General features: G+C 33.5%; 5 protein-coding genes across 6 annotated transcripts; 2 read left to right on the top strand and 3 right to left on the bottom strand.

Annotated features, from left to right (window-relative positions):
- Positions 1-2000: 2000 nt before the first annotated feature.
- On the top strand, positions 2001-5032 carry LOC141672634 (abscisic acid 8'-hydroxylase CYP707A2-like). Its single transcript, XM_074479285.1, has 7 exons — positions 2001-2265; positions 2533-2851; positions 2993-3379; positions 3483-3657; positions 3883-3989; positions 4095-4213; positions 4347-5032. The coding sequence occupies exons 1-7, from the start codon at positions 2060-2062 to the stop codon at positions 4435-4437; spliced, it is 1404 nt and encodes a 467-aa protein (XP_074335386.1). The 5' UTR covers positions 2001-2059; the 3' UTR covers positions 4438-5032.
- Positions 5033-47337: 42305 nt separating this feature from the next.
- LOC141671932 (arabinosyltransferase XEG113) lies at positions 47338-55648 on the top strand. The gene is made up of 13 exons (XM_074478382.1): positions 47338-47699; positions 49379-49666; positions 49773-49978; positions 50767-50872; positions 51876-52132; positions 52309-52444; positions 53065-53159; positions 53278-53331; positions 53513-53626; positions 53803-53901; positions 53997-54116; positions 55038-55124; positions 55236-55648. The coding sequence occupies exons 1-13, from the start codon at positions 47534-47536 to the stop codon at positions 55401-55403; spliced, it is 1896 nt and encodes a 631-aa protein (XP_074334483.1). The 5' UTR covers positions 47338-47533; the 3' UTR covers positions 55404-55648.
- Positions 55649-59143: 3495 nt separating this feature from the next.
- LOC141672914 (fluoride export protein 1-like) lies at positions 59144-63404 on the bottom strand. Of its 2 annotated transcripts, none has more exons than XM_074479612.1 (7): positions 63120-63404; positions 61561-61705; positions 61373-61450; positions 60922-61014; positions 60442-60634; positions 59888-60315; positions 59144-59490 (listed from the first exon to the last, which is right to left on the bottom strand). In XM_074479612.1, the coding sequence occupies exons 2-7, from the start codon at positions 61696-61698 to the stop codon at positions 59272-59274; spliced, it is 1149 nt and encodes a 382-aa protein (XP_074335713.1). In that variant the 5' UTR covers positions 61699-61705; positions 63120-63404; the 3' UTR covers positions 59144-59271. The 2 variants fall into 2 exon arrangements, with proteins under 2 accessions (XP_074335713.1, XP_074335714.1); XM_074479613.1 differs by lacking the exon at positions 63120-63404 and adding an exon at positions 62448-62857.
- A 1488-nt stretch (positions 63405-64892) lies between these two features.
- On the bottom strand, positions 64893-65276 carry LOC141673188 (uncharacterized). The gene has a single exon (XM_074479921.1). It carries the CDS (start codon positions 65274-65276, stop codon positions 64893-64895), a length of 384 nt encoding a protein of 127 aa, XP_074336022.1.
- A 290-nt stretch (positions 65277-65566) lies between these two features.
- On the bottom strand, positions 65567-70329 carry LOC141671991 (F-box protein SKIP31). Its single transcript, XM_074478469.1, has 9 exons — positions 70003-70329; positions 68838-69143; positions 68650-68723; positions 68114-68189; positions 67769-67879; positions 66381-66549; positions 66161-66282; positions 65951-66011; positions 65567-65864 (listed from the first exon to the last, which is right to left on the bottom strand). Exons 1-9 carry the CDS (start codon positions 70072-70074, stop codon positions 65794-65796), a joined length of 1062 nt encoding a protein of 353 aa, XP_074334570.1. The 5' UTR covers positions 70075-70329; the 3' UTR covers positions 65567-65793.
- Positions 70330-72089: the final 1760 nt, after the last annotated feature.

The raw sequence follows: 72089 nt of genomic DNA, 5'->3' as shown, positions 1-72089 counted from the left end.
CCACTTTCATCATCTAATAAAGGCAGTCAATGTCAACCGCCTCTTTCCTCCCTCCCCTCTCTCTTCTCCCCACCCACACACGCTTTTTTTTTTGTTTTTTTCAAACAGAGTGCAATAATTAACGAGATTATACCAAAATCGTTCCCTCGTCTCTCCCGTTTATTTACACTTTTTTTTTAGAATATTAATTCAAATTATTTATATTTCAAATTTTTTCAAAAATAGTAAAGTTTTTATAATTTTTAAAATAACTGCATTCATTACTTCTCTCCACTATATCCATTTTATACATATAATATTAATCGGTCTTACGACCTTACTCACTTTTTTAACTTTCTTTAAATATTTTATCATTTTTCTTAAATTTCGTGTCCAACCCAAATATAAACATTTGTGAGGGACGGAGGGAGTACTCTATTCAGGTCCGGTCTTAAATATTTAGGTGCCCTAGACAAATCATAAAAATAGGGTCCCTGTTTTAAAGTTTTTAAGAATTTTTTTTGCTATTCAAAAAATACTAGTTGTAAATAACGATCAAAATAATATCCAAATATTTTTAGTATTTAAATGATCATTAAAATGTAAGCAAATTAATATATATTTAAGGGCCTACTCTAATAGAATATAAACTAAATGAAAACTTAAATTTTAGGATGATAGGAATGGTAGTAGGGCCAGAGGATGGGCCCCAAGAGTGGGTCTTGGCAGGATTAGATCGGGGCCGGGAGGGGTCTAGTGGGCAAGAATGAGGCTTACTAAGACCCATTAAGGTCTATTTTGCATGTCTGAGGCCAGAGGCCTGTTTAGGATTATAATTCGAGTATTGATGAGGTATAGTGGGCCCGAAGTGGATTTTGTTGGCAGGAAATAGACCCCGAATAGATTATGTAATATAGGAGGTGGGTGATGAGATTTAGGGGATGATTGATGTCATAAAAGGATTGTTCCTCTTTATTTTCATTTAAGTTTTTATTTTAGCAATTTCTATCTATTCATTTGCCTATATATATATAAAATAAAAATTATGTTATGCTACTACATGTATATAAAAATTTTGGTACCCCTTGCTGCTGATGTGGTGCTCTAAACTCTCTTATTGGTTGCCTTACACAAGGGCCGACCCTGTATCTACTAACGTAATCATATGATTTTATAATGATTTTTGGTTTATTTTTCATATTGAATATAAAATGGTTTTGGTGCTGAACTGTCCCCACATATTTCGAAAAGGTTTAATACGAGAAATTGGTTCCGGGACTGAGCTATAATTATTTGTTCTAAATAGATTTAATAACGAGAAATTGATGGGAATATAAATAAAATTATGTCAATTAAATTCTTGATTTTAGAAATTTCTGTTATCAGATTATTTGACTTTGACAACATTTACCAGAAGGTTGAGTTGTAGTTCGAGCCGACTCGGATCAAGCTCAAGCTCGTTTAACCAAACTAGTGAAATTAAACGAGTCGAGTTCGGGTAAATATTTAAACTTGATTAAGTGTAAAATTAACTGAGTCGGCTCGCCCGAGTCGTTAAAACATACTTGTTTAAAATCGAGTTTGAGCAAAGATTTACATCGATTAGATGAACAAGCAGACTCAGCTCGACTCCATTAATTTCAGCTCAAATTACACCTGACTCGCTTAACCTGAATTTCAACCTTACCGGAAGGGCACCGGCTCCTAAAATAAAAGCTTATGGAATAAAATTTATTTGTTGATAGTTACTTGTACTGTTATTTTCAGGGAAATTTTATTTTTGTATTTTCAACTAAAATGATCCTAGCTAACAAAGTAAATTGGGTGTTTTTGTACTAAACTAGTAACTAGTACCCCTCCTACTCTACTTGAAACTCACACGTAGCTCTCTTTTTGTACAGAAAAATAAAATAGTTCAAAGGCATTAGCTGGAGGGAGATTCCGTGTGTGGGTACTGAGCTGTATGACTCAAGGGCTCCTCTCTCTTACTCACTCTTCCTTATATATATCTTCCATTTCTTCACTTGTTTTCACAACACTCTACATAACAACTCTCTCCTTCATTATCAAACAAACTAACATGGAGTTCATTCTAACCACCATGTTTTACATCTTCATTTCTATCATTTCATCCATTGTAGTCCTCAAAACCTTCCTCAAGTTCTTCCCTTCATGTCACCGGAAATTGAAACTCCCTCCGGGCACCATGGGATGGCCTTATATTGGAGAAACTTTCCAACTTTACTCCCAAGACCCTAATGTTTTCTTTGCCTCCAAAGTCAAGAAGTAAGTTTCTCGAAAAATCGAAAAACTTATTTTTTTTCCTAACAGTCGGTTACAGAAATTTAAATACGCACGCAACAACAGACGTTCTAGCTATATGTTCGCCACATCATGTGTCCTAAAGCTAATTTTGACTAGATTCTTGTTTTCTCACAATCGATTGCAGAAATTTAAATACTCACGGACACACGTTGGACACACGTTGTAGATGTATGTTGTTACATCATGTGTACAGAAGCTAATTTTAACTAGAATCTTGTATTTTGACAGGTTTGGTTCAATATTCAAGACACACATATTGGGATGTCCTTGTGTAATGATTTCAAGCCCTGCAGCTGCCAAACTTGTACTAGTAACCAAATCTCATTTATTTAAACCAACATTTCCAGCTAGTAAAGAGAGGATGTTAGGAAAACAAGCTATTTTCTTTCACCAAGGACCTTACCATGCCAAATTGAGGAAGCTTGTTCTTCGTGCATTCATGCCTGATTCTGTCAAGAACATCATCCCCGATATCGAATCACTAGCCACTGAATCTCTCAAGTCTTGGGACGGTGGCCTAATCAACACTTTTCAAGAAATGAAAACAGTAAGTTAGGAGCTCGTGTGTGAGTCTGTTTAACTAGCGAAAAAAAACATAAAAGCAAGATTTTGACAATGATATTTATGATTTTACAACATTCGGAGTAGTGGGTACTAAATGAAATATTTGAATTTTACTCGATTGCAGTACACGTTCAATGTGGCATTACTTTCGATTTTTGGAAAGGATGGGATTAACTACAGTGAAGACCTCAAGAAGTGTTACTACAATCTTGAAAAAGGGTACAATTCCATGCCTATTAATCTTCCAGGAACACTGTTCCACAAAGCCATGAAAGCTCGACAAGAATTAGCTCAAATTATCGCGAATATCATCTCATTTAGACGAGAAACCAAGCAAGATTACAATGATTTACTAGGATCTTTCATGGGTGACAAAGAAGGCCTTACTGATGAACAAATTGCAGATAACATGATTGGTGTTATTTTCGCAGCCCGTGACACAACTGCTAGTGCCTTAACTTGGATTGTCAAGTACTTAGCTGAAAATCCCAGTGTTCTTCAAGCTGTCACAGTAAGCTGCCTTAACTTGGATAACATAGTTTTTGTTGTTTTTTCATATGATAAGAGTATAATTAGTGATGGTTTCAAGGACTTAAAAGTGTGTGCTTTGACAGGAAGAGCAAGAAGCAATAATGAGGACTAAAGAAGAGTCAGGGGAAGGAAAGGATCTTTGTTGGGGAGATACTAAGAAAATGCCATTCACTTCAAGAGTTATTCAAGAAACACTTAGAGTGGCTTCAATCCTATCTTTTACATTCAGAGAAGCTGTTGAAGATGTTGAGTTTGAAGGTCAGTTACTTCAAATTCATTTTCTACGTTGCCGTTTGTATCATGAAATTTCAATCCAGTTTACGGGAATGGGAATAAGATTTTAATACAATTTTGCATTGAAATCACATTCTTATTCCCGTTGAACAGTATGGAATCTCGTAATCCAAACAACTCCTAAACTGTATTGAAATTTGTGCCAAGGTCATTTGAGCTGACATGTTCAACTGTTTAATTATCTTGTAGGATATTCAATACCAAAGGGATGGAAAGTTTTGCCACTGTTTAGACATATTCACCACAGCCCTGAGAATTATTTAGAGCCTGAGAAATTTGATCCTTCAAGATTTGAGGTAAAAAGTCAAAGAAATATCTAAATCATGATTGATGCTAGATGCATATTATTATCAAATGAATCTCTCATGATCTGAAATTTAATTTTTTTCCTGATTTGGCAGATTTCCCCAAAACCCAATACTTTCATGCCATTTGGAAATGGGACCCATGCATGTCCAGGAAATGAGCTGGCCAAAATGGAGATTTTAGTACTTGTACATCATATGACCACAAAATATAGGTAGGTTTCATAAATTTTGAACAACTTTGCAGTACAAGTGTACTACATCAGCTCAGTTGCTGTAAAAAAGTAAAGTTTCTAGTTATAGGAAGTTTAATGTAGTATTCTGATGATGTATGTCTAATCTTTGCAGGTGGTCTTTAATGGGCCCACAAACTGGAATTCAGTATGCACCATTTGCTCTTCCCCAGAATGGTCTGCCCATCAGACTCTCCCTCAAGTAGTCATTTTAAGTATACAAAACTATCTCAGTTTCAAACAAAACAATCAGGAATCAGTGCCTCTGGCTGCAGTCAGTGGCAGAGCAGATTCTACAAGTTTCTAAGATGCTACTGTATTTGGATAACTGGGATTTAAATGCTGACAACGGGGATGAAAACGAGATTCTATTACATTTTTCTGCGGAAATTTCATTCTCGTGGACAGGGTTGGAATCTCATGATTCAGACGTTCCAATTAAACTAATATCAACAAAGAGAAGATACCTTATCCAATCCATCAACACCCTTGAAGAAGGTCAAAAGGACACAAATAACAAGAAAGTTTTGACAGTTTATTTTGACAATTAATTTACAGAGGAGAAGCTGGGAGAAGCAAGTTGTAAATACATGAATCTAGCTCCCATGCACCAGGATCAAGGGACAGAAAACTAGCAACATTTTTTACATTATTTTTTAGTTCTCTTATCTAACAACTGTAATTCAAATATCTGTATTATAGAGTTAGCTAGTTTCTTTTTTTAGCTTTTATTGTATTTGTATTCTCTTTTATTATGTAAAAAGTCCGCAAGGCATGTAATGAAATGGTTTCTACTTTGAAGTTTCATGTACTAAATTTACTGTGATGACATAAATTTTCATATCAACTTTTAACAAGAGCTTCTGCACCGGTGAAGTTGTGCTCTGGAATGGGAAGCTTATAAGTGACACAGGAATACGTGTCACCCATAAAATTAAATTTTATATTTTTTTACCATTAAATTTTTTGAAAATATAGAAAAGTGCCCTCAAAATTTGAAAATATAAATATGTATTATCAAAATTTGTCCGGTATCCTCATAAACTAAAATTCTTGAATCCGCTCCAGAGAATTGCAGTTGCAAAATCAACGAAATCTAATGCTTGTGTGACTAACAGATTTCGAGACTTCATATTTTGCTTGTGCACAAATAAATAGATTACTACTCCCTCCCTCTACATTATAGGTTTTTTATTTTACCTTCTGACACTATTCATGATAAATATTGATTATTAATTTACCTATAATTTATAAGATCAAATATACTTATGAGTGATTTTGTTAAATTCTTATTTATGAGTACTTTAATATAATGAAGTTTTTATATTTAACACTAATACGAAATTAAAAATATTAATAATAAAAAGTGTATATTGGCAAACGTGTACAACACAAATAGGAAATTAGGGACCGAGGGAGTAGCTTAAAACCCGTGTTATTCATGGATTGCACATATCTTTTTTAGTATAATATATAACTTTTAAAAAAATATTTTGAATTGATTATTAAATATGCTCATTTTAAATTTTAAATAATATGACTTCATGATAATTAAATTAATACACGTATAAAAAATATAATGTTTCCATTATTTTTGGAAATACTATTTTAGCAAAATAATTGCTTAATCGATTAACTATAAGAGCTATTTAAAAAAGACAAGAATGATTTGATTTATCCCGAATCAGTGGTTTACAGTATTTTATTTTATCTGGATGCCCATTACTCCGACTAAATATAACTAATTATTTTTAAATTTTTTAAGCCGGATCAATTAGATAATTTTGTTTTAACCCAAATAATCAGTATATATAATGGTCAAATTATATTTTGATTTTAATTTTTAATTTTGTGTTAGTTTGGATCAATTGTATAACAAACTTTTTATCATGGATGAATAGTATATATTAATTTGTTTATTTTAGTTTATTGGTATATTATTTTAATTAAAATACTAATTGGGATGGTAAACTTGTGCAGTGAATAGTTTCGGTCATCTGGCTAGCTAGGTCTCCGGTTAGAGAAATTAGCTAGCTGTTCGGTTTCTCTAATTTGTCTGTCTTAGTTTCTCAATAGTTTGTATTTTAATATTTGAGGTATATATATTTTTTGTTATTGTGTTCTTTAGTAGCGCTCAACTTTCTGCTGTAATGTCTCTATTATTTTTAGGACATTCTGTTTCTAATGATACTAAGTTAAATCCCGTGCGATGCACAGGTTCTCGTTATTATTTGAATTTCTTATTTATCCGATTATATTATAATTTTAAATTATTTATATAAATATATAATAATTATAAATTTATAATATAAATAATAGGATAACATGTAATTTAGTAGAATATATCTAGTATTTTAAGAATTTAGTAGTTTCGCGGATATATACCACTATTTATTTATTTTTTAATAATAAGATAAGTTGTGGTCGTAGTTTGGTACTATAAGTAGTGTAAATGTGATAGTTTAATAATTAGTAGTTTAGCTGATTTATAACACTATTTATTTATTTTTTTAATAACCAAAATTAGGGAATAACCGTTGTACCAAATTATATCTCATTCCGGTTATTATAGTATATAGTAGATAGCCTTCAAAAAAAAAATTAGCGGGATCAGTAATATTTATTATTTTGTCTTAATCCGAGACGCATAATAGCAACTAATTATATTTAGTTTACTTAAATTTATTTCAACCCGAAATATCAATTAGAATAATGTTGAACTCAATATCAATAAGAATATAAATTGATAAAATAAATTGATTTTAATATCAATTATAATGATATAGAGTTCGATATTAAATAGAATTTGAATTGTTAGAGAAAGTTAACTTTAATTTTAATTTGAATTAGAATTAAGCTAACTACCAATTAGAATTAGAATAATAATATATGGGTAATTAAGTAAATTCAGTAAATATTGACTGACCGACCGACTACCAAATTTTTAATATTACGTTGTTATAATATAATATAGATGGAGGATTCGTTGATATACCAGTCACATTTTAGGGACTCACATTTTATCATATATTTCTCTCAAAGAATTCAGCCTAGGCTTCTGCCATCACAACTCCTTATCTTTTATTTTCCCACTCATAGATTAACAATTAGAAGCAAAATGTTTGAGAATTTATAACATTTGAAATCAACCCAGGTTTAAATAAAAATTTCCTCCTATCTTTAGAAATAAATCAAGCTTTAACTTTTTATCATTTTCGGTTCAATTAATTTTCGAATCCTTTTTGAATTTGACTTTATTGAATAAATTCAAGTTCGGATCAAATTGTTTTGGATTCGATAAATTCAAATTATTTATTTCAGATATAAAATTTGAACTCTATTATAGAAATTTTAATTTGATTTTTCAAATGTTAACACTTCATGTCTACGGGCTGTTGGGTTTGCTGAGCAGACCTTAACTCCACATTAGTATGATATTGTCCGCTTTGGGCCGAGCCCGCACGGATTTGTTTTTGGTTAACTCCCAAAAGGCCTCATACTAATTGGAGTTGTCTGGCTGCTTATATTCTAGCAAACTGCCCCTCCCACAAACGATGTGGGACAACTCCTAACAATCTCCCCCTTCACACATCGGGTCTGACACCTGTCGATTCTGCCTCATTCAGTGTGAACAGGCTCCCCCTCGACCCATACTGAAAGTCCGTCTGGCTATCTGCTCCCCTAGGCCCATATTGGAAGGCCCGTCTGCCTTTTCCTGGAGCCCATTATGGGGCAAGCCCATCTGCCTCTTTTTAGGTCACTTCTGGAGCCAATATGAGATTATTATGGACCGTTTCAACCATAGCTCTGATATCACTTGTTGGGTTTGCTGAGCAGGCCTTCACTCCATATTAATATGATATTGTCCGTTTTGGGCCGAGCCCGCACAGATTTGCTTTAGGATAACTCTCAAAAGGTCTCATCCTAATTAGAGTTGTCTGACTGCTTATATTCTAGCAAACTGCCCCTCACACAAACGATGGGGGGACAACTCCTAACACCGGCAACTACTTATCTTCTATTTTTCCCACTTAGGGTTGATCGATTAACAATTACAAGTAAAATGTTTAAGAATTTATACACATTTGACTATATTCAAAATTAAATCTAAAAATAGTTATCAATTAAATTAGAAGCCTGCTAACCTTGTTACTTTAATTTAAACAGCAAATCAAAGAAGACTTCAACACACAATTAGTTAATCTTAATTGACTAATAATTTTATATCTCAATGCCTATACATGTTCTTCTCTATTTGTTAAATTATTTTGACTATTCAAAGCAAATGGTACTTATATCATTATGAAATAGCTGACTTTTATTATTTATTCATCTAATGACGTGGCATACTTATTAAAATTAAAATTTTCTGGTTGGTTGATAAAAGATCCATCTTCTCTTTACTTTTATAATTGACTTTCGAGGTTCAAATTTAATATAGGAAGTACACTTGTCACCAATATGTGACCAACGTGTCGTCTAATTTATGGAAAAAATAATTAAAGTCGAATATTTAAATTGATAAGAAAAAAATGCAAGTAATCAATAAATGTACAACTCCTAGCCTTGATTTTAAAATGCATTGTCACTGTCACAAAGATATTCTAACATGGAGATTTTTTTTGTTTGGATAAAATATCACATAAATGCTACGATAATATTCAAATCTAATCAAAATCAAATCAAAATTCAAGTTTGTTAATATGAGTTTATGACCATTTCGATATATTTAAAATAAAATAAATTCATCTTGTAGAAATTTTATAAATTTGAATACTCAATCGAACACTTTTCATTAAATGTCAGAACATAAAAACTAGCAATTTCGTATATATTAATTAAATTGTAAGTTTTTTTCTTATAAAAATCATATATAGTTAAAACTCGATAATTGAATGCGTTCAGGACCGGAAATTTTTATTTATTTAATGAGACTATTCATTTATCGATATTAAAAATACATTGTATTTATTATATTGGAATCGTAAAAAATTATTTATTTGACAAAAAATTTTATGTATCAAATACTTCCTCCATCTCATATTATGTTTCTTCTTTGAATTTGTGCCGGTCAAATTGACTTAAGTTTGACCGAAGTTTATTACTCCCTCCGTCCTATGGGGTTATCTACGTTTGCTTTTTGCACGCATTTCGAGGCTTCTATAAAGTATCGTTTCGTAATGTTTTTTTCTAATTTTTTTTTTGAATAAAAGTTTAAACATAAAACTTTTATACAGAAAAAAAAAATTTAAAAAAAATTAATAGAATTATACTTTAAACGAACATTGAAAAGCGTGTCAAAAAGTGATGTAGAGAATTGAATGGGACATAGGGAGTAATAATTTATAATTGAACAAAATAAAAAAATTACATCACCGGATATTAGATTTAATCTAATTTAATATATATTTTTTAGTTTTTTAAAATAATATACAAGTAATATTTAATCGTTGGTGAAAAGTTGGTCAATTTAACTTTTATAAAAGGAAATGTGACAAATAATATGAGATGAAAAGAATATTTATTTATCAAATTTCTACTGTCATTTATTGCGTTGTAACCACCTAATTGGCTGATTTCTCAGCCCACGAACACATTTACGAACCGCAGCAGTATGTGTCCACTTTCGGCTCTCAGCACTCCCACAACATTTATAATATCGAAACTCACAGCCTAATACATCTCCCAATTCAGATCAAATCAATCAAAAATTAGTAGTTTGGTACTCTCTTCCTCCCATTAATTTTTATATTGAGAATCAATACGTATTTTAATCCTCCCGTAAAATATGTTTCTTAAATAATTTTATTTTTTAAAATAAAAAGATAATGTTTTAATTTTTATACAAAAAAAATTATATAATTATATTTAATATTAGACTTAAAATATGTGTCAAGTGTGACAAAAATATATGTAAAAAATCCAGTGGACGGAAGTAGTATATAACACTTCCTCTATGTCATTGATAAGTGTAACGAGTACTCGACACGCATTTTAATACTTCTTAAAAATATAATTGTATAATCATTTTAATGTTTTTTCTTCTATATAAAAATTCAATAATTTAAGTTTAGTAAAAGGGAGAAAATTTTAGAAAGGAGCTATGAAAAATATACTTTATATTTAATTTAAAATATGTATCGAGTATTAAAAAAATTGTATAAAATTAAACGAGGCGGAAAGAATAATTGTTTGTTTATCGTTATACTCCCTCTATTTTTTATATACGACGTTTGACTTTTCGGAACAAATATTTTGGAGGATTGACAACATAGTTAGAATTATTATTTTTACAAAGGCTCACTATATTTCGCGAGTTCGTTTCTTATCTGACAAACTATCAATGTTTATTGCTGCAATATCGTGAGGTTGAGGGGAGATGTTAAAATATCTATTTATATTTATTATTATATTATATATATAAGGTTATTTTCAGTATTTAGCTTATATTAATTTTTTATATAAGTTCATGAATATATTATAAATTCTAAGTTGATTGGAATAAATTTTTACATTCATACTATATCTCTAAAGCTATAATCATCCTCTCCTTTCCTCAACCTGTTGTAAAAATAATAGAAATAAAAACAGTAATGATTTAGTAAGAGGATAATATTTATTACAGGAAGTCCTCCACATGCTAATCCACCTGTTAGGTTCAAGTAATTCCAGCAAATTACAGTCTTTTGGATACTGATCGAGAACAATATTAATTTGACCCTCAGAACTTTGTTCTTAGACGTTTCCCTTGCATTGACATATATGTTTGATACTACCTCCGTCTCACTCATTTCTCTACAGTTTTTTCGCATGTTTGACACGTATTTTAAGGCAATTATAAAATATATTTCTATAATTTATTTTTAATTTTTTTTATTAAAATTTAAACATCATATTTTTATTTAAAAAAAATTAAAAAAAAATTATGTAACTACATTTAATAAGAGCATTAAAGTCCGTGCTGAACTCCGTCCTCCGATATAAAGAATTGATGGGGACAGAGGGAGTAATTTTACTAAAGCCGAACTCTATTTCAACATACTTTCCGCGAATAATAGAATCTTACTTAGACACCTCATATATCTAACCCCAAAAAGTTTAGTTCGGAACAATTACATCAAATCATATTGCGAAAATTTATCACGAATGTATAAATTTTTGTTATACATAAATGATGATCATTTTTACATGTACGCGGAAATCTTCTGCAAGATAATATTATTTGCTGCAACAATCATTTGATCAAGTTCTTGAACCACCACCTAACACAAAAATTACATTATTAGAGATCCATTTTAAACACGTGAAATATTGTGCTCCCGTTTCTTGAATGTACTTCATTGAATCTTTGTTATTTTTAGATGACTTTTGGCAAATGTTAACAATTTGGTCATGGACTAGACAAGTGATGAGATGACCTGTCTGGTTGTCTCTTAGATATGCTTAGCTTTCTATCTATTTTGCTCTATTTGAAACACTCTAATTTCAACTCTTGAGAGCTGTGTGCGTGACCACGTGAAAGAGTTGTCGATCATAGTTGAAATTTGAATAGGTTTATACACACATTCTTGACACGTATCTAATTAGTACACTAACATCTCAAGTCGATTAAAAAAAGTGCCAAAGATTTTTACTCCCTCTATTTTTTAATATATAAAGTTTGATTTTATGACACGTTTGACTATATAATTAAAAAAAATAAAAAAATTATTTTTATGAATAAAAATTTTGAATGACTCAATACCATCACAATCATCACCATCGGTAATAATCATATCATCACCATATAAAGACAATAAGATACGACCAACACCCGCAAATCGTACAAAAATAGCAGAATCATGATTTCTAGGATAAAACCAAGTGAATAAGGTACAGTAGAAAAATTCTCAAATCAACAACGAGATGATTGACGAAGATCATAAATAGATTTACGAAGTCTGCAGACATAACCCAGTTGATGCGGAAGACCGAGAGGATGTGTCATGTAAACTTTCTTATGAAGATCACCATCAAGAACACATTCTTAACATTCATCTGAAATATTTTCCACTTTCAAATAGAAGCCACTGCAATCAAAGTACGAACAGTCGTCATATTTGCAACAGGAGCAAAAGCATCTTCATAGTGCAAGCCATACTCTTGAAAGTACCCTTTAGCAACAAGTCGAGCCTTATAACGCTCAACGGATCCATCAGATTTTGTCTTAATTTTATATGTCCAACGACAACCAATTGCATGTTTTTCTGGCGGTAATGGGACTAAATCCCATGTATGGGGTTGATGTAAAGCGGTAAATTCCTCGGCCATAGCATTCTACCATAGAGGATCATGAACAACCCCTCTATATGATGCATGTTCAGACAAATAGTGAACAAAAGTAAAAAAATTAAGCAAAAGATGGGGAATAAGATGAATAAGCAAAATCAGGCAGTTGGGTGGACTTACGTATGCGAGTAGACTGCCGAACTGGCGGAGGAGTCGAACTTTCGGTAGACGATTGAGTGAGAAGAGAATCTAAAATCTCTGGTCACGATTGACTTACTGGTTGTAGAAGTAGGTGGAGACGTCAGAGTCTGAGATGTAGATGTAGAAGTCGGTGGAGATTTGGGAGTTTTAGATTAGATGCCTCTGAAACTGAAGTATTAGAATTTATGGTTGAAGCATCCTCAATGCTTGTATCAAAAGGATCAATAGGAATAAGTTCTTCTTGTGTCATATGATGCGAACATGCAGGAACAGAGAAAAATGAAATATGCTCCAAAAAGTAAACATGCTGAGAAACAAACAATTTTCCACTGAGCGGGTCAAAACAACAATATCCTTTCTTGGTAACATCATAGCCCAAAAATACACTTGAAACAGACTTACCAGACAATTTATTACGATCAACCTGAAGTTTAAGAACAAAGCAGGTACAACCAAAGACACGCAACGAAGCATAATTAGTCACTTCATCATATAATTTCTTAAAAGGTGACAACCCAGAATTTTGAGCAGTTGGAATTCGGTTAATCACATAAACAGCAGTAAGAAGTGCTTCATCCCAAAATACACCTGGAAGATTAGTCGACAACAAAAATGAGCGAGTTATTTCAACAAGTTGACAATATTTTCTTTCCGCAACACCGTTCTGTTGATGAGTGTCAGTATATGAGGTTTGACGTATAGTCCCATCAGAAGCAAACAAGCGACAAAAAGCGTTAGAGCTGTATTCACCTCCCAAATCACAACGAAAACATTCAATGACAGCTTTGTGTTGAGTTTTTATGTTAGATATATTTGTGATGACATGTCTAATATAATTTGTGTTTAGTTTTCAGATCTTACTTAACAGGATAAATCAGGACTTAACTGGAAATCAGTACTTATACTGAAGTCAGGACTTAAGATATCAGAACTTAAGTTGTCAGAACTTAAGTTATCAGGAGATATTTATCAGGAGATAATATCAGGACTTAAGGAGGCTTTCAGATAAGGAAGACGGCTGATTGAAAGGAAAGAAGATCGAGACTGAAACAAGAAGAGATATGCATGAAGAAGAATTCTATAAGGAATAAAATACTTGAAAGAAAAGATAACTGATTGATATATATTAGGAAGCAGAATTATATTCGATATCAATTAAAAGATTATCTTGTAACTGTGTAGTATATAAACACAGACATAGGGTTTACATTATATGTGTTATCTTAATCGAGATTATTATTCATTGAAACCCTGACAGCTCTCGTGATAATTTGTTCATCACTGAGAGAGAACGGTTCTTTGTAACAGATTTTATTGTGTTGAATAAAATCTGTGTTCTGTTACTTCAGTTCTTATATTCGATTTGATTGTAGTAAACACTATACTCAACCCCCTTCTACAGTGTGTGTGACCTAACAAGTGGTATCAGAGCAATCTGTTAACATACATACAGTAAAGATCCAAAAACAATCATGTCTGAAGAAACACAAACTCCAACCAAGCCCACCAAAACTGAAAAAACTCCAAAGACTCAAATCCATAATCGATATGAGACAATTAGGGTTCCCATACTGAAACCTTCTGAGTATCCCATATGGAAGGTGAGGATGTTTATGTTTCTGGAAGCTATAGATCCAGAATACCTTGACAGAATTAATGAAGGACCACATAAGCAAACCAAGCTCTCTGTTGTAGTTGCAGATCAGCCAGCACAGACTGTACCAAAGGAGAAAAGTGAATATACAGTTGAAGATATCTCATCTATTGCAAAGGATGTAAAGGTAAGACATTTGCTGCACAGTGTCATTGATAATGTCATGTCAAACAGGGTAATTAACTACAAGACTGCAAAGGAGATATGGGATGCCTTGGAGACAAGATGCCAGGGAACTGATTCAAGCAGGAATTCTCTGCTCCTGGAACTCCACAGCAAAATTGAGTTGTTGAAAGAAAGAATAGAACTCTGATTTAAGATGCACGAACTATGCTTGATGAAGCAAAGTTACCAACCTACTTTTGGGCTGAAACTGTGCAGACTGCTTGTTTTACTCAGAATGCAACACTTATCAACAAGCATGGAAAGACACCATATGAGATGGTGAAGAAAAAGAAGTCAAATCTGAAGTATTTTCATGTATTTGGATGCAAGTGTTTTGTTCTTAAGACTCATCCTGAATAACTATCCAAATTTGATCTAAAAGCTGATGAAGGAATTTTCGTTGGATATCCACTTTCCATAAAAGCCTTCAGAGTCTACAATTTAAGAACAATGGTTGTCATGGAATCTATCAATGTCTCTTTCGATGATAAGAAGATTACTGGACTTGAAGATTTCAATGATCATGATCAACTGAGATTTGAGAATGAAGTTTTAAATTCCGATTCCGTAAATCCTGACAGTCTAAATCCTGACAGTCTAAATCCTGACAATCTAAATCCTGATACTGCAAACTCTGATGGGTTAAACTCTGATGTTATTAAAACTGTGGTAAATACGCCAAAGGAAAATGCACCTGTGCAGGGGAGCATATTGAAGATACAACCACATCTCAAGAAGCATCAGAATTTAGAACAGGCTCTTCAAGTTCTAATTCATCAAGTTCTGATGGGCCAAGTTCTGATAATTCTGGAAATTCAAATTCTGAAGGATCCAACTCAGAGAGCATAATTTCAGGGGGAGCATCAGAAAATGTTGATGGAGACAGCATGGATCATGGGGGAGCATCCAGTTCTAGAGATAACCTTCCATCTACAAGGAAGTGGACTAAAGCACATAAACCTGACTTGATTATTGGAGATCCTGAAGCAGGTATCAGAACTAGAACAGCAACATCAAATGAATGTCTCTATCACTCTTTTCTTTCTCATGCTGAACCAAAGAAAGTGGAAGAATCTCCTCAAGATGCTGATTGAGTGCAAGCAATGCAGGAAGAGTTAAATGAATTTGAAAGAAATAAAGTCTGGACCCTGGTGCCAAGACCAAAGAACAAATCTGTTGTTGGTACAAAGTGGGTGTTCAGAAACAAAACTGATAGTGATGACATAATTACAAGGAATAAAGCAAGGCTGGTTGCAAAAGGATAGTCCCAACATGAGGGAATTGATTAAGATGAAACATTTGCACCAGTTGCTAATTGGAAGCCATAAGGATATTTTTTGCTTATGCTGCTCACAAAAAGTTTACAGTCTTTCAAATGGATGTAAAAAGTGCTTTTCTTAATGGAGAATTGGAAGAAGAAGTATATGTTAAACAACCTCCAGGTTTTGTAGATTCAAAATTTCCTCATCATGTCTACAAACTTGATAAAGCACTTTATGGCCTTAAGCAAGCTCCAAGAGCATGGTATGAGACATTAGCTCAGTTTCTTCTGGAAAGTGGATTTAACAGAGGGACTATTGATAAAACCTTATTCTTTCTCAACCATGGAAAGGACTTACTTTTGGTGCATATATATGTTGATGATATCATTTTTGGTTCTACAAATGACAGACTTTGTAAAAGGTTTGCCAAACTAATGCAGTCAAGATATCAAATGAGTATGATGGGAGAACTTAGCTATTTTCTGGGCCTTCAAGTCAAGCAGAATGAAGAAGGAACTTTTATTTGTCAATCCAAGTACACCAGAAATTTGTTGAAGAAGTTTGGAATGCAAGACTGTTCAAGTGCATCCAATCCTATGGCCACTGCAACAAAATTGGATAAGGATACTAGTACATCAGTAGATATTAATTACAGAGGTATGATTGACTCACTACTCTATCTAACTGCAAGTAGACCTGATATCATGCATGCTACCTGTCTTTGTGCAAGATTTCAAGCAGATCCAAGAGAACCTCACTTAACAGTTGTGAAAAAAATTTTCAAGTACCTTAAGGGTACAGCTGATCTGGGATTGTGGTATCCTAGAGAATCAGACTTTAAGCTAATAGGTTACTCAGATGCAGATTTTGCAGGATGCAAAATTGACAGGAAAAGCACAAGTGGAAGCTGCCAATTTCTTGGAGGCAGATTGGTTTCTTGGTTTAGCAAGAAACAAAAGTCAATTTCCACATCAACTGCAGAAGCATAATACATTGCTGCAGGAAGCTGTTGTGCACAAATTATTTGGATGAAGAATCAGTTACTGGATTATGGGTTGACATATTCTAAAATCCCTATTTACTGTGATAATCAAAGTGCTATTGCTATGACAGGTAATCCAGTTCAACACTCAATGACAAAGCACATAAGCATATGGTACCACTTCATAAGGGAACATGTGGATGAAGGTACAATGGAATTGCATTTTGTTCCAACAGATCAACAACTAGCAGATATCTTCACAAAACCACTATGTGAAGCTACTTTTACAAGATTGGTAAATGAACTTGGAATGGTTTCAGGTTCTTTCTCTAAATCTGCTTAGTTTATGTTCTGATACATCAGACTTTATGATCAGTATTTACAGATATTACTATCTTTGTGTATTCTGTGCTTAAATTGAAATTTTCTAAGTGCTGATTGTTGTCTGATGTGAATTTCTGAACTCTGATAGTGATATGAATATTTCTGTGACTATTCAATCCAATGAGGATAACTGTGCTAGATGCTGACCTAGTAGTATTTAATACACTAATAATCCCATGTTTGAAGTAATTGTATATGTGGAAATTTTTTAACACAAGCAAATTCTGATATTGAGCTTAGTTAGGTTTACTTTGTGTATCTTATTACTAAGACAAAAACTAGAATAGTGCTTCTTCTCTGTTAAGTTATGATGTTGGTAAATCTTATGGATGTACTAAGTGCTGATAAACCTCATTTATCAAAAGAAAAAAAAAGAAATAAATATCATGTACTCCTTTGAGATCTAGAGTAAAAATGTGGAAGGGAAGACCCAAGTGCATTGCTGGTATTAAGTAATATGCATTAGAAAAGCAAAATAAACTTTTCTTGGTGAGTTTTCACCTTCTCTGATTACTGGAGAAATACTCTGATAATAACATAAATTCTGATAAGCAGTCATGACTCACTTACACTGAGAAGCCACTGTAAAAAGGAATTTCAAAAGATGCATACAATGAGCACAAATCAGTTGAGGTGGACTCATGCATGAACTCATTATATAGTAGACTTCAGAATAATGATAGATTTTGAGCAAAGTTCTTAGTTATGCCTTATTTCTAAGATGTACTGAAGTGAATCAGACTTTACTCTTTATCTGATATTTAGCTTAATGCACACACTTACACTCCATATGAATGATGAAAATTACTGTGGTGATAAATGTTGTTTTAGATGAACAGTCTAAGTGTCAGTTGCATAAATTCTGAGGACCAGTTCTGATGGAAGTTCTGATGATTAAGTTCTGATGTACTCATATCAGTATTTGTGTGAAGAATTACAGAAATAAACATTCACTTTTCGAGTTAAGGAGCCATATTCTGATGACTTTTATATTCTGATAATAATCAAGTTCTAATGCTGACGTGGCAATATTTATTTACTTGGTTTATTTTTGGTCATTACTTGAACGGTCATATTCTCTCAAAATATTGGTTTATGCGAGATAAAGCAGTAATAATCATTTGTTTAGTAGGAACAGTTTTTTTAAAAAACTGAACGTGCAATGTAATCATTACTTATTTATCGTGCCCATTAACTTTTGCCTTAACTGTTGCATGGCTGACAGGTGTAAAGGTCTGTTCCACTTCTCATTAACTGCTGTCACGTGGGGTGTCTAAGTAAAAGAGATAAAAGATTTTTAAATCTTTTATTTTCATTTTTATTCTACTCACTCTCTCTCTTTTCTTATTCTCTCTCACATTTTCTGACGGTTTTCTATACAGACATTTCATCAAACACCTTTCAAGCAAATTAATTTCTCACTTATTTCTGATGGCGCCCAAGGATTTAATTATTGATGGAGCCAAGTTTGTACCAAATAACTATGTTGCAATCTTGAATAAGGCTGAAGCTTCATCAGATCTGCACTTTGTGCAAGATTTATTAGCCAATAGTGAGATTGACTATGCTTTGACCCAACCTCAAACTATTTCAAGCACACAAGTGCTGATATTTTGGCGAACTGGGCTTTTTGATTATGGTGGTGCTACTGGTACTCCAAGCATTGTTTTCACATCAGGAGATGTCGAGCATGTGGTTACTCCTGAAGCAGTTCGTAAAGCTTTCCACTTACCTGAAGGTTGCACATTCTCAACAGTGGAGTATCCTGTTTTACAGTAGCTTATGGCCAGTCTGGGCTATGAGAAAAGTTTGGGAAAGCTGGGTCAACTGAAAAGATCAAATATCAGAAAGGAATGGAGCTTTTTCTTTGATTGTATCACTAAGGCATTCGCCAATAAGTGCTCCAACTTTGATGCTATTCCCATCATGAGTCAGCAAATCGGGTATGCCCTTATTCATCAAACTCATTTTGATTTTGCAAGTATTGTGCTGGGTTTCATAGGGGATATGATGACAGAGGATAGGAATGTAGTATACTTTGCTAGATTCTGTCAGCTTATATATACTTTCTGTTGTGCTGATGAACCCCAACCTGCCAGTGATTTAATTCCACCCTTTAAGCTTGCAAAAAGGGTTTTTAATGATTTGTTAAATGCTGATAATAAGAAACAAGAGCTGAGACCCTTACAGATTCCTCAGTCAGTAAAATAAATCTTGGTAAATGCTGATCCACAAACATACACATCTGTTTACCCTGATGTTCAACCCACCAACACATCACAGCCAACTCAACAGCCATCAGCACATACCATCTCTCACCAACCTCAAACTTCTCAACCTCAACCAACTCAACCCTCCATCAGGACATATTACAAACCAACACAGTCATCTCAACCTCAACCTTCAGCACATCCAGTGAAGCCTTCATCTTCAAAACCCAAGAGGACTAAGATAATACCTCAGTCTCAACAGAAAAGAAGGAGGATAGTTCTGAGAGATGAGTCAGATAATGAGGAACAAGTTCCCCTCTCAGAACCTGTTGTTGTAGAAGCTGAGAAGATCTCTTCTCAGAAAGATACTGAAACTGGGAATTCTAGGCCCCTCAAAAGGCTTAGAAAGCTAAATTCTGATGATGAAGCTCCCAAAGTCTCTAATTCTGCAAAGAGACTTAAAAAGCAAAGAGCCAGGTGGGCTGTAAGTGAATCATCACACTCTGAAGAAGTTCTGGAAGAAGCAACTAAGGAAGGGGGTCAGGAATCTCTGATCCCAACAGAACCTATAGTCATTGAATTACTTTCCACAACTAAATCAGACTTTACTCAAGCTCCAAAGTCTTCTATTCAAGAACAAGAGGATATTCTAGAGCAAGTGTATACACCTCCTGTGTCTCCTATCATTAATCCAATACATGTTGAAGACCTAGCTACAAGTGCTGAAATTGATATTCATAACTTGATTGTGCCTGAGGTTCTGTACTTGGAAGCTCCACCAACAACACCAATTTTGGATGCTAATTTCAATGCAGACATTCCAACACCACCAGTTCTGAATCTAGATGATGAAGATCAGATTGAAGGTGGGCATCAAAATTTGGATGTTGATCAGAACTTAGTTGCAGATCAGAATTTAGAGGATGATGTTGAAGCCTCTATAGCCTCACATACTGTTATTTTATCAGAGGATGCTGATACTGCAGGCTCTGTAAGTTCTGATGCTGACAATGTTGAAATTACTGGTGAAGCTTCTACAAATGTAGATGCCGATGCAGCTGGTCCTTTAGGACATGCACCTCAACAAACAGTTAATAAAGCTGATTTGATCAAGAAGTTTGTTTGAGATGATGCACCAGTACCTTGGAGTGAAACTCCTAGAGGAAAGGAGTGGACTAAGGAATGGAACACAGTTAGTTTTGTTCCTACTGAAAAATTCTTGCTGAGTACCTGGCTAAGGCTGATGAAATGCTGATAAATGATGATTTCAAGGCACAACTAAGAGTTACTGCAATGAGTACTAGACACCTTCAAGGTCAACACTCAATAACTCATGCCAAGGTGAATAAAATTCAAGAATCACTAATCCAGCAAGATATGAATATCAAATTGGAAAAGAACAGATTTTTTAAGCCAGCCTTTGACCGAATAGGGTATATTGAAAAGACTAAGGAGAAGCAACAAGATCAAATTTCTGAAATTCTAAAGAATCAAGCTTCTCAGCAAACTCAACTCAGTGAGATCCAATCCTCAGTGATTTTTCTTGTCTCTCTTCTTCTACCTGCTGATGCCAAAAAGGGGGAGAAAGTGATTATGTAATAACCCCAATTTTTGGATTTTTTTTTGAACGCGGATGAATAGTAACTTTTGCCGATGATGCTGATTAAGGAAAATTATCAGAACACGCTATATAGGAGTACTGTTATGGAAATTCTAAGATCGTATTAGTACTCCGTAAAGTAAATAAGTGTATGTAAAGATCGTCAGAATCCAAATTCGAACACTTTGATTTTTCCCAAAATTCCACCAGATACCAAAAGAATTGGGTATAAGGTAACATGATTAAAAGGATTTAAATTCAAGGATTATAAGAGAGGATCATAAAAGGAATATAAATTATTAAGAAGGGTTTAGGGGAACCCAAGTAATAAGATCCCGGGTATGATCTCTCAAACGATAAACGAGAATGAAAGTTAAGCGAACCGTAAAACAAATAACCGACCAAGAGACAAGCTTGTACAAGAAGCCAAGGATTGTGACATCATCAAACCACAAGGAAGAGACATGTGGCAAATGGATGACATAAACATGGTGACATAAGCATGACAAATGGAGGGATTGTTGGTTGATTACAAGCCACACAAATTTTACCATGGTTAAAAGGTAATTAAGCAAAACAAAAGGAAACAACCAAGCAAAACAAATCAAAAACACAAAACACAAATTAGAAGTTGACTTTTGCTTTCCAAGAACAAAAGCTCTCGGCCAAAAGCAGAGCAGCAACTTCAAACTACCATATCTCCTTCAATACTCACTCAAATAGTATTTTCTATAGCTCTTTGGAAAGTTATTGAGATGGCCTACAACTCTTGTTCACAAGTCTCGTCCAAATAAGCATGGTAAGATCCTCGTTTTGACAGTTCTTTCAATCTGACTTTTAGAAACTTCAAAACCTAACTTTGTGTTCTTGATTTCTTTGGAAAGATCAAGCTTGTAGGAGGCTCCCTAAGACTTCCTAGCTACTCTAATCACTCCAAGGAAGGTATAACACCTCCAAACCCTAGCTTTACTTTGAATATTACGATGGTTTTGATGGTTATAGTAAATGGGAAGCATGATGCTTGTGTGTTTAGAGTTTGGATTGGATTTGTAGTGATTTGGATGTTGAAATCTTGTTTATAGTTAATGAAACTTAAGTATAACTAGTAGTTCATGTGTGGGGTTGTATAAATTGGAAAATCTTGAGGTTTGGGGACTGATGTAGTAAGGTTTGGATGAGGGTTGGTTGTATTGTTGGTTGTGAGTTGAATGGTGGTTGTTTGGAGTGGTTTAAAACTTGGTAATCGCGTAAACATAGTCGTCGTAATGCCCAATTTCATACAACTGCTTGTTCTTAGTGTTCGGGACAGAGAGCTAACTATTTAATCTGTGACTTTGCCATGTTTAGTTAGATTATGTCGTAAGCTTCGTTTTGATATGTGGTTCGCTTGAATCCGATGTACGGTTTAAGAGAAACGGCCGTTTTAAGTAACGGCGTTTCGCGAACGAACCATTACCCCTCGCCTTACTTTGAAACCTTGGTTAAGGCCCTTAAATGACTAATTGGAGTATGAAACAATTATGTAAAGTGGACTAGGCAGTCGGTAGGGTATTTGCGAAAGCGTCGCCTTAAAATTCGTAACGGTTAATTTATTAAAAATGGTGGAGTCGAGGGTACTCGAACGACTTATGTGATTTGTTAAGCGTAGAAATGACCATAAGTAAACGTTAGGGTTCAATTGGTTAAAGTCTAGTTTCTTAAGCGACCGTGGTTTAATTCCGGATTATGTTGTTGTTCATAGGTTACCGGACCCACTCTAAGCTTAAGTCTACCCCAGAGCACTAAGGCAAGTTTTCCACCCGTTATACTGTTGTTTTGATGTAAATATATGTATATGCATTATCTTGTGATAAGTGCATGATTGTTATTAGCAAATTTTACGATATATTGGAGCATGCTGATATGGTATATATGCATGTCTGTTTCGTAATCTTGATATCTAATTGTTGATTTAAATGCTTATAAGTTGCATAATACCTATGCTAGAGATAAGCAGTGGTTGCGTATACCCTTAGTATAGGGGACCCAAAGGTGGACATTTTCTAAACCGGGAGTCGATGTTCCCGAGTATAATATATATATATATATATATTTATATATATATAGATATAGTTTTCAAAACTATTAATCGAATAAGGTTTATTCGATAACTTTATTTTATTTAATGAATATTATTTTGAATATTCATTCGAGGACTTATGACTCCGCTTATTTTATTAAATGAATATTATTTTGAATATTCATTCGAGGACTTATGACTCCGCTTCTTTTATTAAATAATATTCTTTATTTTATTAAAGAATAATGTTTCGATAATCAAACTTATTTTCGATTACTCAAATAAAGATCGTACTTTCGTATAAGTATATCTTTGGTTATTTATTATTCATTTCAAGTATAAGTTTTAAAACTTCTACTTCAATTATTTTTATAAGGATTATCCTTGTGGGAATATTATTTAAATAATAATATTCAGATATTTTCTAATATATCAGGACTAATTTATTTTATTAAATCAGCATTACTCCAAACATTCTTAAAAATGTTTTCGAGTCTTCAAAATGATTTTAAAAGTTAGAGCGGATCCCAAAACTCGTTTTCAAATTTAAGATCTTCCTTTCGAAGGGGATTTAAATACTCGCTCAAAAAGCTGAGAGATCCGGCTCCGTGATGTATTCTTATATTCGCAACAAGGTTGCTGTTTTGATAAAAGAGTTTTTGATTACTTACCCAACACTCGGGAAGTAAAATTATTGGAATAAGTTAATCCATTAACAGGTATCGCCTGGGAAATATCGGTGAGTTTTTCTTTCCAACTAGATGCGACTTCTTGGTGGAGATGCGACTTCTTGGTGGAGTCGTATCAACAAGTTCCTACTTGGGGAAAGGGGAGACGAGCTTTACGTTTCAGAGTCATGGATTTCATCTGAACTAGGAGTGGCGTAAGTGGTCGAGTGGCGCCGGCCCAGCCTTATTATATTGGCCCAAATGGCCTGGAAGTTCCGCTAAGACGGTCCATTCCTTAGGAGTCCAGTGTTCGGTTGACAAGTAAATCCGACAGGTTCTCCTCTACATGTAGAAAATGGTGGGGTTGTACTACTGCGACTAATCATCGTAAGTGGTCTTCCTGGCGCGGCAAACTCCCGTAATGAGTTCATCATCCAGTTTGGATATTTCTGCAACACTACCCAGAGCATTCGATCGAAAGGCTACGGATGGGTGATTGTTAAGGCATTGACAAGGTCAAACGGTTATAATGATGTTTCCCTCAAATGAAGTATCTCGTAACTTCATTTCTTTTAAACAACATTTCAAGGATTGAATCTATTCAAGTCTTATCTTGTAGTCTCATCTATGTGATGAACTTTCGAAACTGTTTATACCTTGAACGGTGGTGATTCAAGTAGTATTCAGAAAAGATATAAGTATATTGGAGTATCTTGTAACTTCATCTTTTCAACTTATATCCAGTTAATGATTATCTTATGAATGACAAAGATTTTCAGAAAAACGTTGAGACAGGGTTAGATATATGAGATCACCTTGCAACGATATTTTTATACAGTTATAAACTGGAACTCTGTGTATATTATACATGTCAGAGGATTTCAAAGATTGTGAAAAGTATATATGTATATATATACTGAATATTTTGCGACTTGGTCGCGTTAAGATATCAACTTGGTTCATTTCTTCTTGACCAAGACTTTCATGAGTACTATGAGAATGCTCATATATTGTTAATTATTATACATATTATTTCAGTGGGCTTGTTGCTCACCCTTACTTTCTTCTTTCATCACACAATAACAGATAGAAAAGATGAACAAGACCAAGCTTACAATTCGCAAGCGGTTAGGAAATGTTCCGTAGTATTCTGGAAGCGTTGATGCCGCCGTAGCTGAGGTAGGAACTACCAATAGGCTAGGCTTTCAACTATTGATGAAATAGACTTATGTATATTATGAATTGTAATAATGGCAAAGAATATGTAAATTATTCAGAAACCCTTTTGAGGTGAAATGGTTTATAATTGTGGAATAAAATGACTTGTGTTATTTTTGGATATTCATCTCTGAGACTATAACTTGTGGTGTGTGTGTATATTGTGGGGTCACAGTACGCAGTAGTTGGTTGATTATTAAGACTAAGTATTATTAAGGGAAATGGAACTCGTGACAACCCGGATCCCCGACCCCGGATTTGGGGGTGTTACATATTAAGTCCAAATGCAAATCTAGTCAAGTACTGAAGGGTAAGGATGATGGAAATGATGACCATGGAAACTTTGGAATGGGTAGAGGTCATGGTCAAGGCAAAGGTTTTTCATCAAGCAAAGCTGGAACTACAAGTCAAAGAACAAGTTCTGATACTGGGAGAAGAATAAGTTCTGATACTGGTAAAATGATAAGTTCTACTGGACATCTGGAGCTTGATGAAGGAATTTCAAAGAGATTATTTCTCAAAGAAAATCCAGGAATGAACTTTGAAAGTCTAAAGGAAGAAGAAGCTAGACTTAAAGCAGAAAATGTCCACTCCAAGTCTAAAGCTTCTGTTATTGAAAAGAAACTTCCAAAACCAAAGGGTATTGTGATAAAGGAGAGGACAAATTCTGAGGCAACCAAAGCCAAATCACAAGTGGAGTTAGATTCTAGATCCAAGGACAAAGAAGAAATCGGTGAACCTGTAAAGGTATATATGCCAGTCATGGATCTGGAAGAAAAATCTGATTAAGATGCTAGTCTGATTTTGAAGAAAAAGGATATTCAAACAACCTCTGACATAGCTCATGTTGTTCAAGATCAGGACTTAGTAAAATCTGATATTTCAGTGAAGCAAGCAACCTCTGACATAGCTCAAGTTGGCTTGATATCAGAAGATAGAGAAAAGGAAACCTCCGACATTGCTCATGTTAAACCTTCAAAGATGCTACTACCAGGATTCACAAAAGCTCAACAGACTCAACCTTTGAAGACTACATCAAGTGGTTTTGAAGCAAGGGTTGTTCAAGGAAAGGAAGCAAGAGATAAATTAGGATTGGGTAGTTCTAAAGAGAAGAGAATAAACAATACTACCAATGATCCAACTTCCTTAAGTGAACCATGAGTAGGAGCAACTCCTGAGAGATTCAATCAACTTGAATCTGTAAAAATGATTTACCACTCTGTTTTGAAAGAAGATATCATGTTATACTTTATGACAGATGGGAGGGTATTCCAGATCAGAGAGAATGTTATTCCACTGAAGTATTTTGAAGAACTGGAACAAGTTCTATTTCTACTTCAAGTGAAAAACATATCAACAGATGGTGCTGCAGGTTATTTAAAATCAAATATTCAAAGACAGAAGAAGCTTTACTCTGTAAAGTCTGACAGCCCATACTGTCCCAAGTACAGATCTCACGATGGAGAAATTGTTGAAATGAAGCCTAATACTGCTAAAATCATCACTACATTTTCAGGTATTAAGGGACTTGAATTCAATCTAGAGTCTGATAAAGCCTATATCATCAGACTAGATTAGGATTTAAGGAAAGCTAAGATAAATGATCTCAGGGCTGTTATCTTTCAAACTGGTGAAGATACAGTTGAATTGAAAAATGCTAAAAGGAGGATGGTCAATGAACTTGAATATGCTGAGAGATGTCTGTTGAAGAACTATCTCAGAACAACTCCTGATATCAAAGAGATCAGAAATTGAAGCCAAGTTAAAGATCTACAACTGCTTAAATTCTGAAGGATATACAGACTGAAGCTGAAATCAAACTTTAAGGATGGTAAAGTTACAAGGACTGTAAGTTGTATTTATCTAGTCAAATTCTCATGCATTTGTACTTAATGTTTTTGACATCATCAAATATCTGTTAAACTTGTACATTATGCTAATTTATAAGTTGGGGGAGATTGTTAGATATATTTGTGATGACATGTCTAATATAATTTGTGTTTAGTTTTCAAATCTTACATAACAGGACAAATCAGGACTTAACTGGAAATCAGTACTTATACTGAAGTCAGGACTTAAGATATCAGAACTTAAGTTGTCATAACTTAAGTTATCAGGAGATATTTATCAGGAGATAATATCAGGACTTAAGGAGGCTTTCAGATAAGGAAGGCGGCTGATTGAAAGGAAAAAAGATCAAGACTAAAACAAGAAGAGATATGCATGAAGAAGAATTCTATAAGGAATAGAATACTTGGAAGAAAAGATAACTGATTGATATATATTAGGAAGCAGAATTATATTTGATATCAATTAGAATATTATCTTGTAACTGTGTAGTATATAAACACAGACATAGGGTTTACACTATATGTGTTATCTTAATCGAGATTATTATTCATTGTAACCCTAGCAGCTCTCGTGATAATTTGTTCATCACTGAGAGAGAACAGTTCTTTGTAACAGAGTTTATTGTGTTGAATAAAATATGTGTTATGTTACTTGAGTTCTTATATTCGATTTGATTGTAGAAAACACTGTATTCAACCCCCTTCTACAGTGTGTGTGACCTAACATTTTATATGAGCCTTAAAATTTTTAAAAATATCCAAAACAATCAGACCAACGCTTCATAAGATAAATCCATATATAACCAGTGAAATCATCAATAAACGAAACATAATATCTAGATCCTTCTTTTGTGGGCATTGGAGCAGGTCCCCACACATCAGAATGCACAATATCAAACGAAGCAGGAGAATACGTAATACTCTTATGAAAAGGTAAAGCGAAAAATTTCGCTAATTTACAACCGCTACACTCAGAAATATCATGAGCTTTTAGTTGTCCCAAGACTTCAGGTGAAACTAAAAATTGTAAACGAGATTGAGAAACATGACCTAAACGAGCATGCCATATGTAGAAATCAGAAAAAAAAAATCACTTAAATGAAAAGATGATAAATGAACACTGGAAGTTCCCACAACAAATACATTGAGTTCATCCAAAACATAAAGTCCTCCATACTTACGACCTTTCCCAATTACCTTTTGAGATCTCGGATACATAACACAACAAGTAGTAGAAGAAAAAGAAACTAAGTAACCAGATTCACATAATTAACTAACCAAAATAATATTTAAGATCCGGAATATAATAAACATCAAAGAGAGACACCGTTGGGGTAACTACAGAACCACCACCTCGTAATGGCATAAGAGTGCCATCAGCAGTCATGATGGATAAAGATGAATCATTAAAAAATGAAATAAAATACGATGAATGAGGAGACATGTGATGAGATGCACCCGAATCCAGAATCCATAGAGAAGAAAATAAACTTGAAGTACCAATTGACAAAAGACATGTTGATGATGAGACATGCATGTCGAGATATTGCTGAAACTAAACTCAAATCAAATCAGAAACAAACTCGAATCCAAATTCAACACCAAATTTAAACTGTATCCAAATTCAATCAAGAAATTAAACCCGAAATTAAATTAAAACTCAAAAGAACCAATCTCAATCCAAAATCAAATCTGAAAGCAGATCAAAAATCAATTTTAATTCCGATTGCAAATCGAAAACTAACATCAAATCTCAAGCAGATAAACTAAATACTACAATTGTAACATCCCAATAATTGAGTACTGCAAAATTCAATCAATCAAATAACCCAAATTACAAGATCAACAACGATGAAAAGAATGAACTAAAGTAAACACTAACATGTTGGAATAATCAAAACATCGATTTTTGGAGCTCCAAATATGATCTCCACCGTTCAAAATTTAGATACTGATGCAAAGAAAGCATGGTTAAAATATCATAATGATCCAACGGTTGAAACTTCATGAATCGTAAAAATAAGTTGGCTGATCTTGGTAGAAAATTTCCTACGAATTTTCAAGAAACTTTTGTTGTTGTAACGTAACTCTACCTATTTAATGAATGCTATCTACTTTGTGAGATCTCTCTGACGATAGAACCACTATTTACTTGTTACATTCTTATTTGAGTTGAGTTAAATCCTCGAATAAACAAATAGGCTATGACATATGCCTTTCAATCTCCCCCTATTTGTTTGTTAGACAATAACAACAAATACCTAGAGGATAACTCAACTAACAAATAAGAAAAAGATATAAACAGTAATGCAAAGTAAATAACAGAAAAGTTCTGGATTATATTTAACATTTTCCAGATTCCAAAAGAAATTTACAAGTGAATACAAGATAGATGTTCCTCTAGACTGAACATATAACTACATTAGTCTATCTTGATTCATAAAGCTCTAAGCAAATTACATTAAGATTTGAGCTAATTGAATTCAGTTGTCTTCTCTTCCGAATTCACCTTCTTCCAAATCTTGAAGCAACTCCTTGTCAAAGACACGATCCTTTTCAGAAGTGAAGCTGGCTGGCCTGACTGGTTGAACTCCAACTGACTTTAGCTTATTCTTGAACTGATTGTACCTTTTAATATTCTTTTCACAATAAGCTTGAATCAGATCAACTGCTTGAGTTTTCAACATGGATGAATATCCAACAGTTCTTAAGTGATGTTCCATCCAGACAAGATGCTTAGCAGACTAGTCTTTAAGAGATTGTGAATCGAGCTGGCAGATTTGAAGACAGTCAGACTTAAAAAATCTTACCTGATGAGGATTATTGACCACTTGAGGATAGCCTTGCTGGCAAACTCTTTGAGCCTTTCTCGAAGAACTTCATTCAATTCTGAGCTTCTTTTGACTTTGTTGAGAAGAACCCAAATCTCTGATAAAGAACGATTCTCAAACAGATGAAGTGATACCTTGAAAGATCCTTCGCTATGACAATATACAAATATGCTCATTTCATTTAGAGATCTGTCAAAGGCAGTTGTGATCCTTGAGACTTCAGTCTTTATAGCATTCATGTACACGTCATTGTTTGGATTAGAGATCTCCAGCTTGTCAAGAAGATGTAAAACTGCCTATCATTGTTTGTGCTCAGCTGAGGCATATCAAGTACTCTCCTAGCTTCATCCCATTTTTCACCAATCTTCAGTTTGACATCTCTTCTCCTTTCTTTAGCTTTAATGTCATGAAGACGTTGCTTTTCAAGAGTTTCTGTTCGTTCAATGTTTTTCCTCATGTCAATGATCTGGGATATCTTTTTGAGTTCAGCTTCTTTTTTTTTCAACTCTGACTGCTGCTGCTGAAACTCTTTCTCAAAAACAGGATCCACTTGAGCTTCCTCTTCCCATTCTCCAAAATCACTTTCCTCCTCAGCTTCAAAGAAACCATCTTTATCTTCCAAGACTGGTTCAGTGGGAATGTCAAAAATATCAAAGTCATCCTGTTCTCCACTATAGTAGACATCATCAGCCTTTCCTGTGCCTCCAGCAGACGAATCTTTTTCTTTTCCCTTTTCACTTCTCCCTTTCTTCTCCTCCTTAGTTGAGGAATCCTCTACAGACTTTTCTCTAGACCCTCCATGACCTCCAGAGCCTGAGCCTCCACCAGACGGCCCTTCAAAGAAAGTCCTTTGTTCTTCATTAGGGCAGTGAGAATTTTTAATCATGAAAGATAAGTGCTTCATCCCTTCATTGAGATGTTCCATGCCTGTTTCTATCTTTAGAAATCTGGAGAAGTCCGGCAAATGATTCATTTCAACCAGGTCTTCAAGAGAAGTCATTCTTGTATGGAGAGAGCAGAAGTTTGAAATGTCTTCAGCTGATAAAGTTGGAGATGCCTGGATTGAGTTAAGCTTTGGTACAACAGAGGTCTTCAAATCTGATATTTCAGTCCTGATGAGAGCCAGCTGATTATTGACAGAGGTGGAAGAAGAAGACCGTTCAACCACTTGTGCTTTGAATGATTGAGCCTCAGCCTGACTTTTTGCAAGTTGTTCTTTCAGTTCAGCAATTTGAGCTAACAGATTTTCAGTGTTTGTGTCTGTGTATGCGCTCACCTGAATATCTCTCCTGTTTGATTCACTCAACTCACGTGCTTGTGTATCTCTCAATATTATTGCTCGTGAGGAGTCTTCCTGATGCTGATCTTCTGTACCTGCATTTGAAATCACCCTAGCCTCTTCAAGAGAGGTCAGTGGTGGTGCAATGGGAATTCGCGAGTCCCGATCCTCAGTCAAACCTATCTTTTCATGTGAAATAGATGTCTGAATTGCTTCAGGGATAGATTGACTGAGTTGCCCTCCTCTTTCTCCAGATAAATCTGCGAGTGGAGAATCCCGTGAGGGAGCCAGAGGTGTTGGATCTGGGAGGGGAGAAAATGACTCTATTAAAGGTGGCTGAGAGTCAGATTTTCCCTCAGAAGCATATGACTGCTCTTCTGCCGTAACTATGTCAGGCACTGTAACCGAATCAATGTGCCCTCCTCGCTCTGTGTCCTGAGTATCATCAATTGGTCTGTATGCTTCCATTGTGAGTAATGGAAGTGTGCTTGACTTAGTACAGGATGCCATGGCCCTATGGATAATTTCAATAGATTCATCATGTTGATAGAATATCTCTAGTAACTGTTCACTGGCCATATCAAAGTCCATGTCATGTTGGGAGGACAAGGATGGGCTTTCAGATGCCTCAGTAAATATTCCTCTTTTCTTGGGAGGAGGCAGAGCTGAGGGTTCATTCACATCCAACAACATACTACTTCCTACTAACCTTCTAGGCAATATTTTAGACAGTGGGGGAGAGGTTGAGATAGGTTGTGACCTGTGTTTGGCTCTATGACCTGGGATTGAAGCTGCGGTTCTACAACTTCATGGTCAGCCCTATCAACCACTGGGGGTCTTTCAACAGAAGTAGGAATAGTTTGAGTGTGAGGAATTATTACCTGCAGAGGAAGAGAATCTGATGTTTGAGCCTGGGTGTTTTGAACCACTGGAGGTTGAGCTTGCTGTTCATGACCGGGAAGATTGAAAATAGGTAAAGAAATGTAAGTGGCCATGAAAGCAGATACAAGTACTGGAACTTGCATAAATTTAAAGGTTGTGTCTTGGCGAGTGTAAATCTTTTTGCTTACCTGAGGGGGTTCAGTTACTGAAGAGTTAGCAAAAAGAGCTTTATGCTCAGGTGAGAGAAGATGTTCTGCTATGAGCATGAGAAAACGAGCATAGTAGCACGAAACCCTACGATTTGTAGAATGATCACGTAAAGTAGTAGTGAGACATCTCAGAAGAATGGGTAAAAGTAGTTTGCCAAAATTGATCCTTTGATTGAAAACAACCGCAAGACCAATATACTGCAGAGTGGAAGTGATGTTGTGAAAGTTGGATTTAGTGCAGTTGGCAAACACTTTGGAAAGTGTATCGAAGAAAATATCCCATTCAGAAACCAAATTGGATTTAGACAACTTGGTTAAGTTAATCACCCCCTGATAGTGAATAGCATGGAAAAAGTTTGAAATATCATTTTCAGATGGCAAATTACATAAATTGTCTATTGGAAAATTTAACGCTCAATTGACGACTGTTTCATCAACTACATACTGTGTGTTTGCCACGGTGAATGAAAAAGATTTAAAATCATCGGCCACAGTAGAGGTTGTGCAAATCAGTCTGAGTAGATCGACATTTAAAAGCACATTTGATTTAATAGAAGAGCTAACAATCGAATGGTCATTTAAAAATCTAATCCACGGCTTAAATTTTTCCACATCACATTTTTATGGATTAAAATAACCAACAAGATTATGCGAGACAATTTGGAAATTGAGAGCCATTTTAAAAACAAATACAAAAAGACACACACTGTCAGAATTTTAAGAATTAAATTAAGAAAATTCGAATTAAAAATTAATTAATAATTCGAATTAAAAATTAATTAATAATTCGAATTAATTCAATTATATCCAAAAATTTAGAAACAAATGTGTCTTGACCACCAAAATCAGATATGCGTAACTCAACCACACAACACAACAGCCAATGAAATGAAAGATTTGATTTTGAAAATATAATTTTTTTAAAAAAAAAATTGGCAGCACTTCTGTATGTATATACGTGTATGTATATATAACAGGAGTGAAAATGTTATGCTGAGTAAAAACTCGAGTAAGGAAGTATCAATGGAGGTTTGTGGTTGATCGAATAGAGAGAGAGAGAGAAACAAGAGAGAAAACTGTTGGAGTGAAAACTGAACTGAATTGAATTACAAAACAAAACAACAACAAAATGTTAAGTAGGACAACCGGTATAACAATCGAGGAAAGTCATACTGATTGTCTTCCCGATTGTCATACCAGGCTAATGGAAATAAAAATAAAAACAAATAAAAAAAATAAAACTGGTATGACAATCTGATAGTCATACCGATTGTCATACCAGTAAAAAATACATGAATAAAACAGAATAAACTAGAAAGACAATCGATAGTATACCGATTGTCATTCTAGTATAAAATTAAAACAAATATATCTGATATAACTTTTATTACTGGCAAGACTATTGATAGTCATATCGATTGTCTTGCCAGTTATAAAATTAAACTGAAAATAAAATTAAACACATATATGTATTGGAATGACTTTCAGCAAGACAATTTCAATTGTCTTGCCGATTGTCATTCTAGTATAACATTAACTTATACACAGAATTAATACTTACAGTTACAGAATAAATTTACAAAAACAAAAGCAATATTTCAGAAATAATTATATTTTATTCCAAAAATAGATTTCTGTTGAATTTTTAGGAAATAAAATTCATACAAAAATATTTTTAGAGAAAATAAAATATTCTGAGATATTAAAATTAACAAGTAGAATGAATAAATAAGATAAGATAATAAAACTTACATAGAAATAAGCAAGAAATTATGGAAAATATGATACAATAAATTTGCAAATGAATTTTTCATTTATGAAAAATTCATTTGTAAATTCATTCAAGAATAGGTTTCAGATATTAACAAGTTTAATCACTAAAGCTATTCAACATACCCAATTTACCAACTAATTTGGTAAATATGGATTCATCAAGAGGTTTAGTGAAGATATCTGTTATTTGTTCTTCTATTGGAACAAAAAATAGTTCAACAGTACCATTCATGACGTGCTCTCTAATAAAATGATACCTGATGTCAATGTGCTTGGTCCTTGTATGTTGCACAGGGTTGTTGGTGATGGCTATTGCACTTGTATTGTCACATAGAATATGTATTTTGTTCAATACAGAGCCATAGTCCCGTAGCTGATTCCTAATCCACAAGATCTCAGCAGAGCAGCTTCCAGCAGCAATATATTCAGCCTCGGCCGTTGAATTGGAAACTGTTTACTGTTTCTTGATGTACCATGAGACTAGTCTGCTACCTAGGAATTGACAACTCCCTGAGGTGCTTTTCCTATCAACAACACTTCCTGCGTAATCTGAATCTGTATATCCAATAAGATTAAAACCAGAATCTTTAGGGTACCAAATACCTAGATTTGGTGTTCCCTTAAGATATCTCAAGATTCGTTTAACAGCAACGAGATGAATATCTCTAGGATCCGCTTGGAACCTTGCACATAAGCATGTAACATACATAATATCTAGTCTACTTACAGTAAGATAGAGTAACGAGCCAATCATACCTCTGTAGCTTGTGACATCTACCTTAATGGAGTTTTCACATGGTCCAAGCTTGACAGCTGTAGTTGACGGAGTCCTTGCTGATGCAGAATCCTCTAGATTGTACTTTTTGAGGAGTTCCTTGAGATACTTGGATTGACAAATAAAAGTTCCATCTAACCTTTGATTTACTTTTAATCCAAGAAAGAACTTCAGCTCTCCCATCATGCTCATTTCAAATTTGTTGTGCATTAACTTAGCAAATCTCTTACAGAGATTATCATTAGTAGACCCAAATATTATATCATCCACATAGACTAGGACTAATATAGTATCATTCTTATGCTTTTTAGAAAAGAGAGTTTTGTCTATGACACCTCTAATAAAGCTATTTTCAATAAGAAATTCAGAGAGAGTGTCATACCATTTTCTCGGAGACTGTTTGAGTCCATAGATAGCCTTGAAAAGAAAGTAGACAAAATCCAAATGATCTGGATCTTCAAAACCAGGAGGTTGCTCTACATACACATCTTCATCCAACTTTCCATTTAGAAAGGCACTCTTGACATCCATTTGATAAACTTTAAAGTTAGAGAATGCTGCAAATGCCAGAAATATCCTGATGGCCTCTAGTCTAGCCACTGGAGCATAGGTTTCATCATAATCAATGCCTTCAGCTTGAGAATACCCTTTAGCTACCAGTCTTGCTTTGTTTCTTGTAAACACACCATCTTCATCTAGTTTATTCCTGAATACCCACCGAGTACCAACAACATTCTTGTGAGTAGGTCTAGGTACCAGTTTCCAGACTTGTTGATGTTCAAACTGATTGAGTTCATCTTGCATAGCAATCACCCAATCTGGATCAGTCAGTGCTTCCTCAATCTTCTTAAGTTCCATCTCAGAAAAAAAATCATGAGAACAGACACTCATTTTGAGTAGCACGTCTAGTTCTGACTCCAACATCTGGATCACCAATAATCAACTCAAAAGGATGAGCTTTATTCCAGACAGTTTGTCTTGGAAGATTTGATCTTGATGATTCACCTCGAAACACATTGGGATGTTGTGTCCTACTAGTTGATCCTTCAGCATCTCCCCCTGAGTTGTTGTCAGGTTGACTTGATGATTCTTCGTCAGTAGCAGTGGTATCTCCATTATTGCCAATATTTCCATCACCATTACCTTGAGTATCATCATGATTAACAGGTTCTTCACCAGCAACAACCTCAGGTGCTTGATCATGTTCTGATTCTGAATCTGACATATCATCAAACTTCAGTTTCTCATAAGGATCTTCAGTTTGGATACTAGGGAGTTTAGTGTCATCAAATGTAACATTTACACTTTCAGTTACTTTGTGTTGATCAATGATATACACCCTATATGATCTTCTTCCATATCCAACAAAAATACCCTCATATGCCTTTGCCTCCAATTTACCACGACGATCATCTCCATCCTTGAGCACGAAGCATCTGGCACCAAATACATGAAAGTATTTGATAGAAGGTTTCTGTTCATTCATAATCTCATAAGGAGTTTTCATGAAGTCTTTGTTGATTAGAGTTCGATTCTGAGTATAACATGCAGTATTGACAGCTTCAGCCCAAAAGTACATTGGAAGACCTGATTCACTTAACATCGTTCTTGCAGCTTCAATCAATGTACGATTCTTCCTTTCTACCACTCCATTTTGCTGAGGGGTTCTAGGAGCTGAAAATTGTCTGGTAATCCCTTTGTCTGTACAGAATCCATTGAGAAGTGAATTCTTGAATTATATTCCATTATCTGACCTTATTGCTCTAACAGGGACATTATAATCTAACTCGATCAACTTGATATGATCAATCACAACTTGTGGTGTTTCATCTTTAGAGTGAAGGAATAAAACCCATGTATACTTGGAATAGTCATCAACTATCACAAGACAGTAACACTTCTTTGACATCGAAAGAACATTAACTGGTCCAAATAAATCCATGTACAATAATTGCAGAACACCAGTTATGGAGGATGTGTCAGTGCCTTTGTGGCTTGCTTTCTTTGACTTTCCTTTCTGGCAAGCCTCACACAGTCCTTCTGGGGAGAATTCCAGCTGAGGTAGACCTCTGACCAATTCTCTTTTGATAAGAGAATTCATTGTTTTGAAATTGAGATGGGAAAGTCTCTTGTGCCATAGCCAACTCTCATCTGACGATGCCTTTGAATAGAAACAATTGACTTCAGGATTGCTTCCAGGGTTCATGTCAGCTACGAACAGATTTCCTTTCCGGATTCCCATCAAGGAGGGTTTTTCATTTTTCTTGTGCAGAATCTGACACTTCAGCTTGTCGAATAAAACATTGTAGCCTTTGTCACAGAACTGACTAATGCTAAGCATATTGTGTTCAAGTCCTTGCACAACATACACATTTTCAATGATAACATTACCAGCTAGCAAACAGCCATATCCCTCAGTTAAACCTTTGCTGTTATCTCCAAAGGTAACCACTGGGCCAGCTTTCTCAACCACATTTGATAGCAGGACTCTATCTCCGGTCATATGTCTTGACGATCCGCTGTCAAGAATCCACACTACCGGTTGTACCTGTTTAATGCCCTGCAATACAAATGGATTAGACCTTCTTCGGAACCCAAACTTGGTTGGGTCCGACATACTTGTAAAATTGGCCTTTATCAGGCAAAACAACATTCTTAGCTTTAATGTTCTCAACTTTCTCAATGACTGGACATTTGACCTTGTAAACAGCCTTGACAAATTTATGTTTAGGCTTAGGCACAAATGTCTCCTTTCTAGCTTTAGGAGGACTAGCAGTCTTAGACCTATCATGCTTCCTATTATTCACATGCTGACGAAGAGTAGTCTTATCATTAGAAACATGCTTACCATTAAAATAAGCATACATCAAATTAAAAGCACAAGACATACAATCAGGAACACCACATGCTTTATGAGAGGGATCAACAACAGGCAACTTATGCATGGTAGACATGACATTTTTGTTATCCAACTCATATGTGTCTGAGTTAGTCTCAGTTGCTTTCACAACTTTGACTGGAACCTTTGACACACTTGACTTGGAGACAACTTTCTCATTAGCAAGAGCTTCGGTACGGATTTCTTCTTGAATAATAAATGAGGTCTCATCAAATGGTTCAGCAATTGATTTTTTATAGAGGGGTTCATCAACACCCTTAAGCACATGTGGTACTTCCCTACCTTTAGCACAGACATGAGGAGGGGAGTTTATGCCTAATTCTCCAATAGCAACATTATAATCATAACCTACTCCAGATGTTTGATTAATAGCTTGCTTATTGTAGAACTCTTTAGCCTTAGAGCAAGAATTAAAGTAAGCTTTGACCTTAGTCTCAAGACCGGTGATCTTGTCTTTGAGAATAGTTTCGAGTTGTCTATAACAGTCAACTCTATTCTCTAGAAAAGATACTTGTTCTTTTAATTTATCTTGATTAATGTGCACAAGTCTTAATTCATTGACCTCTTTCTCAAGGTTTTTGATTTGTTGATTTAACATTTCATTATCACGACGAGCACAATCTAAGGAACCTCCTAGATGATAAACTAATTCAGCATCAGTAAATTTTACCTCTTTTCTTGACGATGAGGTGTTTGCATCACTAGCCATGAGAGCAAGATTTCCAACTTCTTCATCTACACTGTCAGTATCATCCCAGCTTCTTCCCTTTGTCAGGTAAGCCATTTCAGATTTACTCTTCTGATTAGAATCATAAGAGTTCTTCCTAACTTGTTTTGGCTTCCTGCATTCTGTGGCAAAGTGTCCCAACTCATTGCAGTTGAAGCATCGAATGGTGCTTCGATCAACCATCCCTGTTTTATACCCACCACTGTTGGTGTTAGAGGATGAAGATCCACCTTTCTGGAATCTGTTGTAGTTGGACTTGTACTTGAACTTGGGATTCCTCTTGAATCTGACATTGGAGAATCTCTTGACAATTAGGGCCATTGACTCATCTTCCAATTGCTCCAGTTCTTCCAAGGAATAAAAATCATCTCCTGATTGATTTGTAGTAGGAGGATCAAATTCTGCTACTATCACATTTTCTTCAACCTTGGAAGACTGTACCATTCTTTCTGACTGTTGAGATTGTTGTTGTTGTTGTGGTTGTTGTTGTTGTTGTTCTTCAGCTACTAGAGCAGTAGACGTGCTGACCACTCTTCCTTTCCCGTAGACTTCCTTCTGCTGAATCTGCTTCAACTCATAGGTTTTTAACACACCATAGAGCCTTTCCAAAGAAATCTCACTCAGATCTCTTGCTTCTCTTATGGCAGTGATTCTATGTTCGAGATGAGTTGGTAGTGTTAAAAGGAACTTTTTGTTGACCTCCCTGATTGAATAGTATTTACCATTAATGTTCAGGTTGTTGATCAATGCATTGTACCTCTCAAACACTTCAGTGATTCCTTCTCCTGGATTGGATTTAAAGTATTCATACTCAGAGGTTAGGATTTCTAACTTGTTCTCCCTAACTTCCTATGTGCCTTCATTAATCACCTCAATAGTTTCCCAGATGTGTTTGGAATCTTTACAGTTCATCACATGTCTATTCATCAAGGGATCAAGGGAATCTACTAAAATTAATTGAAGGCTAGCATCCAGGGAGGCTTCTTCTTTTTCAGCAGGAGAAAAATCCTCAGGATTCTTTACATAAGTTCTAGCTTTGATAATCACCACATCATCTTTTATTACCTCTGGTTAAATAACCATCGAAATTTTTGGACCCTTCTTTAACACTTCCAGATATTTGGGATTTGCAACTTGTAAAACCAATAGCATCTTCTTCTTCCACATAACATAATTTTCTTTATCGAATAGTGGAATTTTAACGGTTCCAACTTTTTGTGTAGTCATTATGAATTTTTGAGTAAATAAAAATTCAAGGAGTGAAAGAATCACAAAAGTCTAGGATCTTGATTTGTTCGTTAATCAGAAGGCTCTGATTCCAACTGTTAGGTCTCGATATGTTTGTAGAAGGGGGGTTGAATACAAACAATACCGTTTAATCGAATAAAATGGGGAATAAAAAATGAAACAAAATTCAAGTTAAATAAAACTATTATTAAACTTGAAAGGTGTTACAACAACGGTATCGTTTACAAGGGATTAATCTCAAATAAATTATTTCAAATCTAGAATAAATTCGACATGAACTTTTTCTATTTTTGAAATAAAAAGGATCAAATGCTAAAAGCAATTTGAGATTAAGTTCTAGGGATTTTGATCCGCTAGATAGTTACACAAGAACAAGAGGAGTATTTCTAGTGGTTTAGATTTAACAATTAATACTATAAATAAATGTTCTGAGAAATTGCAATAAGTTCTCTGCTGATTTCTTTGTTCTGTATTCTTCTGTTTTTCTTTTGATATTCAATACTCTGTTGAAAAACAAACAGCTGCTGCTCTTTATATTCAAACCTGTGTTTTTAATTAGCAAGACAATCCTTTTAGCTCAGCAAGACAACCCTTTTAGCTGGTAGAACTTTCGGTAGGACAATCTAACTGAACTTGTAAGACTTTCGGTAGGACAATTTAAGTGAACTTGTAAGACTTTCGGTATGACAATCCAATTGTCATACCAGTTCAAATATTTGTCTTGCTGAATTAATTTTGAATATTAATTCAAAATCTTTTCTGAAAAATGCATAATATTAATTCAGAATTAATTAACCAATTAATTCAATTAATCAATAAATTAATCTTTGCAGATATAATTTATTTTCTTAATTAAATTATATGACTTAATTAATTAATTAGAGAATTAATACTAATTTTGAACAGCAGCCACTCTTCTGACAATCTTCTGAAAATCACTGAATCCATTTCACCACTTCAATATTGACACTCGATGTACTATCTGGTTCATGAATGACTAACTTCTGTGATGTTTCTTCATGTCTTGATTTTCTTCAGATTAAATCCCTGTAATCAATTGATACCCTCACGAGATCTCTGTCACTTGATTAAATCCACAATCTTGATTTATATCACTGAGGCATGATCAATATCTTGAGTTTCTTCCAGTGACTTAAGTCCTCAAGTCTGTAGATGAACAATGTTACTTAATCCTTTGACATATGTTACTTTGTGAGATCTCTCTGACAATAGAACCACTATTTACTTGTTACATTCTTATTTGAGTTGAGTTAAATCCTCGAATAAACAAATAGGCTATGACATATGCCTTTCAGTATTAGGCTGGTATTTTTGGCCAATAATTTCAAAAAGTGATATTTTTGTCATATCATTTAAAAAAATTGTATTTTTGGCCATCGCCCCCTAGTTTATGATATTGCGGATGCTTAGAGCATCTCCAACTCATTACAGTATTTTGGTGTAATTTTTACACCAAATAGTGTAAAAACTACATTATTCTCAAATTCAACTTCAACCCATCAACACTAAATTTTACACAATTCTTGTACTATATACTCCCTCTGTCCCAACCATTTCTTTACACTTTCCTTTTTAGGATGTCCCATCCAATTCTTTACATTTCAAAACTTACCAAAAATAGTAAATGGGTTCTACCATTTTCTCACTTTTTTTCCTTTTCACACTACTTTTACTCCACTATCTCCTTTTTATACATTAAAAATTAATGGGTCCCACAACTTCACTCACTTTTTTTTTCTCTTTTTCACACTTTATACATATTTCTTAACCTCCGTGCCCAAACCAAATGTAAACAAATGGCCGAGACGGAGGGAGTAGATTATTTTATTACTAAAGTACAAAAGTAATGTTAAAAATAATAAAGTAATGAGATACAAATGGAATAATTTTATTTTATTAAACGAGTTGAAGGGCAACATGGGAATATACAAAAACTCTACAAATTTAGCGTGACACCAAATTTAGTATAACTTTTGGTGTCACACCAAAATCGTGCAACTTTTAGAGTTGGATTGTAGAGGATTTTTACATCAAAATGGTGTAAAAGTGAATATTTAGAGTTGGGTTGGAGATGGTCTTATGTTGTTAAACATCAAAATATTAAGTAAAATATAGTTGGGTTGGAGATGGAATTATGACTGTCAAGGATACTTTAGATAAGGGGTACAGATGAGTGGTAGGGAATGGAATGAAGATAGATGCAATGCAGGATCCCTGGTTAAGTGAAAAAGATAATTTTTATGTAGATCAACATCATATTTATGAAGAGAATCATGTCAAAGTATCGAACTTTTTCAAGAGAAACACAAAAGACTGGGATGTTCACAAGGTCAAAGAATTTTTCTCTGAAGACGATGCGAATTTCATATTATCGACCAGAATTCCACAATTTGATGTTCAGGATCGTATTGTTTGGACAAGAAGTCAAGAACCACTAACATCCAATATAATGTCAAGAAAAAATACCAGATGTGGCACAATTTTAATGTAGGAACTTGAAATATAATTCAGGCGAGTGGCTGGAGTAAAATCTGGAAATTAGACATGTCTCTTAAATAAGAATTTTGATGGAGGTTTTGACAAATAATATTCTCGTTAAAAGCAGATTGAGTGCTAAAGGAGTATGCCTTCCAATTACCAGTCCAAAACGATGAACACATATTAATTACATGTGTTTTTTGATTTTCCATTTTCATCTAGCTGCTGGCGGTATGCATGAAGATCATACGATATGCAACTAATGGACTATGCACCTGACTGGTTACTTCCGAAAATAAGCACTGCACCACATGACATAATTATCTTAATTACTAAGGTACTCTGGGACATTTGGTTTTTTAGAAATAAGAAGGTGTAGGAGAATAAGGTGGTCAACAAGGTTGTAGCTACGGATTAGAGCAGTAAAGCTTTTATTGACTAGAAAGAAGCTAAGCAACGTAAGAATGCAGCTGTCAAAAATGGTGCAACCACTTTCCGTGTAAGAATGGTTCTCCACAATCGGGCTGGTCAGTTTATTGCAGGAAAATCAATCTGCTTAAAGATGGCTAGTTCGGTTTTTGAAGCTGAAGCTATAGCTATACAGAGGGCTGCATTGGCTCCAGACAATGACATACCAACCGGTGGAATTGGAGTCAGGCTCTCTTCTTTCAGTTTGTGTTGTTACAATCGTCTGAAAGTTGGCAACATCTTGAAATAATGACGTAAAGTGTTGGACTCTAGATCATGATTTTTCGTTATTTTTATTAAAAGACGAACGAACAAAGTAGCCCACTTGACAGCTCGTTTCCTTGTTGGCTTTTATGTTAAAACGTGTTAATGTCTCCTTCAAGCATGTTGTTGGAGACTATGTTGTGTGATGTTTCGTAGTACTAAAACTACTTTTTTGTCAAAATTTTTTTAATTAAAATGTAAGATTTGATTGGGTCGCCGGTATGGTCATTGAATATAGTGCATATTCGATGATAAATATGGTTGTGAATTTAATGGAATAAAAAAAACTTCTTCAATACAATAGCAAAAGTCTACAAATCATATACACAAAATATTTAGATGAGAAAATTTAAAAAATCATGTTTTATGGCCATTCTAAATCATACAAACATAAGAATCTAATAATTAGGGTTTGTGTGTTGAGATTTTTAAGAAAAAGCAATTTAGTACTTAAAGTTAAAAAATATTATATGAGTAATATGTGAATTATTACTTATATATTATTTTTGTTTTTGAATAATTTTATTTATAAGTTTGTGAAATGTTTGATAAATTATAACCTATAAGTTTAAATATTTATTTTTGTAAAATTAAAATTGTAGTACATTTTTTCTAAACCATATATATATAATAAAAAAATTGATTCTTACGATGCTTTGAATTTGTGTACGTGTTTTAAAATTCATATACCACATATTATAATTATTATATATATAATATAAAAAGATTTTTCTTATTTGAAACAAAAAAACAAGAAAAATATTCAAATTAAATTAAATTTAGGTGCTTTAGTTACAAATTATTTAGAGGCTAATTTGTATTATGCGTACATAATATATTTATTAGTTTAGAACCCGTGCGATGCACGGTGCTACTATTTATATTTTTATAATTTTATTTAATCTTGACTAATTATTGTATTATTTAACCTTGTTATTTTGTTTTATCCCGATATTATTATATTGACCAATGACTTATATTTTGATTTCAATTTTTTAGTTGAACGATTTAATAATATATTTTTCTTAGCCGAATTAATTATATTTATTATTTTATTCATCCCGAGACCCATTATAATATTCTGACAAAATTCCACTAATTATATCTTTTTTATTTTTTATTCTATTTTTCCAGAATTAATAGTATAATTTTGTTTAAACCGAGATGGGTAGAGTGTATTATTTTGCTATATCGCCACACCGTTAAACCGACCAACTATTTTAACCCGGTTCAATAGTATAATTTTTCTAGCCTGGTCGAATAATATATATTATTTTGTTGCCCGAGATCTTTTGTTAGCCAAAATTTTAATGTTTCAGCTATTATAGATGATATATTTTTTTAGATTGATGAGTTGCCCGAGATCTTCATATCAACCAAATTTTTAATGTTTCGCCAATTATAATATAATATAAATTATAGATGAGATATTCTTTTAGATTAATGAAAAGTAGTAGTGAGCGTGGGTGAGAGAGTTGTGTGTTTAGAAGTGACTTGATTACCGGGTCTTTTTTTATTAATTGACTTTAATTAATAAATTTTATTTAAATAATATGACTTAGATTAGAAGAATTAAAATATATTGGTAATTAAGTAAATTAACAAATTACCTTATAAACAAAATTTTTAATTTTTAGTATATATTATATAATATAGATAGATTTGTAAAATAGTTACGCCCGTTGTAGATATGTTTTAAATAAGTAATAGTAATTAAATAAAGTAAAATATAAGGGTAAGAAAGTAAAACTACTGTAGAGGTTTATTTTTATTTTATTCCAGTTGATTTATTGTACCGAGTTGACCAACGATTTATTTTTAATTTGGATTTAATAAAGTGGTACATAAAAAATATGGATGATTAAATAAGAACAAAAAAAAAGGTAATTAAATAATTAAACTAAATAATTACAAAAAAGAGGATACTGTAACAAATTTTCAATGTTACTTTTATTATAATATAATATTATATATCAGTGTAACTAAATTAAAATATGAGTAAATAAAAATAATAAATTGGAATATATGTAATTGAATAAAATAACTTAATAAGAAAATTAGACGTTTGAGGAGTTTTACTCACGTGTGGCAATATGGAGAGTTTGACGATGAATGAGAATTTTTTTTTTGACAAATATGCCGATAGCGTTATCAAATGAGTATTTGTTCGAGATAAGCAAAAATCGTATCCAAGACGCGAGATAATAAATTTTTAACAATTTGAACTATTCAACCGTGCTCACGATGAATAGAAATTATTATTGTGTCTGCTTGTGTTTGAGATACGGTATGTGGTATGAGATAATTTTTTTTTGTAAAAATTTAAGTAAGGGTAATTTGGTAAAATTAGTGTGTACAAAAAAATAAATACACACGACGTCTATTATAATATAGTACTACTTTAGAACTTGTGTGATGCATAGTGTCTTTATGAATTGATTACTTTTAATTTTATTTTAGGTTGATTAAATATTATATTAGTTTAGCTCGAATAAATATTATATATTATTTTGGTTTAATCTAACGTCATTACATCGATCAATGATTTATATTTCGATTTTAATTTTGTAACAGGCCAATTCAATTGTACAATTTCTTAGTCGGATTAATTGTATATATTTTATTCAAGCCCGAAACCCATTTTTCTACTACGATAAAATCCCACTAATTATATTTGATTTTCTTTGAATCTTATTTGGTCGGTATTAATAATATAATTTTGTATTACTTAAGATGAATATTATATATATTATTTCATCATGATTAATGTATAATTTTGTATTACTCAATATGAATATTATATATTATTTTGTCTAATCGCGAGATCATTATACCGAACAACGAATAATATTTTAGTTTTATTTTTATTTTCGCTTGGTTAAATAGTATAATTACTTTAGCTCGTGCGAATAATATATTTTATTTTATTGCCCGATATTTTTATATCGACCAAATTTTATATAGTATATTGTTGCACGAAATTTTTATACCGACCAAAATTTTAATATTCCGACTATTATAATATTGGGGTGAGAGAATTGTGCGTTAATGAGTGTCTTGATTACTCGGTATGCTTTTCATCTTAATTAACTTCAATTAATAAATTGATTACAATAATATAAATTAGAATTAGAATACGTAGAATTTAAAATATAAGGGTAATTAAATAAATATAAATATAAGGACAACTAAGAAAAATATTAAAATTATTAAATAGAGGTAATTAAGTAATTTAAGAAAGTACCGTACCCACTAAACTTTTAATTTTTCGTATATTATAATATAGTATAATATAGATAGTATAGAAGTATAGATAGATAGATGTGAGCCACGTTACTTGTATTTAAGCTCGTGTCTACGGCTGTCAAACGGATAATTCATATACATATTTGCCTATATCTGGAATCTGAAAATCCGTATCCGAATCTAGAAATATTTAAAGAATAATATCTGAATCTGGATCTGACAGATACAATTCGAATACGGATAATATATGAATCTGAATCCGATTTTCAATTAGAATTTTTTATTTTATATTAAAATTTAAAAAAATTGAAAAAATATAGTAAAATTAAATATTCATTTTTAAAAATTAAACTAAGAGATAAAGTGATTTAATCATATTTTATTTTTTCAAAAAAATAATTTATTTATCTTTTCAATATAATCGTTATCTTTAAATTGTTGAAATTAAATGAGTTTTTTTTATATATCTATAAAATTTGTATAATCATAATATGTAATATATATATATATATATGTGTGTGTGTGTATATACACACATAAACACACTATAAATTTAATATAATATATTTTAAAATTATTTAAATTATTTAAATATAAATATATTTATTCGGATTCAGATATTATCGGATACGAATATGCCTATAACCGTATCTGTATCCGCACCCGTATCTGTGTCCGCAATCGTTGGATTCGAATACGGATTATATCCGCTTTATTTCAGAAACGAATGCAGATTTTTTGGACGAATAATGAATTTTTCGAATTTTTTTATCAACGCTATCCGTGTCTTTTAAATTGAAAAGAATAATGTTTAAATTAAAGCTCATTTTGTATATGAAACAAAATGAGAGGAGAATAAATAAAAAAAACAATTCCGCAGCCGGGATTCGAACCCGGAAATCCATAATGCCATTATTTCATATATAATATAAGTATATATAACTATTGCTTTAGCATTGCTACTGCGGAGAGAGGAACGACTGTGGTTAAAAAAGCAAAATACTTAAATGTTAAAATTATTATCACATTCAGTTAAATTTGCATAAATAAAATTGAAACTGGGGAATTTCATTTATTCGTTAATTTTCATTAATCATTTTCATTTTGTTAAAATAGTTTTACTTTTTTTTAAAAAATGCAAGCGGTTTAGCCAATAATTTCATTCCATTTTTTGAATAACTAAACTTATAAATCTTATAATTAAGTATGTTTTTTAACTATTCAACAATAAACAAACTTAAAATCACGATAAAAAGATAAACCATTAATTTGGACCATATCCTATCAAAAAAAGTCTAAGACTCAAGAAGATACCATTAACATGACTACAAAACATCATTATTTTTCCAAAATAAAATTAGTACAATAAAACTACAAAAAAAGCCAAAAAAGTTGGTAATTTGACAATAATTTATTCTCAAAATTTAATTAAAAAATAACCATTTTAAATTATTTTTTGATTTATTGACAGATCCATATTCCCAAGCTTCACAGCCTAGAATTGACTTTTTCCACTAATCACACCAAACACTAAAACCCCATCTCAAATTTCACAAATTACACAAAAATCTTGACAACCCAGTTCAAAAGATCACATTTTGATGATGATTATGGCAAAAAGTTAGGATCTTTGAAACACCCACAATCTAATTTTTGTGGGATTTTCAAGATTCTTGAAATAATGGCTTGGAATAATCCATTTCAAGAAGTTGCAAATTCAAAGCCATTGTTTTTAACCATCTATGGGACTGTTATTATTGGCATTATAGTGTCTTCTTTTTATGTTTTTTCTGCTATTTATTCACCTGATTCCACAACTATTTGGCAGTTCTCTCCTCCTGCTTCTGGTATGTTTCCTCTTCCTGCTTGCTTATTGTGTGTCTTTACATGTATGTATGTGTGTGCATCAATGAAGATTCGATAAATGAATAATCTCGTCAAATGAATGATTTTTTGTCCCTGCGGAATAGGGATAGTGCATTTTTTAGCTCGATAAATGAATAATCTTGGTATATGAATAAAATTTTCCGGTCTCGAGTTTTATGTATTTATTGATGTTTAAGTGTAGGTGTTGACAGTAGCTCCTAGTAGACTTGTAAATTGAATTAATTTTGTGTGTGTGTAATCAATCCATTGTTGTGTGTGATCATGCTATTTTGTTGTTGTTGTTATTTGTTAAGGTAAATGTTTGATTGAATAGTTTACAAAGGAAATGCAGGGTGATATGCAAATGTAGACAATGTAGTGGTGGCTAACATTGAGGTTATTCTTTCGGTGTAATGTAGTGTAAGCACTGTGGAATTTTTTAGAGATGATGTTGAGGTGTTAATGTTCGGGGTTATTTAGACATTTCGTTATTTTTTTGGGGTTACGTTGTGAAATACGGGTGGGACATTTAGTTACTATATTTTTAATGTTGTTTCGCGTTGATGATATTGGATTTAGCCTTTTCTATTCTTCGTTTTTTTTTTTTGTTTTTTTTTTTTTTGATGGATTCGTTTTTTATTGTATTGTTGAAATGAGGATGTTCGGATAACTAGAATTCAAAGGTCAATTAATTAGACCTCTGATTATTCCTTAGTACATTTCGCTGTAAGAGATTTCCACCATTGCCAACACCGCTTATCATTAAAATTGAAGAGAACTTCTTGTACTGACTAACCATATCTAGTCAACTTTTGGTTGCTAATTAGTATGGTAAAAGACTAAGCAAAAACCGCTGACATTAAAGATTATTTTAATTTTGTATGTGTAATACAGTCCTTCCCTGTTAAATGAAACTTAGATAACAAATCACCTCATCAAATGAATAATTTTTTCAGTCCCAGTATAATATGGTTAGTGCATTTTTGACCTAGATAAATGATTTATCGAGGTTTAAGTGCAGGTGTTGACAATTGATCCTAGTAGACTTGTAAATCAAATTAATTATGGTAGAAAGAGTACCATGCTGCGTCTGGACTTCAAACGATTTAGCTTTAACCGTGTATATAATCTCATGTTGTGTGTGATCATGGTTATTCTTTTTTTGTTAAGATTGAGTGTGCTTGTTTGGTATAATGTAGTGTTAGCACTACCGATTTTTTTAAAGATGATATTGAGGTGTTTATTTTCAGGGTATATTTGGATGTATTGTTATTGTTTTGCTATCGTAAAAGCAGAAAGATTTAACTACTATATTTTAAGTGTTGTTTTACGTTGGAGAGTGAGCTCTGTGTTACTGATGTTGGATTGAGCATTTTGTATTTTGCGTTTTTTAGTCATATTCTTGAAATGAGGATGTTAGGATGACTAGAGCTTAAAGCTGAATCAATTGACTCTGGTTATTCCTTAGTTTTTTTAGCTGTAAGAGATTTTCGCCATTGTCAACACTTGCTTCCAAATAGATACTACTTGCCAAAGTGTAGTTCTATTTTAATACTACAAAAACCAATAGTTTTTCTTGCTCTTACTCTCTTTGTGCAGACTCTTCTTTTATATTTTCCGCATCTTCGCTCTCATTTGTATATTGGATTGCTATTTGCAGGTTCTCCTCCCTTGGATCATAATATCAATGCATCATACCGAACAAATGTAGGTTACGCAGAACCTAAGGCTCAACCTTTAAAAAACATGTCAAGACCTTTTATGGAGTTGCCCCCTCCTGGTTCCAAGATGCCACCACTGGAGAACTTTAGACTTACAAAAGAGCTCGTACAGGAAAGGGTGAAAGATAATGTAATAGTAGTGACCTTCGGTAACTATGCCTTTATGGATTTTATTCTGACCTGGGTTAAACATTTAACTGATTTACATGTTGACAATATTCTTGTTGGTAAGTATTTTGTTTTGTGTCAGAATTATAATACCCTTTGCATTTTAGAAAGACTGATTCTTTCCATGTAATGGTTATACGATATTTGGATTGAATTGTTTTATAGGGGCAATGGACGTAAAACTACTAGAGGCCTTGTATTGGAAAGGTGTACCAGTTTTTGATATGGGTAGCCACATGAGCACAATAGACGTTGGATGGGGCTCACAAGCATTTCACAAAATGGGAAGAGAAAAAGTTATTTTGATAGATGCCATCCTACCATATGGATATGAACTACTGATGTGTGATACAGACATGGTTTGGCTCAAGGTGCCTCCTTCATGCTATTTATCAAGGATTACACTTCCACATATAAAGCAATTTTTCCAATGATTACAAATGAAGTGCTTAACTCTGCATTTTTTTGTTGTTAACAAGCCTAGAACTAGTAAACCGTTACTAGTCAATATATTAATAATACCGAATTTATTTGTTTTTATCTAATTTTCTGAGTGGTGTTAAATAACAAATAAATTTAAGTACTGTGGTGGACGGTTCTAACTCTTGTCTCTCCAACACCATGCCAAGTGGCCAACTCTCTTACAACCTTAAAGTGTTGGGAGGAGACCTTATCTGGATCATATATGTATTTAACTCTTGGGCTTTGTTATATTTAATTGGTTGATTCTCTATTTATCCTTCTGTGGTTACAAAATATGTGCCGACACACTTCTTACAAAGAAAATTAGACAAAATAAAAGACTGCAAGCCAAATACTTGTTTTGCTACCTTGTCAATTTCTATATGAATTTGTTTGTCAACTGTAGTTTCTGTTTCATATGCGTCAAAAATCTAGAGCTAGAAAATCTTTATGATTATTCTTCTACTTGATTGTGAACCTTTCATCTTCCTCCTATCCTTCGTTATGACTCTTCTCATTATTTACCTTAAAAGGTTTATTATCATTTAGCTTTTTTCTTTAATTTTTCATATTTACAAATCGATCTTTGTTGATGAGACGGGCTTGCTTAGTATTAGTACTCATCTCTTCTTCTTTCAAATCAATAAGTATGAAGTATCTCTTTCTTTCTTTTATCAAACTGTATGTGTTTTTACAGAATCCGCTTCCCTATCTTGCACGTTACCCTGAAGCCGACATCTTGACTTCATCTGATCAAGTTGTGCCAACAGTTGTTGATGACAGCTTGGACATCTGGCAACAAGGTACAATATTTGATAATCTCTGTTTTCTGCAGGTGTGATAGCTTACATACTCTACATATAGTGCATATTACTAAAGCAACTGTATCTGTATGCATGATGTGCAGTTCTGTAAAAATTACGCTCAAGTATAATGCATAAATGGTATCACAATTAAGTTTTGTATCCAATATAGGTATATTGAGCTTTTTAGCAACAAGCACCGTAACTTGATAGGAAGTTTTATGCATTCATTGTAATTAGTGTCGCATCACCCTAGTATTTCAACCAGATTTTTGTGGGTATCTATCCTATGCCTTGTAGATATACAAATTTTATTAGATGTACTTTGGTGTGCCAATCCATCCAAAGAATAGAATATCTGTACTGCAATGAAATAATTGCACATGATAATATCATTTTAAATCGTATTACAAAAACCGGATTCTCCAACCACTTATATCTATTTCACATTATAAAAGGCTGCCCCTATATTTATGAGATATTGGTTCCTCGTTTGCAAGTGTTTTGTCAAACAGCAAATAGCTGTACAATGCATACTTAGGAATTTTGGTAAAAAAAACTGCTATCCTGCCTGGCCTTGCACAATCTTTAACATAATTATTTTACTTCTCACTTTTAAAGTGCTTGCATATATTCCTTATAGAAGAAAGTATACAGTGTATTATGTTATTCCCTATCAGAAGGACTAGGTTTCATTTCAGATGGTGTGTAAGATACAAAAAAAAATCTGATGTTTAAAAGAGTTTCAAAGTTGTTACAGAACATTTATATGAAACATAGGAAAAATTACATGCACTGTGAACTCAGAGTCCTGTATATACTTGTGTATTTTTTAAAGTTGTTGCAGTACCTTATGACCTTGTTGGAACCAACTATAATTTTTATATTTGAGATTTTTCAAAAATGATCATTTTTTAAAATTAAGTAGAACCACATAAGGTTTTTAGCGACAAAGCTAGAAGAGATGTATCCTAATTTAAACTTTGATTCACCCCTTGAATAGTCGGTGCTGCCTACAACATAGGAATTTTTCACTGGCGGCCAACAGATTCTGCTAAAAAATTGGCGAAAGAGTGGAAAGAAATGCTTTTGGCTGATGAGAAGATATGGGATCAAAATGGTTTTAATGATATCGTACGCAGGCAATTGGGACCATCTGTTGATGGAGAAAGTGGACTTGTATATGCATATGATGGAAGCCTTAAGCTGGGAATTCTGCCAGCAAGCATTTTCTGCAGTGGGCACACTTACTTTGTTCAGGTAATTATTACAGGAATTTTTTGATTTGTCTCTTACAAAAAATGAGCACATTAAAGCATTAGTTGTTTTTTTTCTTACTGCTGCTAATGCTGACAATTAGTGCTATCAAGTACGTAGCTTGTATAAAACTTGTAGTTGTACATGAATCAATTATCAAAACTTGTTTGCATTGACAGGCCATGTATCAACAATTCAGATTGGAACCATATGCTGTACATACTACATTTCAGTATGCAGGAACCGAAGGAAAACGTCATCGAATACGAGAAGCAATGGCTTTCTACGATCCACCTGAATACTATGACCCCCCAGGTAGTTTATCCTTGAACTTTGATTACGCATATATATAGGTATTTCTATTACACATTAATTCCAAATTTTAATAATACATAACGAGAAATAAATAAAGATTTGAAAGCAACCAACATTTTGACATATAGACCAATAAATGCTTCAAGCTTAACATTTGCACGATTGTAATGATAAAGTGTTATTGTTTTGCATGATTAAGTAGTAGATTATCATAATTGATACCAAGCTTAAGAATATTCTCGGATGTATATTGTTTTGCATGATCGAGTTGAATTATAATTTATACTAGGATTAAGAATCTTAAAGTAATATTAAGAACTTTCCAGGAAGATTTACAACCTTGGAGAAGTATCCGTGCTTTCTAGTGAGCAAGTGTTGTGCTAAACTGCCCATGAAGTCTGTTTTCAGTTGTGATGGATCTGAATAATGACCTACCATCACTTTAGAGCACATTCTGATCCTCTAGGCAGTGTTCCCAACTTAAATTGGGTTGTTTCTCTTCTTTAACAAGAGTTTAAAAGTTTATGCTCACTTGCAAGCATTTGTGTAAAGGCAACTTAAGTAGATTGGCTAATCAATCAATGACACTGCTTAAATCTCACTGCATCAATCTTATGCAGGAGGTTTCTTAACATTTAAGCCATCGTTACCAAAGAGTTTATTACTGGACGGAGAGCATAATGTTGAGTCCCACTTCGAGCTTATGAACTATCAAGTATGGGTTTACTAACATCATCCTGCTGTGATGCTACAATTTCTTTGCTTTCATCCTTTTTTTTTCTTTTTTTACAGCGATTTATTGTGACCCATAATATATACATGAATTTTATCAGATGAAACAGATAAGGACGGCACTTGCTGTTGCTTCATTGTTGAACCGTACACTGGTAAGCATACGTTCTGACTTCTGAGCTATATCTGCATAAGCGGGACAGAGATTACTGACTCTATACAGGGAAAATGAGTTGTTACATAGCTAATAAAGAATATTCTAGAAGGCCTGACAAGTTTAGTGAAAGTGGATTTGATATTCTTATATGATCTCGTTTCCTTTATTTGTGATTTCAGGTTATGCCTCCACTGTGGTGCAGGTTGGATAGGTTATGGTTTCCACATCCTGGGGTTTTGGAGGGATCCGTGACAAGGCAGCCTTTTATATGCCCTTTGGACCATGTATTCGAGGTACTGCTACCTTTATAAAGCAGAGATTGCTACCAACCTTTGCGTTGCTAGCTTTCACGATAACTAGAGAAAGTACCTTGAAATAAGCAAGCTCTTTAGAATTCAACCTTCTCCTATTGCTTTCCTTGTCAAATATAAATCCAGCTTTTCCTCATTTAACGTATACCTAATTTCAGGTCAATGTCATGTTGCGTGACTTGCCTGAGATAGATTTTGGACCGCAGATCAAATTCAGGGAGTATTCCATCTTTGAAAATCCATATATGCCTGCACAGGTATCAGAATCAGAAACAATTATGTCAATTGTGTTTCTCCTTTTGCTTTTGGTCAATAATTAAGATTTCTTCCTTCACGCTGATGAATATGATAGGTGAAAGAGTCGTGGCTTGATGTACAACTGTGTCAAGATGGTTCACAAGGTTGTGGATTAACAAATAGTACAGGTCCACTGGGAGTTCTAAAATTTCCTAAGAGAAGCAGTGAAGAAAAGGTACTCCAGATTGCTCTGCTACTTAAAATGATCTTTTTTCTATAATTGAGAACTTTTGAGATGCTTTAGGAATCATTTTTTCTTTAAAATTATTTATTGCATACATCAGATTCTTTTAATTTGATAGTCCGTGTCTTTACCCAGGCTGCCAGAGGTAATAATTCTTTAGAAATATATATATATATATATATATTATTAACATTAAATGAGTTTTATCTTCTGAAAAAACACAAGAAAATGCTAATTTAGAAAAATCGCGTCACCCACTGCAAGGGCAATAAATGATATAGAGAATATCACAATTATGTCTCCTCCATGTGGAACAGCTGAAAAAGTTATAATAATTTCATCTAAAATGTGACTTTAACTTCTAGAGGGCGAGTTTATCATTGCTGTCTCCAAATTGTTGTGGGGGAAAGTGTTGTGCGGGAAAGTGACGTGGGGAGAAGTATTGTCTGGAAAAGCTATTTAGTGTTTGCTAAATTTATAATTAAGTCAAAAAAATATAATAAACTTATAGGTTTTTCTTAACTAAATTGAATATTATTGCTAAATTTACCTAGAAAAATATATAGGTTGCATGTATATATTTATATGCTATGAAAGCTGCTTTCACTAAGGAGAAAAACTGTAGCTTTTCCTGACTGCATTTCCTAACTCGTATGGAAATGAAATGGTTTTTACAAAAAAACTGCTTTGGACTGAAAAAGCTGGGAAAGCAATGCCAAATGTGCTCGTAGCCTTCAACTAGTCTCTGAATAATATTTAAAGGATGCTCATTGCTTTGGGCCACACAGCACATTTTTTGTGGTCATCTTGTTAGAGCTCAACAACTGATGACATGCATATCATTGTTGATTAAATTGTTTAATTACTTCAGTACCCAGATCCCCTTTTGAGTTTATAAGTTGTTCTCCACAGTTCGAAACCGTTTTCTCCTTGTACAAGGATATCAAGGTCATCCAATTCTCATCCATGCAGGATGCCTTTCTCGGTTTCTCTGACAAGGCAAGATATATATTCACTATTTGTTTATATTTCCTTAGCAAATTTCCAAATATGAAATATTTAGCCCATACAGTGATATACTAATCCTGCACATTACTACGTCCTAATTAGACAAGGGAGGAAAGATTTAGAGCCCGTGTGAAGAGGTATGTGGGCATATGGTGTTGCGTGAGTAACCACACACCTGGTCACATATACTATGACATGTACTGGGACGAGAAGCCTGGTTGGAAACCTTTGCCACCTCAAACTCCTGAAGATGATCATCCACCGACGTGAAACCTGTATATATATGTCGACTATGAGGTTATTTAACGCATCTCTCGAAGCCGTTGAGAAGACACGAAGAGATTATACAACCCAACTCACAGTGTGTAAACAGAAGGCCCGTAACAATCCTTGTAGAAGCTGTATTTCTACTTTTTGAGTAGTTATGGATATATATTTTTAGACAAGAAACATTTCGCTAATTTGGTCGGACTTGCATAACATCATTTATAAAAATTTTGATTTGTTGTTACAAACCTTTGTTATCAGATCTGTTCTTTAGTTGAGTAAAGTCATGTATATTGCCAAGCTTTTCCTCGTCTTTGCATATTTGACCTCACCATGGAAATGGAACACTAGTATAAGTGCCTATACAACTTCATTGTTAGATTGGAAATATTGAAAGTTTCCATCTCCAGTCTGTGCGAAAGTTTTCTTGCGAAAGTTTACATTTTTTGTCATATTGAAACATTGATAGAATCTTTCTTTTAGTACTCAATCAAGTCCGTGTTCTGCGCCAACACAACTTGTTCTGCGCCAACACGCAGTGGTTGCGCTTGTGTCCCCCTTGCGTTGGCGCAGTGGTTGCGCTCGTGTCCCCCTTGCGTTGGCGCAGTGGTTGCGCTCGTGTTCCCTTGCGGGAGGTCACGAGTCGTGTGTGATTAATTATTTAAAAAAAGTGAGTGTTCTACTTTAATATTCTATTAAATTTATTTATATATTGAAATATTGCCTTTTTTTCTTATAAGTACTCGATTGATGTCATTGTTCTCTCGACGATTAATCCTCGATTAATCCGGAAACTAGCTCCCTGTTCATTACTTTAATACAGTTCTTAAAGATCGAAAATATGTCCAATGTTTTCGACAATTTAATTCGAGTACATGTTTGTTTCTGAATGTAATATGGTTTTGCAATTTATGAAGATATAATTTCGGTTTCATAATTGTTTAAATCTCAAATTGTGCAAGTTCACAATTTCTTCGCAGAGTGTTAGGGTTCAAGTCATAAAAGAAACACAAAATAAGAATAGTTCATCTGATCCTCCTTAATTTTGGAGGCGAATTTATGATGAGTTAGAGGTCGCTTAAATATGATTTATCTTGGTTCACGTGTTTTGCAGGCTATTGCGTAAGTTCTTAGGGTTTACCCGGTACGCGCGGTTGCGGGTTAGCTGCAATATAAAAAAAATTGCAAAGCGTGGGATAATATTTAGAGCTAATTCCGTTATTATTACGAGAATTCGAAGTTGGTGTTCTGTCGCCTGTAAGCTTCTTAACGCTGTGCTCCCGAGTTTGAAAATGGAGAGAAGAGAAGAGAAGAGAAAAGAAAATTTTAAAATTTTCCTTCCGAGGCGTGCTCCCGAATTTTTTGGCGAGAGAAGAGAAGTGATCAGGAGAGAAAATTACCTATAATTTTCCCCCAAAACTTTCTTCCCAAAAATGGGAAGATTTGGAAAGATACTCTCACATTATCTTCTTTTTCATGACCACTTTCTCTCCTTTTTAAAAAAACTCGGTAGCACACAACTGATTTATTTTCTTCGACTATTTCTCTTCTTTTCTCTTCTCCTCCCATCTCTTCTCTTCTCTTCTCTCCTAAAAAATCTCTGAAGTACAGCGTAAATGTAATGTTGATGTATCCACTTTTGAAGAACAAAGGTTCATAGGTTTTGGAATGGTGCTTCGTGATAATTTCGGTCAATTTGTTGTTGCTAAAATAGAGGTAATAGCTGGATTATTTGATGCTAAGAGCATATGCACCTGTTCATGAACTGTTTGATTCACGAGCTTTATTCATTCTAATTTGATAAAATAGTATACTTGCATCTATTTTTCGGGTGGTGGCCCTAAATATTAATTAGGGATTAAAAATGACCCTAAATGTGATTTCAAAACGATACATCGTGTGTCTTTTATACAAAACACCTAAAACGGAACTTCATGTAACGTTTTGACATTTTGAATTTTTTTTTATACGCAAAACGGTAGATAAAGTAACGTTTTGGTACAAAACGCTATATGATGTACCATTTTGAACCAAAACGCTATTCAACCACTGTTTTCCACATTTTAAAAAAAATTAAAAAAGAAAATTAAAGTACCAAAACGGAACACTATGTACCGTTTTGCATTAAAAATACAAAACGTAAGACAAAGTACCGTTATGAAATAACATATTGGGTCATTATTTTCAAAAGTAACATTTTGGACCATTTAACACTCAAAAATGATATTTTGGTCCATTGTTCCTATTTTTCACTCCATCGATTATCACCTTTCCATCTGTTCATAAACTGGTCCACAAATTTTTGATGACTTATCCATGTCCATCAATTGATATAGCCCACGGAATAAAATTAGGGTCCTTTATTTTTCTTTATTTTTCATGACACTTCAACATCTATATTTTTATATTTCTAAGAGCATCTCCAACCATAACATCATGTTAGCTAACAATCCTAAGTGACACTCAGATATAGATATTAGGTAAAAAAAACACCACTCCAACCACATCACCTGTTAGCAAAAAATTTAGATATCCTTCATCTCGTCTTCTATATTTGTTGAATCTGTAGGTGTTAGCTATATCTTCCACGTCAGATTTAATTCATGCCTAAATCTACACATTACTACGTACACATACACATTAAACATGCATATATTTATATAATATTTAATACATAAATATTAAAATTATTAATTATATAGATAATATTTTTAATTTATATAATATTAAGTGTGAAAATATTGTTCTCTTATTAACAAAATTTATTAATTATTTTTAACAAACAATATATATATATAATATAATATATATTAGTAACTTTTTATTAAAAATATTTTTGTTATATTTATATGTTATTATATTTTCAGTTGTAATAATTATTAACTTACAATTATATATTTTATTCATGTATTGAATTAAGTATTAACTAAATTCATTTAATTATTTAAAGTTTATATATATATATAAATCTGAAAAATAGGAATAAAACAATATTTTTGATATAGCTAATGATTATACCTAATATCACTGGAGTGCATAACCTTACATGTTCAATAAAATTTTACATACAACGGTTAGATTTTTTGGATTATAAATAGGAATAGCTGCCCTCAATTTTTATTTGTCATAAAAAAAATTTCAGCCTAATATTCTCTTTCATACCTTTTGTGATTCATGTATATTTTAAGAAATATAATTATTTAATTGATGAATAATAATCAATGAAGTTTTTTGGGTGTATAAAATTCAACAAAAATATTCAATTAATCATGAATAGTAATCGACTCTATCCATTCAATACATGAATTGATGAATCAATGGATTTCATGGGTGCATTTGCATATGCTCCAAGGAAGGCGAAGGTTTGAGTCTGATTCTTGCACTTGAATGGGTACAAAGTCTCATTTTCAACATGTGATTTTGAGACAGATTTCGAAATTCCAGTAGATGCATTAGGCTCATTAAAACAAGACATTTCAGAATTTGACACTTTGGTCAATCACTGCAGATCTGTGTTCAGGCAGTGTAATGGTTATTCTATGAGCTTCTCCTGCAGGGAAACTAGTATGGTTGCTCATACACTCGTCCGATCATCGACTTTATTTTCTTCTCCTTCTGTATGGTTTAGTGTTCCGAGATTTGTTCAACACTATCTCGTAAAAGATGTTCGTGATAATATTGATGCATAACATATTTTATCTCGAAAAAAGAAGAAGAATAGTTCATCTTGCTCAATAACTCCCACTGCTGAAATTTTCTCAGATTCATATAATTTTCGATACATCTCGTTCCATTTTCTGTATAGCTTTTACATGCAGTCATGCAGACAACGCCTAGGGTAAGATTTCTAAAAACCCTAAAGGTTTAGCATTTAATTGTAACTGTTAATCCAAAATGGTACAGAGTATATAAGGGTGCCCATAATGAAGGAAGCAAGTATTGTAACCATGGCATATGCATTTGCTCTCCACCGCTGATTGTTTTCTTTCATGTTATGGAACTCAGCAATGAATGTCGAAACTGTGCTCAAGCAACCCATGAGACCAAACTGTATACCTGAAGCAATTGTGTCGAAATTCTGGGTATTCACCTGTATTAGAGAAAAACAGTTCTTCAAGGTCAGATATCTCGTTTTCCTGTAGTAAATTTTTTTATCGTAGGGAACCCGCAGCCGCTACCATTCGGGTGCGCACCCCACGAGCTCATGCAATAGCATGTAAACCGCGTGAACCAAGATAAACCGCACTTAAGCGACCGACTCTGGTTCAGGAGCCATAATTATAAATTCTCCTCTCGTGGGATTCGAATATGCGATCAAGAGGATAATTTTTTCCCTCTTTAACCGACTGAGCCAACCCTTGCGGGCAAACATAAAACTTGCTCATACTGAAATGCAGAAAACATGAGATCGTTCATGTAATGTGTGCACAGTGTTAAGAAGTTGTGGTGTATGAAAGATTTGCGATAAAGGGCAATTAAAGTCTTACCGCTTTCTTAAGTACTGCAAAAGTGGCCATGATACTAGCTGCAGAGACATTTGCTATCAAAGTACCGAATGGAAGCCATTTCAAGACGCCATTTTTCCCCAGTCCCCGCCCATTGAGCTTTTTTGCTAAGAACCACCTCATCCACACACCGAGAGGCGCAACCATACAAGCCAACAACAGCTGAGCTTCAGAGCCTCCTTTGTTGAACTTGTTCTTCTCTAAAGATCCACTCAAACAATAAAACAGAACCAGAAGTACTAACAGCACTAGTGTAACCACCATGTGAATCTTGAAGCTACCAACCTTCGAGTTTGGTCTAGACCTAAACTGACCTGACTGGGAACTTGTGCTTAACTTTCTCAAAATCCATTTGATATCCTCGGCAGTTTCTATCCCCAGAATGATGCAATAGGCAACAAGCAGTAGTCCTGCAATTTTACAAGTCAGGATTGGCATTGTATTTTACTTAAAATTAGAACTCAGCCCGAGTAGGCGCCCTTGATCTTTGTAAGCCGGCTCATTTTTCCAATATCATGAAAAAAATGTTAATTTACCTACAAAGTAACCAAGTGCTGCGGATGCCCATTCCCCTTCAGCACAGAGTTCAAGCATTTTCTGATTCCAACCGCTGAATGTTGTTAGACTTCCCAAGTAACCAGTGGACAATCCGACAGCTAAGTGATCAGACATGCAGGATATTTGAGCTTTGAAAACAACGCCAAACCAACCCATCAAGAAGGAACCAACCTTTACAAATGCACCAATATATATCAGATAAAAAATTTAAAATAATACTGAATTTCTAACAACACTAACATTTTGCGATTTAGAGGGAAAACAGAGGTGGTCTAAGTTTTAAATGGAAAAAATTTCAACCTAAGCTTATTCCCTTATAGGTTTGAAATGTTCTAATGTTTGTGCATTGTTGTGTGTGCGTGTGTGTGAGAGAGAGAGGGGGAGAGAGGGAGGGAGGGAGAGAGAGAGAGAGAGAGAGAGAGAGAGAGAGAGAGAGAGAGAGAGAGAGAGAGAGAGACCATATTAGATGGAAGGTCAAGGTACAAAATGTTGCCGGTGACACCAAGTCCATCGGGACCAAACAGTTTCTGCAGTCCATACCTAGTTATAACCTATAAATAATACATAAGAATATCAGGTTATTACAAACTGCATTGATGAAAGATGGTGCTACTTTATGCAAGACTCGGGCATCAGAATCATGTTTCAGGCATCATAGACATGAACATGATACGTCTAAATTTCCTAAATTTCACAAGAAAAGTTCACATCCAGTATTTGCAATAAAGACCTTAGGTGGGACAAAAAGAACAGTGTTCAGATTTTCAGTCGCCAACACATAAACTAGGTTGAGATTATGCATTATTACAGTAATCACCAGTTAAAAATCCAAATTAAAAGGTCTGACACAATAGACTGGACTCCTTGTCTTTATAATCCTCAAAGAAAGACACAAGTTTTGTATATTACCCCGAAAATTCCAAAAACAGCCAGATATATAAGGTACGATATATGCTCCCATAACCAGGAACCCTCCGCTTTAATTTCCTGCAGAAAGAAACGTTCACTTAAATACAACGTGACAGTAGAACAAATATAATTTGCAACGTGAATAGATCAATAACAAAGATATGGAAGAAAGTAAGATAGAAGCTCACTTGTGCATTGTCGTCGTGCTGTATTATTGCATCAGTTGACAGAGGAGATGGATTTTGTGATGGTAACGGTGAGAAAGGGGTAGAGAAATCATGAGAATCATCTTGTATGGGAATAACAATATTATCTGATGCTGACATCCTCTAGCTGCTTAAAAACCAGTTATGAATTTATACACAGAAGTGAAATCACACTACAAACAGAAGTTTAAAAGGAAAGGCACGGCCCTTGTTTACAACTGGAAATAAAAATTGACCTTTAGATGCAATGTTACACTATCCCTACTCTACTATACAAGTATTCGAATTCACAGTTTCTTTATAAATAGTTTATAATTACAATAGACTTGAGAGGTGAGATCAGGATTCAGGAGATCAAATCCATGTCAGAAAATTGCCTAACGATACTAACCAGAGCAGGCCGAGTATTTAACTACCACAAAGGAGAGATTTGTGTGATTAATATCAAGCACATTGCAGGTGGTAAAGAATGCTATAGCATATCTGATATCTCCCTACTGATACAAAGAGAAGTGAAAAGTTCATCTCAACATAAACGCAGAACAAAGACTCAATATCCCCGCATTAAGTAGTTCACTGTTTTCCTCATCAAAAAATTTCAACCTGATGAAGTAACTAGTGTACATAATTGCTTAAGCCTTAACATATAGAATAACTCAACGTCGATTCTGGGGCTGAAAAGGCTATTTGCAAATTCGTCGAACAGTTGATTTTCAGGGGTTTTTTAAAGGAAGGGCCAAGGCAACAAAAAACTTCTGAACTCAGAAGTTCGGGTAGCATCAAAGCATATAGGGATGAAGGACAAAAGGGGCATCATTCACAACAACATTCTAAGTATACATGTAAAGATATAACATCATAGCACACACCTGTGTGCATATGATTGTTTCTGAAGTCCAAGTATCTGTAAACACACGCATATACAACAAATTTGAGGTAATAATCCAGCTTCAAACAAACAAAACCTGATGCTATCATACAGCTGCATGGGGGATAAATTACTTTTTGTGGGGCCAAACAAGGTTTAATCAAGAGCTAAAGATGTGTACTCCACTCAACAGAAACAGATGTAGTACATATTGCATAACTGATAATCCTAATTATACTATTTACACAAAAAGTAAACATAAACCAGCCATGCATAAATACTAAATAGCCTTCAAAAAGGCAACCGGAAAAAGAATTGTAAAATCATAGAATATCTAATTCTCTCTTTCTCCCTCCATCTCTTCCTCTCCCTCCCTCCCTCCATCTCTCTCTCTCTCTCTCTCTCTCTCTCTCCCTCTCTCTCTCTCTCTCTCTCCCCCCTCCCTCTCCCTCTCCCTCTCTTGTCTCCCTTCTCTCTCTCTCTCTCTCTCTCTCTGTCTCTCTCTCTCCCTCCCTCTCTTCTCTCCCTTCTCTCTCTCTGAGTCTCTCTCTCCCTTCTCTCTCTCTCTGAGTCTCTCTCTCCCTTCTCTCTGAGTCTCTCTCCTACTAGTCCACAAAAAATCTCTCTCTCTCTCCAGACCACACAGAATTGGCAGAATGCACATATAAATTACCTGAACAGAGCACGTACACAGAGTGCCAGAACACAAGATCCAAACAATCAAGTATATGTATAATTTCAACCGAATTATGTATGAATTTGCATATTTTCTTGGCAACAAAAAAAAACACTACAAGGTTTAACAAAAACACGCTAATGCAGAATTTCTTGGATATTGCTGGAGAAGAAGTTTAATGAAAATTCTTGAATTTAAATACTAAGAGTTTTTTTTTATTAAGAAAAAGGCTGATTTGTTTTCAGTTATGTTGTTGTCGTGTGTGGTGCTGAGTTCATGTGATCTGGCTTCACTCCCCGATAAAACAGTTGTGTATTGTACCGTTTGTATTGTATTATGGTTTACGCATATGTGATGTCATTCATCTCCCCTTTTTGTTGTCATTTAAAACAATATTATTATTATTCTAATAAAATTAATATTATTATATTATTATTCAAATAAATTAATACAACTACTAATTATTCAAAAACAATAATATTATAATTCTAATAAAATTAATATTATTATATTATTATTTAAATAAAATCAATACAATTATTTATTTTCCTACTACAGCTACAAGTTGCTTTAAAACTCCAAATTGGTTCTACTAGTATTTATTTCGTACGAAACCATGTTCCACACTGTTTATGGCTAAGACTGAGTATTCTTCTATTCGGTCCGGTATTCGGTCGGTTCGATCTAAAATCGGACCGAGTCGAATTAAAATTTTTTCTTGAATCGAACTGAACCAAAATTGTGTTATAAAATTGACCGGACCAAAATTTTAAATCTAACGAACTGAAAAAAAATCAAATTAAAAATCAAATCAAAAATTATAAAATCTAAAATATCATTAAAGTAATAAGATAGAGAGCTCTAAGAGTGCAAAAACACAATTACAAGTATAAATAATATTTTAAGATATATATATATATATATGGGAACTGATTCCCAGCCACCGTTGGATGGGATACAGCAGCCGCATTATTTCATTACGGGTGCACTCACCCTCCGCAATGAAACATTGCGGCATCCCGCAATGTAATATTGCGTCTGGTGTATCCCAGCCAAGTTGGCTAGGGATAATTTCCATATATATATATATATATATATATAGCTACTCCAATAAAAACCAATTTGGAATACAAACTAGAAACCAAATAATTTTTTAAAAAAAAACTAACTCGAAATATAACATATATGGTATGCAAATTGATCGTTGAGAGATGTAGAAAAATATAGTGAAATCGGATTTAAAAAAAAACTTACGATTTGACGGGAAAAATCAAATTAAAAACGGAGGGGAAAAACTGACATTGAGTTTGGGAGGGTGCAGAGTAGTTAGGTAGGTTGATTTAGGGGACCATTAAATTAGGTATATCTAATGGTTTAGAGCATTTCTTCTTTAGTTCATTCCCTAAATTTAATATAAAATATTGGATTTTAGTAATTTAAGACATCAATAGATATTCTAAAATCCAACAATATTCATTCCTTATACAATATTTAATCATTAAAAAGTAAAATTATTACATAAAATAAAGAAAGAGAAAATGTTTATTTCAAATATATATTATAAAATAAAAATTAGAAGATGAGAGAGGTTAATTTTTTTTTGTTGAAATTAAAGTACTTGCTTTCACTCAATTGAATCGATGATCAACGCATCACGAATACAATCAGGAGGGGTAACAACCCACTCATGAACGCCTCACATAGAATAAGTCGCCCATGAGCCACTACATTTGCAGACCTCGGGATACTCGGGATACAGTCTACTAGCACTTAATCATAGTGCTTAAATAAATTAATACAATCTAACACAATCAAATGAAAATAGGTATTTCCTTGAACGCTTCTACATGCTTCCGCAAGTTCTTTCGCATTTGTTTCAAATACACATCTGTTGTATCCCAAATCTTTCACCCATGATAACGCTTCCTTAAGACCAAGTGCTTCGGCCTCTCTGGGACTATACAAAGCCTGCAATTTGTGATTTCGTGCTCGTATAAATTGACCACGTTCGTCTCTGATTACAGTTCCTACTCCAGTACTATCCCATTCCAAAAACAACGCAGCATCAGTGTTTACTTTAATCCACCCGTGTTGTGGTCTATGCCATCTCATCAAGCTCCCATCTGTACACCTTCTGCACATTTCTGCTTCCATTCGTGCAACATATTCATTACCAATGCTTGAACCCCAAATTCTGATACAATCACTTTATCCCACACCCACCTATTCCTACGATTCCATAAGTTCCAACATACTAGCAAAATCAAGGCAAAAGTATCTCGTGAACAATTACCTGCAAAATGTTGAATTACATCTGTAATATGCCCTGCGTATCCCGTCGTACTAACATCTGTCAATCCCATCGGGGTCCATACTGATCTTGCAAACGAGCAATCAAATAACACATGAGTGGCATCTTCGCCCTTAACTAAACACCATGGGCATTTAACATTAATTTGCACACGTTTCATAACCAAAACACTCGCAGTTGATAAACATCCACGACATAGTTAGTTTAAGAATTTTATGGTACCCTTTTGGGCAGCCATATAAGCTTATTACTCAGAAAATACTACAGTTCTACAAACATTCAGCACTGCAACATAAAGCTTACAAACAACATTAAGCTAAAACATTGGTTTTTTTTTCGAATGCCAGAACCGAGGCTTCATCAGCAAAACTTCAAACAAGCTTCTAACTCTTCCTCGTCGGCACAATTATATCCCAACAAATAAGCTCGCGCTGCAATATAGATAGAAACAATGATCGTTTATTACAAAACCAATAAACTTAACAGAGGACATTATTAGAAGGTAAAGTGTCAATACCAAAACGGCCAGATCCCATAAATGGCTCAGCTTCATCTGTAATACCATCTTGCTGCTGATCCTAGAATAACAAGAGAAGAAAAATATCAATTATTAAACCAGCTATACAATCGGAACAATCTGTTGAACAGTGAATCAGGAATGAGAAATCCAAACAAGATTGACAGACCACGAAAACAATATGAAAATTGAAACATATTCTTTACATACAGCGTCTTGATCCATTTCATCAGAAGGTGACACCAATCTATCAAAACAGTGACCAGATATTGTACAAACTAGTAGCCCATTTGCCGGATCTACAAAAGCATCTTTGCAATTGTCATCGCACACTACAAAAAAGATGTTGGAAATGAGAAGCCTTAAATAATGCGAACGTATTTTCTAAGTTTTAGTTCTTAAAGACTGTTTCGAAACCACTATATAATACCATGAATATTTCCGGTCTTCTCACATATGAAAACATCGCCAATCTGATAGTAAGAGCAATTTTTCCCAGAACAAGCATGATCAGTCACCGCCTGATCAGTTAAGCCTTTACTGCTCTTCCACGTATAGACTTGATCAGCAACTGTCTTGTCCAGAATCATTCGGTCATCCTTATTTATGAGAAAAGAGATAAGCAATTATAACAGTATGTTACCCTTTTTAACTAGGATCATATTTATTGTAGTGCTGGCAGACTTCTAGGAGATTACACCCTTAAACAGCACCATGTTGTTCGTAATGTAACAAGTTACCCACAAAATAATATGGGAAAATTCTTTATCAGATTCTTTATATGTACAGGTATTTACCCCAACATATATATTTACATAAAAGTATATCATACTATCAAGGACATGGATACATTATTGTTTAACCATCAAATGTTAAAGATCTTACATAAAAAGTATTTTCAGAGATGAATAAGATATGTAACAATCGCTCAGAAGATACTACAGAATGAATAAGTCATCTAACCTATTAATTATTACTAATATATAGGATTCATCAAAAAGCAAGGCAACAAACTAATATACCAGCCTAGTCTCAAAATAGATAGTTCTAATAGTGCCTACTGCCTACATACTTTATCCGAATTATGAACTAATTATATTGTAAAAAGAGTATTAACCAAGTATAGAAGTACGACAGTCACAATTTAAGTAAGAAGTATGCATAATGTCACAACCATACTTAATTTAGACATAGTAATCCCTTAAACCAAGCCTATATTAGAACCAATCCCGTCCAACATTACATATAGCCCAAGCAATGCACTGTGCCAAGACATATATAGGAACCACGAATAAAACCCAAGGTCTACAGATTGATGCCAGAGTATAAACAGAAAAAGAATATACACAGAGTCAGACACACTATATTATGTGAAATATATTATGTGAAATAATAAATAAGGGTAAGGCTCAAATGAGAACTAGTTCCCCTGAGAACTAGTATGTTCTGTATATCATATTCAGGTGTTCTGCAGGGTTGGGTTCTATGGATAATTCCTTGATTGGAGAACTCTGGAGAACACTTCTTATTTTACAAAATTTATTGTATCTTTCATCCAAAATGCATGTGTTATGTAAACTAAAAACATAATAATGAAAATGTAAATTAAAAACATAATAATTAAAAAAGATATGTATTTAAAAAATGAGAAAATATTTACAGAACACAAGAATGTTGTGTACAGAACATACCACAGTTGTATATTCGTGTCCTATAAAAATCATAACATTGTTAATTAAAATTTTGAAGTGTTATGTAAACTAATATATCACTATGAGATATTCTAATAATGAAGATGAAATAGTAGAACGCAGTTACCTGGGAAGGGATAGGCGCTTGGCTTCTCTTTGCTGTCTGCATTTGGATGTAGTACTCTTTAAATTCAGATGGACAATTTTTAACAAACTCAGCCATATCATCTTTGTCACGCTGTAGAGCATAAGTAAATATTTTAAAATAATTTTCAATTAAAAATAGTTAAACAGATTATTGAAGGTCAGCTGGGATATCAAGATCATCAAGAAAAAATAATATAAAGGATATTCAAGCCTACAGCACATGACTTCCCTTTTGGAATAAAATCTTAAAATAGTAATGATCACTACATTTTTATTTTTGGATTTGCTAATTAAGAACCACATAAAAAAACTCAATTCAAACTACCTGAATGTAAAGCTTCTTCCAAGCACAATCACGATACTTACTCTTTGGTTGTAGAAGACCCCATCGCATGCAATACCTAGACAACATATAAAAAATTCATCAGACACGAAGATTATGTCTTTTGGATGATGAGAATGGAAGGAAGGAATATCAACGACTACATGTGCTGGAAGTGAAACTAAAAATCAACTACAGCACTACGCAACATTCCCTTTGTCTACTTTTACCAGACAATAACCTTTCTTTTTTATATTTTTCAGTAGCGGAATCAGTGACCATTGTTACTTGGTGGAAAAAGAAGTAACAACTTTCCAGCTTCGTAGAGATATATAAGAAGTTAAAGTTTTAAAGTCCTAAAGCACATTAAGAAACTCAAGCATTGTCAAGTGCCCCTTTTGAAACTACAGGACAAGTGAGAGGTGCTCAAAAGTGGAAGAGTATCCTTTATATGTGTATTGCAGTGCTATATATTAAAGCGGAGTGCAATAGCTGCATAGTTGGAGTGATCAATTGGCCAGACATATTAAATTACTCACAAGTGACGCCAGAGGGATTCATCAGAAGCAGCAAAGCTGAGAAATCTGCAGACCATTGAGCAAGAAACAAGGTCCTGAAATTTTGTCGCCGTAGACATGTTAACCTCAAGTCTAAAGGAAGAGAGACCTAAATTAATACACATTCATAATATAGGAGGGAAGAAATAATAAAATAAAGACCGACGGACCTCAGATGAGAGAAATTTGAGGATGTGATGAAATAACTCAGGAGGAACTTTGCTAAAAAGCCCAGAATCTATCCTGTTTAATTTCACACAATCATTGTGGATACCACCTCCAACACGATAGCCACTACTATTACACTTGGTGATCATACTTTTTGAAAATGAATGGCTCGGAACTTGACTTGGGGAAGGGGATCTAGTTAATTTCCTTTCCTCGGCCACACCTCCTTCAACCTCCATGCGCGGCCTCTTCTGCACTGGCCCTTCATCTTCCTCATCTTTTTCTGTCTTATCTGGGTCATCTGCTTCCTGCAATAAATATATATAAGGAGACAGAAAAATTTATATGCACATAGGAGGAGATATTTTAAACATCTCAGAATGTTTAAACATCTTAAATCTTAACAGACAAAATGCTAAAGATTATTGTTTTTGAAGCATATACAAATCGAATATCACTAAACCTAACTTCTATATAACATAAGTTATATTGAATACTCAAAACAACAATTATTTAATGACATCCCGCAACAATGAAATCAGCTTTTCCCATGAGACTAAATTTGACTTCTCAGTTCTAATTTTCTTCCTTACACATATTGTAAATATCTTAAGTTGCACTTCTTTAATTCATTTTTTGCCAGGCTCGATATTCATAGTGTTTTCATTCTCATCACAAACATGGTCTTTAAAATTTTGAATATTCACAACTTAAAACATCAACCTGCAGATGTGCAACGAAACTTGTATACGTATAGCGATTCAAGTTTTAAAACCAAACAATTCAAATCGCAAACATACACGGATTCACCACAAACGAATAACAACATAAACCGAACTTAATACATAGTTCAAAATTCATAAATACACTATTCCTAAAAATACAAACACAATTAAGCTAAATTAGCATTACGTCAACATATGCTTTACATACACAACAATTATACGATAAATGAAAATACGAAGCAAAATTAAGCATGAAAAATCCAGAAATTTAAAAACAAATTTTAACAAATCCAGAATATCATCAAAATCACATAACACAACAGAAACAAGTAAAAATATCATCATTTCATCATAAAAAGAACATAATCATTTTAATTTAGCAATAAAAATTAAAAAAAAATCATAAAAATTGAAGATAAAAGCAACTGAAAAGCTAAATTACCTGATCGGAGAGCTCAGATTCGAGAAATCGAGCGAGAGATTCATCTTCATCTTCGTCTTCCCAAGATGACATCTTTACCCCCACAAAACCCTAATTTTTGTATGTATAGGCAAATACAAACATATAGTGTATGAAATAAAGTAGTATTTCGATCTCCAGTCACCGGAATTACGCCGGCCGATCTCCGATTAGAAACGCTATCGATCGAATCGATGGAGTAGATATTTAGGTGATAAAGTTTGATTTTTTGGTGGATTGCCTGAGTTAACGGGTCGGGTTGAATGGTAGATTTGGGCTATTTGGGTGTCCGGGAAAGTAAGAGTAGTCGGGTCGTGTTTAATTTAAAAAATACGAGAATTGGAATTAGTGAGAGAATATCATATATCATATATAATAATAATAATGGTAGAGCATCTTCATGAGTAGGCTATTATGTAAAATTTACTAAATTTGTAAGACATTTTGTTTCGATCGTATTAAATATATTGGTTGGCTATAAATTAAAAATAGTATGTTATTAATAATTTAAATTGTTATAAATAGAATATAACACTTTAATATGGTAATAAGTGTAATCTTATTACATATTTTTTTACAGACATGTAATGGATCGACAAATATAGTTATACTTAAGGGGTTGACTATAATTATAGATAAGAGGTGGGTATGGTTGGAATGTGACTTTTTGAAGAGATTGACTATATTTTTTATTTTTAGTATGCCAACTCAGTTTTTAGCTAAGGGCTCTTCATGGTTGGAGATGCTTTTAGCGATTGAATGTTACAGTTTTATTGATATATCATTATCTTTTTATAAAAGATAATTATGTTTAAGTTAAAAGTTAAGTTTTAATTAGATTAATTGTAGACGAATAACAAATTATGATTAATTTGATATTAACTTTGTTTTATGTTTTAACATGATGCTTATTATGTCGACACAATCTAACTAATTATTTTTAGTCCGATTTTAAATTTTTTAAGCTCGGCTCAATAGGATAATTTTATTTTAACACAGATAAATAGATAAATAGGATATATAATTTTGTTTGGTTGGTTACATTAGATTTTGATTTTATTTTTTTTTTAGTTTGGATCAAGTGTATAATATATCTTCTTTTAGCCTGGATAAATGCTATATATTACTTTTTATACCCAGTTCAATAGTATAATATTTTTTTAGTCAGATCAATAATACTTATTATTTTATCTTGAACTAAGACACATTATACCAAGCAAATCCAACTACTTATATTTAGTTTGTTTAAAGTTATATTTAGCCCAGATGAAAAATATAATTTCATTTTAGCCCGGATGAAAAGTGAAGTTATTTCATTTTATCTGGAGACCATTATATCGAGTTACAAATTACCTTTATAATTCTTATTTTATAGTTTAATCTAATAATTTGTTTGATAAGGAAGTTTATTTAAATAATAATTCAATTGGTTGTTAAAGTAAAATTGTTTTAGAATTTAATTAAAAAATTATTTAGTAGAATAAATTGACTTCAATATCAATTTCAGTACAAGTCCAATACTAAAGTTAAAATTACTATAGTCATTTCTATAATTTGTAATAAAAAGTACATTTTGATGCTAAAATATGACATCAACTCAAATGGTAGTTCTATTTTGCAATCAAATATTTTCAAATTTAGTAAAGTTTTGTTTCTTTCTCCTAAATTTCATTTGAAACATACCAACTTACATCACATTTATAATTATCCAATGATGTGGCAAGTATAGATCTAACTATCTTTAATCATATATATAGGACGAACTATCCATTTATACATTTATAAGACCAAGTATAACTATGCATTGGAGTGAAGTTTTTTCATTTTAGTCTTATATTATAGCTATAAGACCAACTATAGCTATGCATTGGATTTGCTTTAAGAAAAAGGACAAAACAGGGTCGAAAAGAGAATTGGGCAAGAGAGGGATATATGTTATTTTTGACTTAAAAACTAATAGATTTAATAGTATATTAATTAGTAAAGGATAATTATCTAATTTTAGCAAGTACCGACCGACTGATTACAAAACTTTTAATATTTCATTTATTATAATATAGTATAGATAT

This window comes from Apium graveolens, chromosome 7 (assembly GCF_009905375.1).
Source record: "Apium graveolens cultivar Ventura chromosome 7, ASM990537v1, whole genome shotgun sequence".
In the NCBI taxonomy this organism is placed as follows: Eukaryota; Viridiplantae; Streptophyta; class Magnoliopsida; order Apiales; family Apiaceae; genus Apium; species Apium graveolens.
The sequence above is the reverse complement of the archived record's forward strand: the minus strand, read 5'-3'. Positions and strand labels throughout refer to the sequence as shown.

What these genes read in the sequence shown, in the direction of transcription:
- LOC141672634 (XM_074479285.1), top strand. Translation starts at nt 2,060, where the DNA reads ATGGAGTTCATTCTAACCACCATGTTTTACATCTTCATTTCTATCATT. An exon ending in CTTTTCAAGAAATGAAAACA is followed by an intron (nt 2,852 to 2,992) that starts GTAAGTTAGGAG and finishes ACTCGATTGCAG; the next exon opens with TACACGTTCAATGTGGCATT. An exon ending in TTGATCCTTCAAGATTTGAG is followed by an intron (nt 3,990 to 4,094) that starts GTAAAAAGTCAA and finishes CTGATTTGGCAG; the next exon opens with ATTTCCCCAAAACCCAATAC.
- LOC141671932 (XM_074478382.1), top strand. Translation starts at nt 47,534, where the DNA reads ATGGCTTGGAATAATCCATTTCAAGAAGTTGCAAATTCAAAGCCATTG. An exon ending in GTTCTCTCCTCCTGCTTCTG is followed by an intron (nt 47,700 to 49,378) that starts GTATGTTTCCTC and finishes TGCTATTTGCAG; the next exon opens with GTTCTCCTCCCTTGGATCAT. An exon ending in CATTGTTGAACCGTACACTG is followed by an intron (nt 53,332 to 53,512) that starts GTAAGCATACGT and finishes TTGTGATTTCAG; the next exon opens with GTTATGCCTCCACTGTGGTG.
- LOC141672914 (XM_074479612.1), bottom strand. Translation starts at nt 61,698, where the DNA reads ATGTCAGCATCAGATAATATTGTTATTCCCATACAAGATGATTCTCAT. An exon ending in AGCACTTGGTTACTTTGTAG is followed by an intron (nt 60,316 to 60,441) that starts GTAAATTAACAT and finishes GTAAAATTGCAG; the next exon opens with GACTACTGCTTGTTGCCTAT. An exon ending in TTGCAGTACTTAAGAAAGCG is followed by an intron (nt 59,491 to 59,887) that starts GTAAGACTTTAA and finishes TCTCTAATACAG; the next exon opens with GTGAATACCCAGAATTTCGA.
- LOC141673188 (XM_074479921.1), bottom strand. Translation starts at nt 65,276, where the DNA reads ATGGAAGCAGAAATGTGCAGAAGGTGTACAGATGGGAGCTTGATGAGA.
- LOC141671991 (XM_074478469.1), bottom strand. Translation starts at nt 70,074, where the DNA reads ATGTCATCTTGGGAAGACGAAGATGAAGATGAATCTCTCGCTCGATTT. An exon ending in TCAAATTTCTCTCATCTGAG is followed by an intron (nt 68,724 to 68,837) that starts GTCCGTCGGTCT and finishes ACAAAATTTCAG; the next exon opens with GACCTTGTTTCTTGCTCAAT. An exon ending in GGAAGAAGCTTTACATTCAG is followed by an intron (nt 67,880 to 68,113) that starts GTAGTTTGAATT and finishes TATGCTCTACAG; the next exon opens with CGTGACAAAGATGATATGGC.